At 38.8% G+C, this 72,089-nt stretch overlaps 1 protein-coding gene across 1 annotated transcript; it reads right to left on the bottom strand.

Annotated features, from left to right (window-relative positions):
• Positions 1–18,189: 18,189 nt before the first annotated feature.
• On the bottom strand, positions 18,190–64,299 carry LOC141069164 (NXPE family member 4-like). Its single transcript, XM_073558548.1, has 7 exons — positions 64,168–64,299; positions 26,830–26,913; positions 25,296–25,400; positions 23,535–24,241; positions 22,204–22,265; positions 21,772–21,990; positions 18,190–21,620 (listed from the first exon to the last, which is right to left on the bottom strand). The coding sequence occupies exons 2-7, from the start codon at positions 26,869–26,871 to the stop codon at positions 21,076–21,078; spliced, it is 1,680 nt and encodes a 559-aa protein (XP_073414649.1). The 5' UTR covers positions 26,872–26,913; positions 64,168–64,299; the 3' UTR covers positions 18,190–21,075.
• Positions 64,300–72,089: the final 7,790 nt, after the last annotated feature.

Genomic DNA, 72,089 nt, shown 5'->3' with positions numbered 1-72,089 from the left:
TCTGTCTCACACTCTGTCCTTCTACATCTTCACTCACTCACTGAATGAAAGACTGACTGACTCAACTCTTCCCGCTCTTTTGGTGCGAACTAAACTCCACCCACCTCCCAGCACGTTTCGTGTTCCATGCAGGGAGCCACCGAGGGGTGCTTTGCTATACTCCAAGCAGGGAGCCGCCGAAGATGCTTTGCTACACTACTTTGTGGTGTGGGGTGCAGGTGTTGGAGTGTGGTCAGGTGTTTCCTCTGTGCAGTACCTCTGTGGCGACTGAGCCTCAGGGGCGCCAGCCACACAGACGTGGTGACTTATTCATCACGTGTCATTCTTGTCCTGCAGACCCCTATAATCTCGGTGCCCTCAACATCCCAGAAGAAGACGTGCATGCGCCCATCCAAGAGACTCAGCCAGACCCCCGATGCCTATGATCTTGGAGCGCCCTCACTCATCAGGGCCGTGGGGTACTCTGTACCGGGCCGGTTGATCTTCTCAACGGGGGGTTGTCACGGCAGCAGTGACCCGGTCCGTGGCCCTGGGGCTCCATTACAAAAGGGGTTGTTTCAGTGTGCTTATGGTGGTGAACGTTTATAAGTGATTTGTGTCGCCACCTGTGGTGTTCGGCAATGGAGATGTAAGCCGACGCTGCAGACAGATCCTCTGGGACAGATGGTGTGGTGCAGCAAAGATGTTATAGCCCTCCACAGGCAGGGCTGTAGTCCCAGGGCAGAGTAGGTGAAGTTACACTTAGATGGTGTAGTGTCGGGCGCAAGTGATGTAGCAGTGCTGGACAGGTTGGCGCAGGAATAAGTGGAGGACACCAGGGCATATAGTTCCAAAGCTTTACTCACAGTCTGTTGCAGGTACAGGTGCCCGCATCCGTGCTGTGTCCTCCGGGTCAGGAGCTCAGCCAACTTCCAGGCAAGATGAAGTACTCCTTTCCAACACTCCGCCAACATATGTGCCTTTTCTGAATGTCTACCTCTTAGCGCCTTTGAGTGAAGTACTCACAGTACTGAGTTACACTGGAGTTCCTCCTGTCAGATGTTCCTATGAACTCTACTTGTACGGCAGACAGCTGTAGCCTGCTTCGGGGACTCTTTCTATCTAGTCCCGGCTCACTATCGTTGCTGTTGTGCCCCCAAGTCTTGTGTGGGAATAAAGTGGTCACTACTTCTATTCCTCCGGTGTCTGCTGCAGGACCATTAGTATCCATACAACCTTGGGGACCGGGCCCCAGCCTTGCGCTTAGAACTTGGGAAGGGTTCTCCTCTAACCCTGGTCCTTGTTCTCTTATTCTTCTCACGTTCCGTACTAATCCTTCTTTCTTATGGAGAGTCAGGCTTCCCATCAATGTCTCTTTCCTGTGCCAGCGGACCCAGATCACTGTGGCCTGCTGCAGCACTTCCTTCATCCATCCCACTCAGGGGATCTCCTTTCACAGACCCTTGTGACTAACTCACTGACTAAATCCTATCCTTTTCCCTCGCTTTTAGTGCAAACTCAGCTCCACCCACCTCCCAGCCCGTTTTGTGTTCCAAGCAGGGAGCCACGAAGGGGTGCTATGCTACACTCCAAGCAGGGAGCCGCCGAAGGTGCTTTGCTACACTACTTTGTGGTGTGGGGTGCAGGTGCTGGAGTGTGGTCAGATGTCTCCACCTTACCTGGATAGTGGGGTACCACACCTCAGGAGGAGGTGCATTACCTCTGTGGCGACTGAACCCTCAGGGGCGCCTCAATCTCAGGAAGCACGGCACACAGATACCCCCCAATCCATGCCCAAGGTGGAGTCTGGAGACTGTGAAGGTACTGTACAGGAGGGCTGTGCACATGGTCCGTCTTTTGTAACTTCTTTTAACCCCTTTAATAGGCGTCATGTTGATCTCTTCAACCTCAGCGGCTCCACCGGCGTCTTAAAGACGTTGCGTGCAAATACTCAAACTGCCAAAAACTTGGAGTTTCTGTTGTTTCCACTCCAAAAACTCAGCCAAAAAAACCCCTCAGTGTGCGCATACTCATAGGAGAGGTTCTGAAGGAGTCTTTCTTTTCCTGTTTCCATTTTTAAGGGATTTGGAAAAGTTTTTTTTTCTTGAATAGATTTTTTTTTAAGCCTTTTGATTTGATGGCGCCTGGATTGTAGAGTTTTCCTTCAGGTTCCATTTCAAAGAAGAGTTTCCTTCGTGAAATATTTATTTGCAGCCTCTTGATTGGTCGCTGCCTGTTTTGGAGAGGTTTCCTTCAGAATCCGCTTTGAGGACGTGACCTGCACTTTTTCTTTTCTAAACCGCTTTAGGGAACAAAAAAAAAAAATCTCAGAATTTTTCTAGAGTTTTTGAAATAGTTTCTGAGATGGATTCGCTTAAAAAAAACTTCCTAAAAATACTACAAATACTCAGTGTGATCATCACCTTAGATTGCCGCTCATCCCTCATGACTTACATGGCCACATTGCTTTTCCAGTTGTCTCCTGTAAAGCCGTGCTATACCAGCGCCATCCTGGAGGGTTTAGGGCTATTTTTGGCACAAATTTGACAGTGACGCTTAGAATATTCTGCATAGAAGCTTTTGGGGAGGACATTGCAACCCTTGGGGGGACGGATTACTCCTCTAACATCAACCAACAGTAAACTGTAGTGAACAAATAGAAATCAACTTTGTATAACTGGAAAGGAAGTGTTCAATTCCCCTACAGCTCCCCCGCAGGAGTAATGGAGTATTTCATGGTGTCCATTGCAGTCAATAGACTGTAATAATGCTTGGGTTTGCAGGGTCTTCTAGGGCAAGACGCTCTTTGTAGCCAGGTGTTCTAAACCTCTCACGACAGCAATCATCCGATCAGTCATGGTGCTGCCGTCAGGTGATACCAGGGCACAGATCACCCCTGACATAACGGATCAGATAACATGTGCCCTCTTATCTTACAGATCGCAAGGACGATGATGAAGACCTGCCCTTCTCCAGAGAAGAAGTGGACCCAAACATGATCGATCTCAGAACCCAATGACAGACAAATCATCGCCCTTTATACTTAAGAGCTGCATTCACAATTCTGCAGACATCAAGGTTAAAGTCTACTGGCATCATCTGCTGTCACTGGCCGCACTGAACTTCCTCTACAGTCATGTGTAATTTTTAAGATCTGTCCAATCTTCAGGTGTGGCTGAACTTATGTCTCCTCCATGAGGACCTTACAGACCCTGGTTGCATATACTGGACTTTTCGCCACTGTTAAACCCACCATATAAACTGGCTGTTGGATGAACGATGGTTTGCCCAGTCCTTTGGCCAACAGCCATCTCGACTGTTTCTTCCATGCCAAGGAGCGCTGCTTCGGCCAAGCACTCGTGTATTCCCCGAGACATCTCTGAAGAGAGCTTATCCGGGAGAACAAAGCAATAGGTAGACCGAAGTTGGTCATGTTCCGATCACCGTCTCCCGTGATGATCGTTTGGCCGGCTCCACCATGCACATTACAGTGTTGCCCATATAAGCAACACTGGATGGAGTGAGGACAGATTTTCAATAGCTGTGGACTAGAGATGATCGGATCGATTCACGCAACCCCGATCCAGCGTCCAGGTCAGTGGGACGTGACGTTTAGATAGGAGGCTTATGAATCTCTAACTTTCTGGCATTCCCGGGGCATCATTTGAGAAGATGGCATTGTTCCTCACCTAGCTAACCCAGGGAGACCAAAGGGGAAGAGATTAGCTGATCTCCCGTCTCGCTGTCGGGTACCACTGGCTTACATGCTGGATATGGAAATACCCACAATTGAATTTCTCATTTTTTTGCTAGCTATTGTAACATGCTGCAGATTTTCCACTAAAAAAAAAAACAGATGAAAAATCCACAGCGATGTTCGTGTGTACAGATGTACAATTATATTACCCACGCACTCTCAGGTGCTGCAGACGTTATCAGTATGGTCCATCTGGGGCTGCGTAATTAACTTATAGTTTCTCTATCCCCTAGGAATAGGTCACCTTTTTGGCCTCCATACCTTCAGATGCTGTGGAGGTCACCTTTATGGCCTCCATACCTTCAGATGCTGTGGAGACCACCTTTATGGCCTCCATACCTTCAGATGCTGTGGAGGTCACCTTTATGGCCTCCATACCTTCAGATGCTGTGGAGGTCACCTTTATGGCCTTCATACCTTCAGATGCTGTGGAGGTCACCTTTATGGCCTCCATACCTTCAGATGCTGTGGAGGTCACCTTTATGGCCTTCATACCTTCAGATGCTGTGGAGACCACCTTTATGGCCTCCATACCTTCAGATGCTGTGGAGGTCACCTTTATGGCCTCCATACCTTCAGATGCTGTGGAGGTCACCTTTATGGCCTCCATACCTTCAGATGCTGTGGAGGTCACCTTTATGGCCTTCATACCTTCAGATGCTGTGGAGACCACCTTTATGGCCTCCATACCTTCAGATGCTGTGGAGGTCACCTTTATGGTCTCCATACCCTCAGAAGCTGTGGAGGCCACCTTTATGGTCTGAATCACAGATTAGCCAGAACCCAAATATTTTTCTATAACAGCTATTGCTGTATTCAAAAGGGCCGGGAAACTCATCTCCATTCTCCAGAGCCATCAACTTGGCCGCACAGCTCCCTGCTTGGTCGTTCCAGTCTAGAGTTCATTCACATGTTGCGGGTCTTCTGCATACCATGGGTGACGTCTGGACATTGCGCCCTTACAAAAATCATGACATCGTATGAGGCCTAGACTGACATAGGGTGAAAAGGCAAGAGGCGCAGAATAGCTGGTGGGACTCATGGCGTAAAGAACAGTGGCCCATGACTAAAGGGTGTGATGACCAAGCTGGCTACTATTTTGCTTGAATGTTTTTAGGGAAAAATATGTATATAAAAAATTATACTCCCCAAATTCCTTACTTGTTTTGACCCTACAGCTCCCCACCTATCCGCTGGTTTGCTGCCTCCCTTCCGTTGGCTCTGGTCTTCTCCTCTGTCTTCACTCCTCTACCTGTGAATAGGCTTCAAATGACACATGCCAAGACACATCGTGAGGCCTGGTGAGCGCCGAGGTGTCAAAGAGTGTAGACGGAAGAGAAGACCGGAGTCGGAGGAAGGAGGCGAGCCAGTGGAAGACCGGACTGGGAACTGTTGGGCCAAGACAGTTGAGAGGTGAGGCTAGTATAATGTTTTTCATTTTTAGCCCCTACATTTATTACATTCCGGGGTCTGGAGAGACATCTGAGGATCATAAATGTTTTTTTCTTTTTTATCAGCCGTTTGATGGAATGTGAATCTGGCATATTGAATATCATCCGGTACCTTCATCTCTAGTAGTAACCTTCCTTTCCATATTTTCCTCACCAAAGCTAGAACATTTCGTTATATATGTATGACTGTATTTTTTGTGTTATTCTGTATATAGCTGGATTTCTGTATTTTATCTGTGTCCATAGTTTTCATGTTCTGGTAGTTTGGGGCATTGTTACAACACTTCTACCTTCTGAGAACAATGTGACGCAACAAAATGAACAAATGCTGAAGGAAACGCCAACCTGGCCACACCGGTGGTGGGTGGTCGGAGTAATACCCCACCATCATTTGGTATACGACAGGTCGGAAGATCTCATTGGTGGTTCCAGAAGAGAAAAAAACCATCTGCATTAGTCTATAGAACTGTAGATTCTCATCAGAGCCGCGGGCCACCGAGAATTTCAGACAAAGTGGACTGTGACTGTGTGGGAGCCTCAACGCCCTGTGACACGACATTTCCATCTCTGATCCATTCTTTGACGTCCTCCTGGTGTCATTGATTCTTTGTGTTCTACGTTCTAGTAGAAAGTTCTATTGATAGAACCGTGTCACCTTTGGGGTTGTTTTTATCATTTTGTTTTATTTTTTTCTTCTTCTACTTTTCAGTATCTTTAAGTCCTAACAGTATTCATTGTAATATTTAATAAAAAACAAAAAAAAAGTGGACAATTTTGATTTTATCATGTAAAATGAAGGCAAAAAATAATTTTCACACATCGTTTTATAAGTTTAAATTGGTCGCCTTCACTTGAATGCATGTTTTTGGAGCTTAAAATAATTTTACAATTGGGCTTTGTTAACCCCTTCACGATCTTGGGATTTTCCATTTTCGTTTTTCGCTCCCCTTCTTCCCAGAGCCATAACTTTTTTTTTTATTATTCATCTGCCAATATGGTCGTTTGAGGGCTTGTTTTTTGTGGGCCGAGTTGTACTTTTCAACGGCACCATTGGTTTTACCATATAATGTACTGGAAAAAAAAATATTTCAAGTGCAGTGAAATTGCAAAAAAAAAAGTGCAATCCCACAATTGTTTTCTTTTTTTTTTTTTTTACCATGTTCACTAAATGGTAAAAACAATCAAACATTATGATTCCCAAGGTCATTACGAGTTTTCAGACACCAAACATGTCTGGGTTCTTTTTTTATTTGGGTGGTTAAAAAAAATTCCAAAGTTTTTTAAAAAAAATAAAAAAGCGTCATTTTTCGAGACCTGTAGTGTCTCGATTTTTCACGACTTGGGGCCGGGTGATGACTTATTTTTTGTGCCGAGCTGACATTTTTATTGATACCATTATGATCTTTTCTTTGCCCGTTATTGCCTTTTAACCCCTTTCCGACACCGGGCGTACATTCACACCAATGTCGGACTCCCTCCCTTTGATGTGGGCTCCGGCAGTGAGCCCACATCTTTCCCGGCACATGTCAGCTGTTTTGAACAGCTGACATGTGCCCGCAATAGCCGGAGGTGGAATCCCGATCCACCCGCGGCTATTAACCCGTTAAATGCCGCTGTCAAACTCTGACCGCGGCATTTAACAAGCGCTGGAAATACGCACACTGGTGACCCTCTTCACATGATAGCGGGTCACCGGTGTGTCGGCATGAGAACCCGAGTTCTCCTTGAGACCTCTATGGTGGTCAGTGCCGGATTGCTGTGAGCGCCACCACTCAACCCGAGTTCACAAAAAATGGAGACGCAACGGGTCTCAGAAAATGACACCATTTTTATTTATTTATTTTTTTAACAAAGTTTGGAATTTTTTTCACCACTTAAACAAAAAGGAACCTGGACATGTTTGGTGTCTGTGAACTCGTAATGACCTGGAGAATCATAATGGCAGGGCAGTTTTAGCATTTAGTGAACCTAGTAAGAAAAAGCCATGCGCCTCCTTACACATGCAGACACCATAATAACATCATTTAACTAACTATAATGAAAAGAACGAGAAAAGCAAAGATTACCCAAGAAGATCGGGTGTGTTTGGTTATTTATGTGTACAACGAGTGTGGACATAACGCCCCTATAAACAGTATGGGGCTAAAGGTGTACGGTATGTAAGGTCGGGAGTCGGGAATATAACATCCAAAAATCATAAAAGTAAAAATGTTATAAAAATATTAAATACACTTACCGATCACAAACCAACAGGAGCTGCAGACTGCAGCCAGTCATAAGCTAGACACAATACTCAATCAACGTCTTAGCGCTCCATGTGCAGTAGGACAAGATGGCATTTGCCGGACCAATATTGGCCATGTTTGTTAAGGCCAATGCCAGGTGCAAAATAGCAGCATCTATTGGTGAGAAAGGAAAAATGCAACACAATTTCTCAAAGGGTACAACAGCAGCCACTAGTGGACAGTCAGCAGAATTACAGTGGAATTTTCCGTTTCAAACAATAAAAATTCCAGTATTGTTAAAACTCTACTGTCTATATCCCTAACCAACTATATGGTGTTGTTGCTATTGTTTGACACTATTAGAAAGAGAGAAGCGAAACCTCCGGGTGACTGTGGTGGAGGCAGGCGCCGCCATCGTGTTCTGTGGGGTATTTTCAGCGGAGATTCCAACAACGCAAAGGGGAGCTTTCCCTACTAATCCCAGTGCAACAAGAGGTCAAAGGCAGTTTAATCCGAATGTAACCTCCCTCACTGTGGGCATGCTCTGTGACCTGTGCAGAGGTCATTGCGCAGGGATGGGGTGGAGGAGAGCTGTGTTCATCTCCTATATTAAATAGTGGATGCTGCGTTATCTATAATAAATAATAATCTTTATTTTTTGATAGCGCTAACATATTCTGCAGTTTGCACACATTATCATCACTGTCCCACAATCTAAGTTCCCTATCAGTGTGTCTTTGGAATGTGGGAGGAAACCGGAGAACCCGGAGGAAACCCAGCAAACTCAGGGAGAACATACCCCCGGCAGATCTTGTCCTTGGTGGGATCTGAACCCAGGATTCCAGTGCTGCAGTGCTAACCACTGAGCCACCGTGCTGCCCTTGTCTAGTGTATATAGAGGTGTTATCAGTGATTGTACAAGAGGAGGAGGTGAGCTGTGATATCACCTATTGTGAATGGTGGATCCTGTGTTATCTACTGTATACAAAGGTGTTATCAGTCAATGTACAGGAGGAGGAGGTGAGCTGTGACATCACCTATTGTGAATGGTGGATCCTGTGTTATCTACTGTATATAGAGATGTTATCAGTCATTGTACAGGAGGAGGAGGGAGGTGAGCTGTGATATCTCCTATTGTGAATGGTGGATTCTGGGTTATATACTGTATATAGAGGTGTTACCTGTATATGTAATCGTGTCTGTCAAGATAATGAGATGACAGTGGAGGACTAATCTCTGCAGATCCTGAAGTTTCAGATTTCAGGATATACATTTTTAGCAGAGATCATTACATGGAATACAGAAATATTTAATGATTCAGTGGTTGAGAACTGGGAGTTCTGAGCTGTTAGATAAGGGAAGCACTGGCGTAATTACTGGGGTAGCAGCCGAAGCGGTTGCTTTGGGGCCCGGCCTATATAGGGGCCCGGGTCCCCGGCTCCGATCAGCGCTACCCGGGTAGTGCAATTAAGTACATACTCACCTCTCCTGCATGTCTCTTGCAGCCCCCCCTGCTTATTCCATCTTCTCAGCACTGTTCTTCCTGCTTTCAGCGTCCGCTCATTACATATGCGCATATGTAATGAGCGGCACCACGTGGACACTGAAAGCAGGAAGAACAGCGCTGAGATGGAATAAGCAGGGGGGGGCTGCAAGAGACATGCAGGAGAGATGAGTATAACGGAGGGAGCCATATTCACCTGTCCCCTGTTCCACCGCTGTGCATCGCTCTGCTGTCTTGCTTCCTCTGGCAGTGACGTTCAGGTCAGAGGGCGCCATGACGTAGTTAGCAGGCGCCCTCTGCCTGAACAGTCACTGTGCACGGCCGGCAACGCTGAGGAGCAGCTGCAGAGACGAGGTGAGTATTTAGGGTTTTTTTTTTCTTTAATCGAGGCAGCGGCAGCAGCATTGTAAGGGGCCACTAATGACCCTGCAACATTGTAAGGGGCCAGTAACCACTGTGCAGCATTACAAGGGGGCCGGGAAGCACCTGGGAGGTTGTGTAATAGCGGGAGGAGGGGATGGGGAAGGGCAGTGTAGAGTTTGGGGCGTATTGTGGGTGTACAGTCACCGTCTCTGGCTACTATGCAGGAAAGTTTGCATTTTATTCCTCTATTATGTTTATGGCCACAGGTTACTACAGGTGCTTCTCATAAAATTATAATATCATCACAAAGTGAATTGGTGTCATTCTCCAGCAGGACTCGGCCCCTGTCCACACTACCAAAAGTACCAATACCTGGTGTAAAAACTGCAGTATCACTGGGCTTGATTGGCAGCAAACTCCCCTGACCTTAACCCCATAGAGAATCTATGGAGTATTGTCAGGAGGAAGATGAGAGACACCAGACCCCACAAGAGCTGAAGGCTGCTATCAAAGCAACCTGGGCTTCCATAACCCCTCAGCAGTGCCACAGGCTGATCACCTCCATGCCACGCCCCATTGATGCAGTAATTGATGCAGAAAGAGCCCGACCAAGTATTGAGTGCATCTACTGATCATACATTTCAGATTTTACAATCATTTTTCAAGCTGGTGTTATAAAGTATTCTAATATTCCTGAGATAATGACTTTTGGGTTCTCATTGGCTGTAAGCCGTAATCATCAACATTAACAGAAATAAACCCGTGACATAGATCTCTCTGTGTGTAATGACTCTATAGAATAGAGGAGAGTCACTGTTTGTATTGAAGAACTGAAATAAATTCACTTTTTGATGATATTCTAATTTTGTGAGAAACTCCTGTATCTTGTCTGGAATGTATTTCTTACCACGTCCGCCCTTTTGGCTGCTCTCACATCATTGTTATATGTCAGTGACATTCATTACAAATGGATTCCATTATGATTACAGCTCTGGCTGAACAGTGAGCAGAGCCGGACGCAGACACCACTGACAAAAGACAAATATATATACAGTATATATAGAGAACGTACAAACAATGGATTATGAGTTCAAAGGTCAATCGATCACAAATCCCACTGCTCAATCATCTTCAGATCACAGATCCCAATGCTCAATGGAATTCACATCACAGATCCCACTGTTCAGTAGTCATCAGATCACAGATTTCACAGATCTATGATTGTCGGATGTCACCACTTTATGGTAATTAGAACACAGATCCCAGAACTCTATGGTCATCAGATCATCGATCCCACTGTTCTGTGGTTATCAAATCATAGATCCCATTCCCATAGCTTTACGTTCACCAGATCACAGTTCCCACCGCTCGTTGGTCATTAATTCCCGGAATGTTCGTCCATGCAAGTATAACCCACAAAAGACCCAGCAATATCTAGGTGGATTCTGAATGATTTCATAATAATTACAATGTGGAAATTCACATCTCAAAAGTTTAAAAGTTATTGTCTTCAAGCGTAATAAATCTAGAAAAGTTATATGGCGTGCTGGAATGTCAGCGTTCAGGTTTTTTTTTTTTTTAATGTCACTCATGTTTTTATCCTTATTCAGTGGCATTCAGCACAAAAGTATCACACCGTGTTCTCAACGGCTAAACCCTGTGCACGGCCGAGTGACAAAACTACATAGCAACAACGGACAAACAATACATATTAATACCAACCCAACCCAAGTCAGCGGCATCTCATCCTGCCAACTGTGTGCTGATGAGGGGCAAAAAGCCAGAAGCAGCTTCTACACATGGCTAATATTGTATAGTCTTCTTCCTTCTGGAGAGAAATAATTTGCATACTTTTTTTCCCCAAGAAGCATTGTTATAACTAACGAGGTCTCTTTAATGGGGGTAAAAATTATAAAAAAAAATGCTAAAGAATCTAAAAAAGAATGTCACCTATCCATAGACCAAGCTCTGTGTCTCAGCACTCCTGAGGATGTTAGTGGGTTCACCTGTACTATGTTTTCCCTCACTTAAATCCTCTGACCCTAGGGGAAAAGCTTGAGCCCTCCTTAAACCACTGTTCTTGAGCAAAGATTGAGAGATATTTGGCTGCTGCTGAACACACTGTAAAAAGGAGTTCAGAGCGATGTAAAGATATTGTTACTCTTCTGTCCCAGTTCTACTGCTGGATTTTGCTTCCGTGAACTTACTAGGGTATCCCAGTCAACACTTCCGGCGTCATCACTCAAGAACTTTTAAGGTCGGCTCAGGCTGCTATGTGCGGCCTGAGTATTGAGGTAGTATAGTACTCTGCTTCCATGTGCTTGTCAGGAGTGGAGCTTCAGCTTCCACATGACTCAGCTCCAGCTTAGTGTCTAATTATCTCCTCAGCTTTTCCTGACTATCATAAAGCGCAGCCCAATTTCTGTAGGTGTCGTCCACATCTATAACTCTGCCGAACCAAGATTCCAGGCTAACAACTCTTCCTAACTAATCTGAGTGTTTTTCACACATTCGTCTCTGCTATCAAGGTGCTTGATAATTTACTTATCTCTGCCAGCAAGTTACCAGTTTGCCTATACATCTCTGCTATTCCTGTGCACAACCATACTTCTTTTGCAAGAAGCCAGTTTGCTGATACAATCCGCAGATCTGGCTCAGCTGTATCTAGTGCTTCCAGCTCCGCTTCCCCATCGGACATTCTGAGTATTCTGCTGTACTGGTCCATCACTCTGAAATATGGCTTAGAAAATCCAACTCCCCAGGTGAGCCTCTATCAGACATATAATGAAATGACGCAGCACAATGAAATAAACAAAATTATGTTCAAAAGTCAAATGACAGCTCAGTTTATGTTTATGGCTGCAATCACCTTGACATTTCCAAGCAAACTTCCTCATAACTTCATAAACCAAAGTCAACTGGAATCTGGTTTTTCCAGTATGACCGGTTGGTATTGGAAACTGGTTGTGTAACATCTCTCCACACCTTAGGAGGTAGTTCCTCTACTGTTAGTGGACACAGCTCCTCCTCCAGGATAAGTCACTATATATATAAATGTGTGGTGTAAGTGGCCAGAGTACGTGACAGACGCCCAGCGCTCTCTATAGACTGCGCCCAGACCCTCTGTTTCTGCACCGTCCGCTCCTGGGCCCGGCTGTAACTCACACTATCTGCCCTCTATTCGCAGCACTACTGCCCCCCTCAGGTGCGGAGGATGGAGGGATGGCTCTCTGCACAGTGCAGTCTGGTAACAACTCTGCAGATTTACAGAGATTATCTGACACTGTTCTGTGCTGGCATTCTACTAACATTATAGTAATGCTACAATCCTGACAAGGTACGTATGTATCCCCTCACTCCTATCCATCTATCTATTATCTATCCCTATATCTATCTATCTATTATCTATCTATCTATCTATTATTTATCTATCTATTATTTATCTATCTATCTATTATCTATCATCTATCAATGTATCTATCTGTCTATCTATCTATTATCTATCTATTATTTATCTATCTATCTATTATCTATCTATCTATTATCTATCTATCTATTATCTATCTATCTATCTATTATTTATCTATCTATCTATCTATCTATTATCTATCATCTATCAATGTATCTATCTGTCTATCTATCTATTATCTATCTATTATATCTATTATCTATCTATCTACCTATTATCTACCTATATCCAGAAAAATGTAAGCAGCACACTGTTGTTGGATCAAATCACGCGCAGTTTAATTGCCCATACAGGCAATTAAACTGCACATGATTTGATCCAACAACGGTGTGCTGCTTACATTTTTCTGGATATATTTGAAAGGTTTGGTACCAGCCTGGGAAGCTCTTGCGCCTCTAAGGCTGTGGGCCCACGTAGCATTTTAAAACGCACACTGAAAACCGGACTCCTTCCCAGAAATCGAGCGTTTTTTCCGCGCGATTTCACCGCAATTTTACAGCGATTCTGTTCGCGATTTTGCCGCGATTTTCTCAAGCACTTTCCAAGCGATTTGAAGCATCGCTTGGAAAGTGATTGACAGGTTGGTCACACTCGTCAAACATAGTGTTTGACAAGTGTGAGCAGCTTTTTACTATTGAGGCCGCCTATGCGGCATCAATAGTAAAAGATAGGATGCTAAAAATGATAAAAAAATAAAAAATCGGGGTATATTTACCTTCCGGCGTCCCGCGCTGCCATCCCGGGCCACAGCGTTCCCAGCGATGCCTTGCGAGACCTGTGATGACGTTGGTCTCGCGTTACTATAGCGATCTCGCGAGACCGCTAGAGTCACGCGAGACTACGTCATCACAGTCTCCTCTCCTCCACACCGTGGGTACCAACCGCACATGAGACGCTTAACTTCCCGCATGGTGGGCATAGCCACATGCGGGAAGTAAGCGATTCTCATGCATTCCTATGGGTGCGGAATCGCGGCAATTCTTTGCGATTCCGCACAAAAGAATTAGCACGCAGCGATTTTTTCCGCGATGTGATTCCGCCGCGGAAAAAAGCGCAGCATTAGCACAGCATGTGCGGAATACCATAGGAATGCATGGGGGGCGTTCTGTACATGATTTTTAAACGTTTTCGCAGCGTTTTCAAGCTGAAAATCGCTGCAAAAACGCTTAAAAATCGCATAGTGGGCACACAGCCTAAATGTTTTTTTGCTGCTTTTTGTTCTCTTTTTTTTTCTATCTATCTATTAACTATCTCGTATCTATTTATTATCTATCTATCTCTATCTGTCTGTCTATCTATTAATCTGTCTGTCTATCTATCTATCTATCTATCGGACCCCACAATGAATTTGGTGCCTCTCTCGGTGGCACCCTCCTCACCAGAAGTGTTATTGCAGTCTCTGACTGGAGTAGCATTTCTGACATAAGATACGCCTGCACTTCTGCTCAGTATGACGGTAAAGCCCCGTCCTGCCTCTACTCTTCCATGGTTTCCCCCCATTTTGGAGAAGCTGCTTCAAATTGACATAAAAAAGGCAAAAGTTGCAATATGTTTGGGCAACTCCACATTGTGCAAAAATGTTTCCACTTTTCCAGGCGTTTTTCTCCAATTTTACGGTGTAAAAACCTTATTGACCCCCAGTGTGTACATATCTCAGTTTTACTTAAAGGAATTGTCCAGGATGAAAGTTTTCCTTAATAAAGCACCGTGCTGTCTCGTACCTGTGTGTGACGTTGTTTCAGGTATATATTATGGATACTTGGGTTGAGAATACCACACTGCGCACCACCGCCATCATGTGCTCTCTTGGGGAATCCCCAGTCTCCATCGTATAGTGGGTTGGGTTTTGGGGTTTCCTGCTTCCGGTGATACGTAATGAGAGGCGGGGTGTTTATACATCGCAGGAAGTCCACCCGATGATAAGGCCGGGAATGAGTCTGGATGTGGCCGATTCCAGACCTCAAAATCACCCATAAAAACATCCGACTGCACGATGAGTAAGTGATGGTTTCATCGGAATCACCGCGGTTTGTCTCCATGTTTGTTGTACAAACCTCACAGCAAGAGACGTAACATGAATGGTGAGGGAGCGGAGGCCATGCCGCACTGCTATGGCCGACTCATCACCGCATAAATACCGTCAATAGAAATCCTTATATGTGAGTTTATGATCACCGCTCGACCATAACAATGCAAATGTACCTTTCACGACGCATACCAAGGAAATACTGTGTGACGGGAGGCAGCCATATTAGCTTTAAGATGGGGGTGAAGAGGCAGAAGTCACACTCGACCCTGGTGTCTGTGGGGTCCGTAAGCCTCTCTGCCACATACACGTGGTGTGACGAGGTATATGAGGGCACAGGAATGGTCTATAATTAACCTGCTGTGCCCACCAGGCATGCCAACTAGGTTTCTGTTTGGAGGAGGGCACTACAAGCTCATTTAAAAGGAGGCATAAGAGTTAACTTTGGGGGGGGGGCAAAAAGTGAGGTTCCTACCCTAATTTTTATCAGATTAAGTCGGGCTACTGGCAATCAGGATTTTAGGACTTTCTATATGAAAATATCCTTTTACATGTTGATTAACCACATATACAGCGCCCCCTTTTGTCACATTCTGAAATGTTCCCGTCAGGCCTAAGGTGCTGGTAGATAGTAGATGTCATTACTCAGATGCTATCTGGGATGCAGAAATTACATGCGGGAACGTGTATTGTGCGTGAGTGGTTTATCTATCTTATACTTCTAGGACCCAAAAAGTTGCCACTGGATCTGCATCTTCCTGAGCAAGAAACACGTCCAGACAGTCGAGCGTTGACGAATAATAGCTCTCCCATGCATAGTTCAGCTATGATATCAAGAGGTAAATGACCACATGACCCCTTTACCCTGAATCTGGTTTGTATGAAAAGGTATAGAGGCATCATATTATTGTGCACAGCCTAATAATCAGGGGTATTTACAAAATAAAATCAAGGTTTTATTTCTTTGGATATAAATTGTCTGATTGGAGGTGTTATTAGAGGTTACTTGGGAATGATTATGTTTACCCATCACCGGTACACGGTCTTTTGATAATAACCAGTAGATTATTGTTGGGAAGTATCATCTGTCCTGCTCAAAATGGATATATCTTCTGTTTTTCTAAAACCCAGGGGTTGGTGAACGTACCCATGGCAGTACCACAACCTTATAATGAAACATTTTCACAAACATTTAATACCATTTGGGTATTTAACTGAAAAATTAAAATATTTATTTAGTTTCAGATTAGGTGGGGCAAGGATAAAGGCTGGGGTATGGATAGGGAGCATTCATTTTCTTTGAGGCAGATGAGTATGATATTGATATGTATGATATTGCTACTAATGACTATATTTTCCACAGATAAATGCCGCATACGCCGCCGACATAGTCACAGAAGGAGTGACAATAGCCCAGGGAATGTACAAGATGTTGGACTGCTTGGCAGATCTTATAATTTTCAGGCACCAGGTCAGTAACGTCATGAAAGACACACAACATCTGTAAAATTAGCTCATTTATAGCAACTACAAGTTGAGTCAAAGATGTCTATGAAAGAACCCTCAAAAATATACAATTTCTAACAGATACTTTTGTATACTTATATTTTAGGGTCACAGAATGTTCTGGAAGGATTGGTCTACTCCACAATGGATACAGAGTCAAATACCAGGGAAATTCGGCAATGGGGGTCCTTGGGCATAATAAACACTAATGGGTAAATGGCAAATGAAGATGAAAGAGTCATTAAACTCAAAAGTTTAAGCTAAGAGAGCAAAGTTTCTCAATCAATGTCTTAGATGATTTGGTCAAACTAAGATCAATGAGTTATGGACCCTTGATACCGAGGAAAAAGAACAAATGGTTTAAAATCAAAGTGAGCAAATGCAAATGTGTATATTGATGTAGTTGGTGATTTGGAATCACCCAAGTTCTGCTTTACTAAACTGTCTTTCTGTGGGGCAGTCTCAGATATTAGCTCTGTAGGTTCTAGCATTCACCTGGGGTAGGTTCTTTTCCTATTTTAGTTTTGGCCTATGGTTGGAACATTTTATAATAGTAAAAAAGGTTCTATAAAGGGGTTGACCAAATATCATGGGTTAACAGACGTACTTGTTCCTATGTCAAGGGGCCCCATTGAGGCTGTAAGAGAGAGGCTCATGATGACTCCTGTAGAGGTTTCCATTGCATTCACAGGTACTCCTCTTCTGACTTGTTTTTTCTACCACTACTTCTCGACTGAAACTCTAGATGCAATATATCCAACTTCTGTCTGCACTTTATTACATGTCTATGTTTTTTGACCGTCTGTTAATCTTTTTTTAAGGTATATCATTATTCTAATATTGTTAGTTAATACCTTGTATTTGGTGGTACTTGAAAGTAAATTTATTTGTGCATATTAGATTTTAGCTGTTACTGTACAATGTATCACTTTGTTTCTGTATTTATTTATATTAATAAAAAATATAAGCAACTTACACCCAACATAGTCAAAGTAGTTCTGCAGTTTGGAAAATTATCAAGAAACACAGTCAATTGAGGAGGTGTCTTAAACAATAAGTAAAGTCCATCAAATTATGTTGGAAATATTGAGGATCCTAATAAAAACCTGGATGTAAAACATTGTAAATGTAATAAAAAGTCATTTGTCTTCCTCAAAATGAAGGGGTGATAAGCGTACCCATAGCAGTACCACAAGCTTATAAGGTGAAATACTCACAAACTTTTAATACTTTTGGGAAATCAAAATTTAACTTTGGTACAATATGGCGCAAAAAGCATTACTGAACAGCCAGATTTCAGGACTATGGAGCAGATTTAATATATGATAAAATAATTTAATGTTAGGTATAATACTGCAAATATAGACTAACTAATATGTAAGAGGGTTCCTCATTCCCCTAATAAAAGATTTGTTAAAAATTAATTTGAGTTGGTGTTATAGTTTTCATGCAAATTGTATGGCCACCTTAACCAAGGACCCTTGCATTTTTTTCTAATTTATTACCTGACCTTTGCATTCTCTGTTGAAGTTTGTTCCATTTTAACTAGAAAGTAAACATATCATTGTGTATAAGAAAAGCATGGGTCCCTAAATAAAATGTCTGAAATTAAACTGTTTTATTAAATGAAAGTAAAAATGACATCTTCCATGTCACAATGGAGTGATGGGGGTACCCATTGTGGTACCACAAATTTTTCTCTAAATATATTTAAAATACCTCAAATTTAAATGCTTATCTGGATTTCAGGAATACTGAGGAAGGAAATAGTACAAAAATATACATGCTAGATACTTTCCTGAACATTGAAATTGCAACACCAAGAAGAAAAGTCATGGAATAATTTAAATCACAAGATGGATAGATCTGTTAATGATATGCAAATGCTGAAAAAAAACTGAAAACAAAATTTTCAAAACATCTCTCTTTATTCAGCATTGAGTATGAGCATCGTGTGCAGAAGTAAATGCACTTACAGGCTTTGGATGCTATCAATGAAGCTATCTGAGGAATGTTCTGCCACAATGAATGCACTTGGATATGCAAATCACCAAGATCGGTTGCTGGCATCTCCATTTGCAATTGCTGAACAATGATGCCCTAGGTGGGAGACAAGTCTGGAGAAGCTGCAGGCCATAGTATCTGTCATGCTCAGGTCCTGACCGGTGGGTGTGAGACAGGGGGTTGTGGCCCCACTGTGCCACAAACCAGGCTACCCTGGAAGGGTCTTGACTAAGACAGCGGCATAGGTTTTCACTGGAGCCTTTGATGGTGAGGTCAGGCTTGTGCGGCAGGCAGCTGCCAGGTGCCACTCCACGGTGGTGTGCGGCTGTGGCTGATGATCCCACTTGGGGAGACGTAACACTAGGACAGGTACGGGCGACAGACACGACTAGCAGACAGGCAGGTGAGCACGGCGGGCACGGCTGAGACACAGGCAGGAGGGCACGGCTGAGACACAGGCAGGTGGGCACGGCTGAGACACAGGCAGGCGGGCACGGATGAGACAATGGCAGGTGGGCACGGCTGAGACACTGGCAGGTGGGCATGGTTGAGACACTGGCAGGCGGGCATGGCTGAGACACTGGGAGGTGGGCATGGCTGAGACACTGGCAGGCAGGCACGGCTGAGACACTGGTAGGCGGGCACAGCTGAGACACAGGGTCAGGGACCAACTCGAAAGGCACAGGGACATGGGCAGGAAGGAATGATGTATGAAGGAACTGTTAGAAACCTGTTCACAAAGCAGGTGCAGGTACTGGTACTGGCAGAAAGGAATGATGTATGAAGGAACAGATAGAGACCTGTTCACACAGGAGTTGAACCGCAAGACTGCGGAGAGGAGCTGCAGTATGCAGCAAGAGGTTCGCAGCAGCGGAAGCGGGGTACAGGCTGAACTGCAGGGGTGCGGAGCATAAGCAAAACCGCAAGAGCATGGAGCAGGCAGAGTCACAAGGGTACGGAGCAGGCAGAGCCGCAAGAGTATGGAGCAGGCAGAGCCGCAAGAGTGCGGAGCACAAGCAGAGTCACAAGAGTATGGAGCAGGCAGAGCCGCAAGAGTACGGAGCATAAGCAGAGCCGCAAGAGTATGGAGCACAGGCAGATGGAGAGGACACAAGGGTAGACACAGCAGGGTAAGTAGCCACAGACAAGGAGACCAAGAGACAGTGGTAGGACTGAGTTCAGACAAGGTAATGGTACGAGACAAGGTACAGGAATAAAGACACACAGACCCAGATATACTGCCTCCTGGAGGGCAGCAAGGACAAGTATGTGACAAGGTCAGGAGCAACAGCACAGAGACTAGGATATTCTGCCTTCTGGAGGGTGGACGGAGAAGTACAAGGCAAGGAAGGAACAAGGACACAGAGACTAGGATATTCTGCCTCCTAGAGGGCGGGAAGACAGGCACAGACACAGGACTAGGAATCAAACCTCCAGAGAAGTCGAAACACAGGACAGGACCTGGCAACTCAGCAGCAAGACACTAACTGAGTTAAGACATTGCACAGGCAGGTTCCACTGGGTGGGACTGCCCTAAATACTAAAGGCCTCTTGGTAATTGGCCAGGGACACATAAGACGGGTGCCCCCTGATTCCATAAGAACCAGAGAGCTCTGGCGCCGCCCCCCTATGCACACAGCCAGGAAGCATGCAGAGAGCAGGCAGGAAGCAAAAGGCACACAGCATGGAGCCGTCAGCAGACAGAACACACAGCAAGGCCTGGAGCAGTGAATAAGTTGGTGTGTGAGGGATGGGAGGCCATGCAGTGATGCAGGCAGGGTTGTTACAGTATCACATTTAGGCCATGCAGGCTACTCACATGAGCACGATAAATATAAATCCTGGGGTTGTCAAGTTGAAAAACAGCTCCTGGGACATTTTGGATAAATGGCAGTACCACTGGTTCCACATCCAAATCAATGTAACACTGAGCTATTAGTATACGTGCATTGAAGACTAGAGGGATCTGGATACTGTACATTATGCCACCCCACAGAAAAAAAATGCTGGTAGGACTGGTGTGATGTTCTTGCATAAACACTTCTTCATTGACCTCACATCTTTGCTTTCAAAGGCTATCATGGTACAGAGTAAAACTCCAATGGAGGCTGTAATGGAGGTTTGTCCTCTTCAACGATGTGTCCCACTTTTGATTTGGATGAAATGATAGCTGAAGATTGGAACTGAGATCACATGTGCAACATCATGAAGAGGCCTTCACGAGGGAACGTGACACCGGTCCTACTACCGGAATTATGCTGCGGGGTAGTATATTTATTGATCTCATAAGAGCTTGCTGCCCTCTGAGCTGTAAGGGAAAATTGTTTGTCTTGCTCCAATACCTCAATTTTACATGTAGTAATAACATTCCATGACAGGTTCCACTGGGTGACAAGATGGAGATACATCACTCAACGCTAACACGTTTATGTTTCATAAATTTTACGCTATTTTCCATTAAAAATAAATATTAGTTACGTCTTTACAATGTGTATGTGAAATGTTGATGTTGGTTACTCCAGTCTGAGATGGCTTCAGATTAGCAGCATCAAGAACTACAAGGTGCACCCGATCTGGCATTTGGAAAATAAGTGACGAGTACCTTGAGCATATTTCTAGTCAATGGCATTGGCCCTTTGCCAGTCAACATACAATAAATAACAATACTGCCCCCTAATGGACAGGATACGAAGACGTTTATGCCTCAAATTGACCTTAATGGTGTCTGAAACGTCACAAGGTCATCAAATCCAAATTGTGCTGCAAAAATGACCTAAATAAGTAATGTTATTTATGATGCTTGAGTGAAGGACATGCTAACAATGTTCTCCAAAACTTCTTGTGGTGGATGAATTACATCACAAGCATAAGCTATGGTCATGTCCAAACCATCAACAAACCCAACATCTAGCCCATGAAAAATGTCCCGGAGGAGCAAATACTGGACATATCCATGAAAATCACTGAACCGCTCCATGTCGATGTCCATGTCCCGGGCATTCTCCTCCTTGATGATCACTTTGGTCCTTGGGCTACGGATGAGGAGCCTCTCCACAGCCTTGCGGACGTTGATGGCTGACCTGATGAAGACTCGTAACGGGAAAGGTCTGAAGTGTTGTCCTAAAGTGAGAACAATGATGGTGTTTTCTCCTCCACCGACCTGGTCGATCTGTCTCGCCATATACGCGTCCTCTTTGATGGAATAGAAGGTTTTACTGACAAATGGAAAAGTATGTTTCTTCCACTGGATGTAGATAAAATTTTCCAGGTTTATTGCTAGAAGAGTCTTTTGCCAAGATTGCATCTCATCTTCTGTGTGGTTAAAATAGTCCACAACTGGGAACAAAGGAAACCAAAAAAAAACATAAGAAAGAGTGAGATGAGAAACATAGATGAGTATAAAAAGTCTAAAAAAAACAGAAGGTAGCTCGAAACAACCAGAGATGGGTAGACGGACAGATAGATATGAGACAGTAACCATACTTACACTTTAGGTTCTCAGCGAAATGCCTTATATACTGCCGTACTGTAGAATCCCCCATAAGGAACAACTTTTTTCCCTTAAGGAACGTTTTCAGTTTGTCGTTTTCGGTGAATTGTGTCATGCGGCAGTGTAGGGGATTCCACAAATTGTAATGGAAGTATCCACTTGGGATCCGATAATAGGAGCCCAGGCCACACTTCTCTGTCGGCTCCATTCTTTTTTCTAAAAAAAAGCAAAAAAACAATTATTGACAAAAAAAGCCCTGTATGTGTTAGCTATGCCCCCACGTACCTCTGACTACACTATATTCCCAGCTAGGGATATGGACATGGATAGTCTTAAAATGAGAAGGTGGAGCCCTTTAACTACTGGGTGACTCTACGTAACTGGAGCTGCATTACACCACTAAGGTCTGTTCCTTTAAGAAGTACTTACGGCCACAGCTTTTTACAGTGACGGGCTTCAAATCTTTAGAAATTTCCAAGCCGATGTTTGACCTAAAAGCAGAAAGAACCCGATCAGTATCTAACAGGTAAGAAATATCGTCTACATATGTGTTTTGCATTTTTGCAATTTTGCAAATTTTCATCTCCTTCTTCCCTTTTTTATTTTTTTCTCCCCCATTTGAGGACTTGTTCTTTGTGAGACGAGTTGCAGTTATGAAGAACACCATTCACTTTATCCTATAATGTTCTGAGAAACGGGAGGGGGAATAAAAAATCCAGATTTGGTGAAATGGTGAAAAACCAACTTCTCCGTTGGTCATTTTGGGGGTACATAAGACACTCTAATTGCTTTTTGTTGCATTTTTGACCAGGAAGATCGACGACTGAAAAATGTCAGTTATGGTGTTCAGATTATTTATTATTCTTTTTGGTGTTTTATCAATTTTATAATTTGATTGATCGGAATTTTACAGACCTGGCGATACTGAATATGTATTTTTTATTTACTTTTTATTAATTTTTTAACTGGGAAAAGGGGAGTAATTTACACTTTGTTATTTAATGAAAAAAATTGAACACATTTTTGTAAAATTTTTCCAATTTTTTTGGTCCATAAGAAACATGATCTTTTATTTTATAAACTGCAATTCCACAGACTTGTAGAATTTAGGAATATTACTAATATCTTATGATGCCCAGGCAATGGCTTGACTTTATGGAAGCACCAATATTGCAGCCATGGAAGGACTACCGGTAGGCCCCCGCCTCCAATCTCAACCCATATATCCCCGGAAAGATTGTACCATGCAAATGGGCCGCTAAAATGAAGTGGTCATAAATTGACAGCAGCATCTAAACGGTTGACAGCAGCGATCGGAGATTCCTGGCACAAGTAGTAGCCAGCACCTGCTGGGAATGTAGCGGGTTCAGCTCCTGAGTTCACTTCTTACCTCCACCAGACATAGGATGCACTGTCTAATTGCCCTAATAGAGTTCAACTAAACCTTTTCACTGTGCCCTAAATCTAAACCTGTAACATCCCCCCCAACAGATATCTACCCTTTCTGTTGGGGCATCTTATCCCTCAAGAGAACTAGGGCCCAGGTGCAGCTGCTTCCTCTCCACCCCTTATACCTTACACCGGTCTACCGAGTAGGAGATGAACCTCAGATATGATGACTCTTAGGTGAAACACCAGTTGAGTCTTTTCTGGAGATCCCCTTTAATTTTCTCCAAAAAATACAATTTTTGTACCCTTTCAGAAGGGGTGTGTACATTTTTTTATAAATTTATTGCCATTTCCTGCAAAATCTGAGTCACCTGTTAATAAGTAGCTGCTCCACTTCGGTCAGGTAGGAGTGGTCCCGATTGACGGAATTCATGTGGGTCAAGGCCTCGCACGGGTAATGCCTCGGCTTGATGCAGTAGAAGGCCTCTCGATCTCTCTTGTCCACGTAGCGGCAGAGTTCCTCATCTGTGTCCAACTCAAAGCCACATTCGGTGTTCACATACCCCGTGGCACTTGTGAAATTTCCTGTGTACTTGATATTGGCAAACCCCTTATTCCTGCCCCGCCATAAGGCTGAGATAGCCTCGCTGGGGTGCATTAGTAATATAGATACGCGTACGGACTCCTCCCAGAATAGGGTGAATGTCACCAGGTAGGTCCCGTCCTTCTTGTCCATGATGCTCCCGCTGGCGCTACTGTTTGTAGCCGGTGAGTATATTCTTGCCCTCAGGTAGTCTCCGCCGTAGGATTTCCTAGTTCCGGTAGAGTCGTAGGCAGTCACTTTAATCTGGAGCTGATCCCCAGCACAATACTCAGTTCTGGGGTTGATGATGATGGCCGTACTCTCTTCCGCGCTGGTCGCTTCTTCTATATCATCGATTATCACCTGAGGCATTTGCTTGTCGATCTTGTTGAACAGCTCCTCGATTTCATCATCCGTCTCCATCAGGTCGGGCCAGTCGGGGGCAGTGTTGTGCGATTCACAGTTACACAACTGGAGCATGTTAATTTTGGGGATCTGAAATGGAAATGCAAGAATTAAAGGGGACCTGTCACCCAGTCAATTACTTCCAGTTTTTGCTCTTCTTTTATTCCTGCTACTCCCCTGACTTTTTTTTTTTTTTTAAATCCGCCATACGGTTCCCGAGATATGACCCTTTTAATCGACTGCAAAGTTTTATGCTCTTTACCAAGGGGCGTGGCTCACATGGTTCCCTGGGGGTGTGTCTCTGCATAATTCCCCTGTGAGCCACGCCCCTTGGTAAAGACCATAAAATGTAACACTAAATGAAACGGGTCATATCTCTGGAGTCGTATGGCGGATTTAAAAAAATAAAAAAATGGAATGTTCAGGGGAACAGGGAGAATAAAATAAGAGCAAAAACATTTTGACCTTATTACAGGTATTTTTACAGTCCCTTTAAAATTCCCAAATTTTCATTTTCGGGCAAGTTTATATCAACTATGCCATCTTCAAGTTAATTTTGCTTGAGATTCATCACAGTACTTAAAAAAATAAACTACAATCTACTTTTTTTTTTTAAAGGGAGCCCATCAGGAGGAGCATTCCTTTAAATTTTGGCTTTTGATTTGGATAGCTGCAATATTCTATATTTAATATAGGTCCTGAATCTCTTATATAGCGCTCCTTGTATTAGAGTGTTGTTATACCTTTAGTCACCACCAGAGGGAGCTCAGTGAATGCTGCTCAATATTGAGTCCAATCAATAAATATCGAGCAGTAGGCTCCCTCTAGTGGTGAATTCAGGTATCACAATTTATCATGTAATTCTCGTTATATTCAGGGAAATTTAAGCTCCGTGTCAAAGAAAAAAATGGAGCAATGATCCTTTTCAAAATGTATTAATCAGCACGGAAATTTGAAACTAATAATTGGATATTCCCTTTAAGGGCCATTTAGTTCATCTTATACTATGGAGCAAACATTCCCCAATCTACATTGATTTTTCAAGGTGACCTATTGTGATTTGGTCAGATCTTTCCATGTGACGCTTCGTATCCAATCCATTATAAATAAATTAGGAATAGTGTGTATTAGGTTCTGGAGGTACCTGCACTTTTTTCTGATGAAAGAGAAGAAAAAAAACAAACGTAACGGCCGCCACCACCAGCACTGATCTCGAGGAAATCTTCATTTTCCACCTTCCTGAGATCTCCTGGAAAACAAAAATGTGACCCTCTCAGAGATCTCTTATCCACCCATGGGTCTCTTATCCACACATGAGTCTCTTTATCCACCCATGAGTCTCTTTATCTACCGATGGGTCTCTTATCCATCCATGGGTCTCTTAGCCACCCGTGGATCTCTTATCTACCCATGGGTCTCTTATCCACCCATGGGTCTCTTAGCCACCCGTGGATCTCTTATCCACCAATGGATCTCTTATCCACCCGTGGGTCTCTTATCTCCCCGTGGGTATCTTTATCCACCTGTGGGTCTCTTATCCAGCCATGAGTCTCTTTATCCACCCAAGGGTCTCTTATCCACCCATGGGTCTCTTTATCCACCCATGGGTCTCTTATCCACCCATGAATCTCTTTATCCACCCATGGGTCTCTTATCCACCCGTGGGTCTCTTATCCACCCATGAGTCTCTTTATCCACCCATGGGTCTCCTATCCACCCATGAGTCTCTTTATCCACCCATGGATCTCTTTATCCACCAGTGGGTCTCTTATCCACCCATGAATCTCTTTATCCACCCATGGGTCTCTTATCCACCCATGAGTCTCTTATCCACCCATAGGTCTCTTATCCAGCTGTGGGTCTCTTATCCAGCCCTGAATCTCTTTATCCACCCATGGGTCTCTTATCCACCAGTGGGTCTCTTATCCACCCATGAATCTCTTTATCCACCCATGGGTCTCTTATCCACCCGTGGGTCTCTTATCCACCCATGAGTCTCTTTATCCACCCATGGGACTCTTATCCACTAATGGGTCTCTTATCCACCCATGGATCTATTTATCCACCCATAGGTCTCTTATCCAGCTGTGGGTCTCTTATCCACCCATGAATCTCTTTATCCACCCATGGGTCTCTTATCCACCCGTGGGTCTCTTATCCACCCATGAATCTCTTTATCCACCCATGGGTCTCTTTATCCACCCATGGGTCTCTTATCTACCCGTGGGTCTCATTATCCACCCGTGGGTCTCTTATCCACCAGTGGGTTTCTTATCCACCCATGAATCTCTTTATCCACCCATGAATCTCTTTATCCACCCATGGGTCTCTTTATCCACCCATGGGTCTCTTATCCACCCGTGGGTCTCTTATCCACCCATGAATCTCTTTATCCACCCATGGGTCTCTTTATCCACCCATGGGTCTCTTATCCACCCATGAGTCTCTTTATCCACCCATGGGTCTCTTATCCACTAATGTGTCTCTTATCCACCCATGAGTCTCTTTATCCACCCATGGGTCTCTTATCCACTAATGGGTCTCTTATCCACCCATGAGTCTCTTATCCACCCATAGGTCTCTTATCCACCCATGGGTCTCTCATCCCCCCGTGGGTTGTCTTATCCACCCAATTTCCACACAAAGCCAAATTGAGAAGTGTCGGTGATCGTTATTACCTGCTCGATCTTTTGGGGCTTCACATAAGAAGGGATCATCATTTGTCGGCAACGACTGCGGTCACTGACAATGGAGGTGGACTTCTAGAAAGAAGAAAGAAAAGTCAATAACTTACAGCTACAAAATCTTCCTTATCAACTTGTTATGCTCCGTTGTGTTTTGCTATGCCGTCTCGGCTGTTCTGACACATTGTGAGAACCGGCCTTTTAATTATCATAAAGTGGCGCCGGCCCTTTAATCCTTTCCTGCCACAGCCAAATATTAAACCGAACTTGAAATGCATTTTTTATTAAATTATGATTAAAAAAAAAATTTGGAAATTTTTTTTGTGTTTCTGCTTTCTGTCATTGAGAAAAAAAAATTAACTTTCAGGAGTTGTGTAAAGACTTTTTCTTTACATTTTTTCCCATTGTTTTAATTGGCGCCATTTTGGGGTAGATACAGTGTTTATTGTATCTCTTGGCAGAATTTCAGAGACCTAAAAACAACAATTCTGATATTTGTTTGTCTATTGTTTTTTTTTTTTCTTTTTGGAGTTTACCATTAATTAAATGGGGCAAATTTAATTGTTTAAACCTTTTACTTTTCTACATTTTCGTAATACTTGTAAATACTATAACTTTTTATCTGTTTTTTTCTTTCTCCCTAATTTGACTTTATCCTTTCAGCAATTTTTCCCACTTTTCCTGACTTCATTTTCGCTCTTCTTGCACATTGTTTTTTTACTCATCGTCAATGTATCCTTTTATCTTTTCTGCATTTTCCACTATTCACAGCGCTCTACACCAGCCGTCACATTGCTGTATGTTTATGCAGTGATTTCACCCTCTATATCCTCACTTTTCCTTCTTACCACTCATCCCTATATTTGCCCTGCCTGTGTCCCAACATACAAGCTGGCACCCTGGCACAAGTCACGTGGGATGCGGTGCTTGCTGCAGTGGAGTACTAGAGTCGACGTATGGCGCATTCGCCACTTTGAGACATTTTACTACAACATATTACAGTGGACGGAGAAGCGGCTATTTTCCTGGATCTTTACTGGTATACAATGGGTCCTCTGTTGAAAAGATGCCCACTTCTGATGAAGACATAGCAAAACGCGCGTCGAGGTCAGCGCCATCCCAGAGAGAAAACATCTGTTCATTTGGGTAAGTATACCACACTTGGGCTAAGTGTTGTGTGTGGGGGCAGCTATATTCTGGATCTTCACAATGGTAAAGATAAGGTATACAATAGGGCCTTTGTTGAAATAACGGCACCTCCTGAAGAAGATACAGCGAAACCCTGTTCATTTTTGTAATTGCACTATGCTTGGACTATATACTTATATACATACACAATATTTACTGACATTTGTTTTCTTACATCGATATGCAATTCAAAACGTTGGGAGGTAGCCATCATATATGTATATATAGTACATCAAATTGCTGCTATGACACATTGCACATCTGATGGTTTGCTGCTCTCTTGCGTCCATTTTTCATACCGAAATTCAGACTCTATATACAGTATGTTACTTGCTTGTATGTAATAAACATTTTGTGTATTGCTCATTTGTACGGATGTATGTATATACTGCACCTACTGTATAGATATACTACATATATATACACTACCGTTCAAAAGTTTGAGGTCACCCAGACAATTTTGTGTTATCCATGAAAACTCATACTTTTATTAATCAAATGAGTTGGCAAATGAATTTAAAATCTCGTCCAGACATAGACAAGGTTCGAAAAAAAAAAGATTTTTATTTGAAATAATAATTTTCTCTTTTGCTTTCGTCACAGAATGCTCCCTTTGCAGCAATTCCAGCATTGCAGACCTTTGGCATTCTAGCAGTTAATTTGCTGAGGTTCTGGAGAAATTTCACCCCATGCTTCCAGAAGCTCCTCCCACAAGTTGGTTTGGGTTGATGGGCACTTTTTGCGTACCATACGGTCAAGCTGCTCCCACAACAGCTCAATGGGGTTGAGATCTGGTGACTGCGCTGGCCACTCCATTACAGATAGAATACCAGCTGCCGGCTTCTTCCCTAAATAGTTCTTGCATAATTTGGAGGTGTGCTTTGGGTCATTGTCCTATTGTAGGGTGAAATTGGCTCCCATCAAGCGCTGTCCACAGGATATGACATGGCGCTGCAAAATAGAGTGATAGCCTTCCTTATTCAAAAACCCTTTTACCTTGTACAAATCTCCCACTTTACCAGCACCAAAGCAACCCAGATCATCACATTACCTCCACCATGCTTGACAGATGGCGTTAGTCACTCTTCCAGCATCTTTTCAGTTGTTCTGCGTCTCACAAATGTTCTTCTGTGTGATCCAAACACCTCAAACTTGGATTTGTCTGTCCATAACACTTTTTTCCAATCTTCCTCTGTCCAATGTCTGTGTTCTTTTGCCCATGTTAATCTTTTCCTTTTATTAGCCAGTCTCAGTTATGGCTTTTTCTTTGCCACTCTGCCCTGAAGGCCAGCATCCCGGAGTCGCCTCTTCACTGTAGACGTTGACACTGGGGTTTTGTGTGTACTATTTAATGAAGCTGCCAGTTGAGGACCTGTGAGGCGTCAATTTCTCAAACTACAGACTCTAATGTACTTGTCGTGTTGCTCAGTTGTGCAGCAGGGCCTCCCACTTCTCTTTCTACTCTGGTTAGAGCCTGTTTGTGCTCTCCTCTGAAGGGAGTAGTACACACCATTGTAGGAAATCTTCAGTTTCATGGCAAATTCTCGCATGGAATAGACTTCATTTCTAAGAGCAACAATAGACTGTCGAGTTTCACATGAAAGTTCTTTTTTTTCTGGCCATTTTGAGAGTTTAATGGAACCAACAAATGTAATGCTCCAGATTATCAACTAGCTCAAAGGAAGGTCAGGTTTATAGCTTCTCTAATCAGCCAAACTGTTTTCAGCTGTGCTAACATACTTGCACAAGGGTTTTCAAGGGTATTCTACCACCCATTAGCCTTCTTACACAGTTAGCAAACACAAAGTACCATAAGAACATTGGAGTGAGGGTTGTTGGAAATGGGCCTCCATACACCTACAGTATGAAGACATTGCATTACAAGCCAGAAGTTTGCAGCTAGAATAGTCATTTACCACATTAACAATGTATAGAGTGTATTTCTGAAACATTTAATGTCAGCTTCATTGGAAAAAACTGCTTTTCTTTCAAAAATAAGGAAATTTCTAAGTGACCCTAAACTTTCGAACGGTAGTGTACTACATAGATATACTGCATACACAAACTACATAGATATACTACATAGATATACTGCATATATATACTGTATAGATATACTGCACACATATACTGCATAGATATACTGTATAGATATACTGCATACACATACTACATAGATATACTGCATAGATATACTGCATATATATACTATATAGATATACTGCATACATATACTGCATAGATATACTGCATAGATATACTGCATACATATACTACATAGATATACTGCATACATATACTACATAGATATACTGCATACATATACTACATAGATATACTGCATACATATACTGCATAGATATACTATATAGATATACTGCATACATATACTGCATAGATATACTACATAGATATACTGCATACATATACTACATAGATATACTGCATAGATATACTGCATAGATATACTACATAGATATACTGCATACATATACTACATAGATATACTGCATACATATACTGCATAGATATACTACATAGATATGCTGCATACATATACTGCATAGATATACTATATAGATATACTGCATACATATACTGCATAGATATACTGCATAGATATACTGCATACATATACTACATAGATATACTGCATACATATACTGCATAGATATACTACATAGATATACTGCATACATATACTACATAGATATACTGCATACATATACTGCATAGATATACTACATAGATATACTGCATACATATACTGCATAGATATACTATATAGATATACTGCATAGATATACTGCATACATATACTACATAGATATACTGCATACATATACTGCATAGATATACTACATAGATATACTGCATACATATACTGCATAGATATACTACATAGATATACTGCATACATATACTACATAGATATACTGCATACATATACTGCATAGATATACTATATAGATATACTGCATACATATAATGCATAGATATACTGCATAGATATACTGCATACATATACTACATAGATATACTGCATACATATACTGCATAGATATACTACATAGATATACTGCATAGATATACTGTATAGATATACTGCATACATATACTGCATAGATATACTGCATAGATATACTGCATACATATACTACATAGATATACTGCATACATATACTGCATAGATATACTGCATAGATATACTGCATACATATACTACATAGATATACTGCATACATATACTGCATAGATATACTACATAGATATACTGCATACATATACTACATAGATATACTGCATACATATACTGCATAGATATACTGCATAGATATACTGCATACATATACTACATAGATATACTGCATATATATACTGCATAGATATACTGCATAGATATACTGCATACATATACTACATAGATATACTGCATACATATACTGCATAGATATACTACATAGATATACTGCATACATATACTACATAGATATACTGCATACATATACTGCATAGATATACTGCATAGATATACTGCATACATATACTACATAGATATACTGCATACATATACTGCATAGATATACTACATAGATATACTGCATACATATACTACATAGATATACTGCATACATATACTGCATAGATATACTATATAGATATACTGCATACATATACTGCATAGATATACTGCATAGATATACTGCATACATATACTACATAGATATACTGCATACATATACTGCATAGATATACTGCATAGATATACTGCATACATATACTGCATACATATACTACATAGATATACTGCATACATATACTGCATAGATATACTATATAGATATACTGCATACATATACTGCATAGATATACTGCATAGATATACTGCATACATATACTACATAGATATACTGCATACATATACTGCATAGATATACTACATAGATATACTGCATACATATACTACATAGATATACTGCATACATATACTGCATAGATATACTGCATAGATATACTGCATACATATACTACATAGATATACTGCATACATATACTGCATAGATATACTGCATAGATATACTGCATACATATACTACATAGATATACTGCATACATATACTGCATAGATATACTACATAGATATACTGCATACATATACTACATAGATATACTGCATAGATATACTGCATACATATACTACATAGATATACTGCATAGATATACTGCATAGATATACTGCATAGATATACTGCATACATATACTACATAGATATACTGCATACATATACTGCATAGATATACTACATAGATATACTGCATACATATACTGCATAGATATACTGCATAGATATACTGCATACATATACTACATAGATATACTGCATACATATACTGCATAGATATACTACATAGATATACTGCATACATATACTACATAGATATACTGCATACATATACTGCATAGATATACTATATAGATATACTGCATACATATACTGCATAGATATACTGCATAGATATACTGCATACATATACTACATAGATATACTGCATACATATACTGCATAGATATACTGCATAGATATACTGCATACATATACTGCATAGATATACTGCATACATATACTGCATAGATATACTATATAGATATACTGCATACATATACTACATAGATATACTGCATACATATACTGCATAGATATACTATATAGATATACTGCATACATATACTGCATAGATATACTGCATAGATATACTGCATACATATACTACATAGATATACTGCATACATATACTGCATAGATATACTATATAGATATACTGCATACATATACTACATAGATATACTGCATACATATACTGCATACATATACTATATAGATATACTGCATACATATACTGCATAGATATACTGCATAGATATACTGCATACATATACTACATAGATATACTGCATACATATACTGCATAGATATACTATATAGATATACTGCATACATATACTACATAGATATACTGCATACATATACTGCATAGATATACTATATAGATATACTGCATAGATATACTATATAGATATACTGCATACATATACTGCATAGATATACTGCATACATATACTGCATAGATATACTATATAGATATACTGCATACATATACTACATAGATATACTGCATACATATACTGCATAGATATACTATATAGATATACTGCATACATATACTACATAGATATACTGCATACATATACTGCATACATATACTATATAGATATACTGCATACATATACTGCATAGATATACTGCATAGATATACTGCATACATATACTACATAGATATACTGCATACATATACTGCATAGATATACTATATAGATATACTGCATACATATACTACATAGATATACTGCATACATATACTGCATAGATATACTATATAGATATACTGCATACATATACTGCATAGATATACTGCATACATATACTGCATAGATATACTATATAGATATACTGCATACATATACTACATAGATATACTGCATACATATACTGCATAGATATACTATATAGATATACTGCATACATATACTACATAGATATACTGCATACATATACTGCATAGATATACTATATAGATATACTGCATACATATACTACATAGATATACTGCATACATATACTGCATAGATATACTATATAGATATACTGCATACATATACTGCATAGATATACTGTATAGATATACTGCATACATATACTGCATAGATATACTGCATAGATATACTGCATAGATATACTGTATAGATATACTGCATACATATACTGCATAGATATACTGCATAGATATACTGCATACATATACTACATAGATATACTGCATACATATACTGCATAGATATACTATATAGATATACTGCATACATATACTACATAGATATACTGCATACATATACTGCATAGATATACTATATAGATATACTGCATACATATACTGCATAGATATACTGCATACATATACTGCATACATATACTACATAGATATACTGCATACATATACTGCATAGATATACTACATAGATATACTGCATACATATACTACATAGATATACTGCATACATATACTGCATAGATATACTACATAGATATACTGCATACATATACTACATAGATATACTGCATACATATACTGCATAGATATACTACATAGATATACTGCATACATATACTGCATAGATATACTACATAGATATACTGCATACATATACTGCATAGATATACTATATAGATATACTGCATAGATATACTGCATATATATACTATATAGATATACTGCATACATATACTACATAGATATACTGCATAGATATACTGCATACGTATACTGCATAGATATACTGCATAGATATACTGCATACATATACTACATAGATATACTGCATACATATACTGCATAGATATACTATATAGATATACTGCATAGATATACTGCATACATATACTACATAGATATACTGCATAGATATACTGCATATATATACTACATAGATATACTGCATATATATACTGTATAGATATACTGCATACACATACTACATAGATATACTACATAGATATACTGCATATATATACTGTATAGATATACTGCATACATATACTGCATAGATATACTGCATAGATATACTGCATATATATACTATATAGATATACTGCATATATATACTGTATAGATATACTGCATACACATACTACATAGATATACTGCATAGATATACTGCATATATATACTATATAGATATACTGCATATATATACTATATAGATATACTGCATACATATACTGCATAGATATACTGCATACATATACTGCATAGATATACTGCATACATATACTGCATATATATACTATATAGATATACTGCATAGATATACTATATAGATATACTGCATACATATACTATATAGATATACTGCATACATATACTACATAGATATACTGCATACATAAACTGCATAGATATACTATATAGATATACTGCATAGATATACTGCATAGATATACTGCATACATATACTACATAGATATACTGCATATATATACTACATAGATATACTACATAGATATACTGCATATATACTGTATAGATATACTGCATACATATACTGCATAGATATACTGTATAGATATACTGCATACACATACTACATAGATATACTGCATAGATATACTGCATATATATACTATATAGATATACTGCATAGATATACTACATAGATATACTGCATATATATACTATATAGATATACTGCATACATATACTACATAGATATACTACATAGATATACTATATAGATATACTGCATATATATACTATATAGATATACTGCATAGATATACTGCATAGATATACTGCATACATATACTACATAGATATACTGCATATATATACTACATAGATATACTACATAGATATACTGCATATATATACTGCATAGATATACTGTATAGATATACTGCATACACATACTACATAGATATACTGCATACATATACTGCATAGATATACTGTATAGATATACTGCATACACATACTACATAGATATACTGCATAGATATACTGCATATATATACTATATAGATATACTGCATAGATATACTACATAGATATACTGCATATATATACTATATAGATATACTGCATACATATACTACATAGATATACTACATAGATATACTATATAGATATACTGCATATATATACTATATAGATATACTGCATAGATATACTGCATAGATATACTGCATACATATACTACATAGATATACTGCATATATATACTACATAGATATACTACATAGATATACTGCATACATATACTGCATAGATATACTGTATAGATATACTGCATACACATACTACATAGATATACTGCATAGATATACTGCATATATATACTATATAGATATACTGCATAGATATACTACATAGATATACTGCATATTTATACTATATAGATATACTGCATACATATACTACATAGATATACTACATAGATATACTATATAGATATACTGCATACATATACTATATAGATATACTGCATAGATATACTGCATACAGATACTGCATAGATATACTGCATACAGATACTGCATAGATATACTGCATAGATATACTGCATACATATACTACATAGATATACTGCATACATATACTGCATAGATATACTATATAGATATACTGCATACATATACTGCATAGATATACTGCATAGATATACTGCATACATATACTACATAGATATACTGCATACATATACTGCATAGATATACTACATAGATATACTGCATACATATACTACATAGATATACTGCATACATATACTGCATAGATATACTACATAGATATACTGCATACATATACTACATAGATATACTGCATACATATACTGCATAGATATACTACATAGATATACTGCATACATATACTACATAGATATACTGCATACATATACTGCATAGATATACTACATAGATATACTGCATACATATACTGCATAGATATACTATATAGATATACTACATAGATATACTGCATACATATACTGCATATATATACTATATAGATATACTGCATACATATACTGCATATATATACTATATAGATATACTGCATACATATACTGCATAGATATACTGCATAGATATACTGCATACATATACTACATAGATATACTACATAGATATACTGCATAGATATACTACATAGATATACTGCATACATATACTGCATACATATACTACATAGATATACTGCATAGATATACTGCATACATATACTGCATAGATATACTATATAGATATACTGCATACATATATTGCATAGATATACTGCATAGATATACTGCATACATATACTACATAGATATACTGCATACATATACTGCATACATATACTGCATAGATATACTACATAGATATACTGCATACATATACTGCATATATATACTATATAGATATACTGCATACATATACTGCATATATATACTATATAGATATACTGCATACATATACTGCATAGATATACTGCATAGATATACTGCATACATATACTACATAGATATACTACATAGATATACTGCATACATATACTGCATATATATACTATATAGATATACTGCATACATATACTGCATATATATACTATATAGATATACTGCATACATATACTGCATAGATATACTGCATAGATATACTGCATACATATACTACATAGATATACTACATAGATATACTGCATAGATATACTACATAGATATACTGCATACATATACTGCATACATATACTGCATAGATATACTGCATAGATATACTGCATACATATACTACATAGATATACTGCATACATATACTGCATAGATATACTGCATATATATACTATATAGATATACTGCATACATATACTGCATAGATATACTGCATAGATATACTGCATACATATACTACATAGATATACTGCATACATATACTGCATAGATATACTACATAGATATACTGCATACATATACTACATAGATATACTGCATACATATACTGCATAGATATACTATATAGATATACTGCATACATATACTGCATAGATATACTGCATAGATATACTGCATACATATACTACATAGATATACTGCATACATATACTGCATAGATATACTGCATAGATATACTGCATACATATACTACATAGATATACTGCATACATATACTGCATAGATATACTACATAGATATACTGCATACATATACTACATAGATATACTGCATACATATACTGCATAGATATACTACATAGATATACAGCATACATATACTACATAGATATACTGCATACATATACTGCATAGATATACTACATAGATATACTGCATACATATACTACATAGATATACTGCATACATATACTGCATAGATATACTACATAGATATACTGCATACATATACTGCATAGATATACTACATAGATATACTGCATACATATACTGCATAGATATACTATATAGATATACTGCATAGATATACTGCATAGATATACTGCATACATATACTGCATAGATATACTATATAGATATACTGCATACATATACTGCATAGATATACTGCATAGATATACTGCATACATATACTACATAGATATACTGCATACGTATACTGCATAGATATACTGCATAGATATACTATATAGATATACTGCATACATATACTGCATAGATATACTGCATAGATATACTGCATAGATATACTATATAGATATACTGCATACATATACTGCATACATATACTGCATAGATATACTATATAGATATACTGCATACATATACTGCATAGATATACTGCATAGATATACTGCATAGATATACTATATAGATATACTGCATACATATACTGCATACATATACTGTATACATATACTACATAGATATACTGCATACATATACTGCATACATATACTATATAGATATACTGCATACATATACTGCATAGATATACTGCATAGATATACTGCATACATATACTACATAGATATACTGCATACATATACTGCATAGATATACTACATAGATATACTGCATACATATACTACATAGATATACTGCATACATATACTGCATAGATATACTATATAGATATACTGCATACATATACTGCATAGATATACTGCATAGATATACTGCATACATATACTACATAGATATACTGCATACATATACTGCATATATATACTGTATAGATATACTGCATACATATACTGCATAGATATACTATATAGATATACTGCATACATATACTGCATAGATATACTGCATAGATATACTGTATACATATACTACATAGATATACTGCATAGATATACTGCATATATATACTACATAGATATACTACATAGATATACTGCATATATATACTGTATAGATATACTGCATACATATACTACATAGATATACTGCATAGATATACTGCATATATATACTATATAGATATACTGCATAGATATACTACATAGATATACTGCATATATATACTATATAGATATACTGCATACATATACTACATAGATATACTAGATAGATATACTATATAGATATACTGCATATATATACTATATAGATATACTGCATACATATACTGCATAGATATACTGCATACATATACTGCATATATATACTATATAGATATACTGCATACATATACTACAAAGATATACTATATAGATATACTGCATAGATATACTATATAGATATACTGCATAGATATACTATATAGATATACTGCATACAGATACTGCATAGATATACTGCATACATACAGTATACTGCATATATATACTATATAGATATACTGCATACATATACTATATAGATATACTGCATAGATATACTGCATACATATACTACATAGATATACTGCATACAGATACTGCATAGATATACTGCATACATATACTGCATAGATATACTACATAGATATACTGCATACATATACTGCATAGATATACTATATAGATATACTGCATACATATACTACATAGATATACTGCATACATATACTACATAGATATACTGCATACAGATACTGCATAGATATACTGCATACATATACTGCATAGATATACTATATAGATATACTGCATACATATACTGCATAGATATACTATATAGATATACTGCATACATATACTGCATAGATATACTGCATACATATACTACATAGATATACTATATAGATATACTGCATACATATACTACATAGATATACTGCATAGATATACTGCATACATATACTACATAGATATACTACATAGATATACTGCATATATATACTGCATAGATATACTACATAGATATACTGCATATATATACTGCATATATATACTATATAGATATACTGCATACATATACTGCATAGATATACTGCATACATATACTACATAGATATACTATATAGATATACTGCATACATATACTATATAGATATACTGCATAGATATACTGCATACAGATACTGCATAGATATACTGCATACATATACTGCATAGATATACTACATAGATATACTGCATACAAATACTGCATAGATATACTATATAGATATACTGCATACATATACTACATAGATATACTGCATACATATACTACATAGATATACTGCATACAGATACTGCATAGATATACTGCATACATATACTGCATAGATATACTATATAGATATACTGCATACATATACTGCATAGATATACTATATAGATATACTGCATACATATACTGCATAGATATACTGCATACATATACTACATAGATATACTATATAGATATACTGCATACATATACTACATACATATACTGCATAGATATACTGCATACATATACTACATAGATATACTATATAGATATACTGCATATATATACTATATAGATATACTGCATAGATATACTGCATACAGATACTGCATAGATATACTGCATACATATACTGCATAGATATACTACATAGATATACTGCATACATATACTACATAGATATACTACATAGATATACTACATATATATACTGCATAGATATACTACATAGATATACTGCATACATATACTACATAGATATACTGCATACATATACTGCATAGATATACTGCATAGATATACTGCATACAGATACTGCATAGATATACTGCATACATATACTGCATAGATATACTACATAGATATACTGCATACATATACTACATAGATATACTACATAGATATACTACATATATATACTACATAGATATACTACATATATATACTGCATATATATACTATATAGATATACTGCATACATATACTGCATAGATATACTGCATACATATACTACATAGATATACTATATAGATATACTGCATACATATACTATATAGATATACTGCATAGATATACTGCATACAGATACTGCATAGATATACTGCATACATATACTGCATAGATATACTACATAGATATACTGCATACAAATACTGCATAGATATACTATATAGATATACTGCATATATATACTATATAGATATACTGCATAGATATACTGCATACAGATACTGCATAGATATACTGCATACATATACTGCATAGATATACTGCATAGATATACTGCATACATATACTACATAGATATACTACATAGATATACTGCATATATATACTGCATAGATATACTACATAGATATACTGCATATATATACTGCATATATATACTATATAGATATACTGCATACATATACTGCATAGATATACTGCATACATATACTACATAGATATACTATATAGATATACTGCATACATATACTATATAGATATACTGCATAGATATACTGCATACAGATACTGCATAGATATACTGCATACATATACTGCATAGATATACTACATAGATATACTGCATACAAATACTGCATAGATATACTATATAGATATACTGCATACATATACTACATAGATATACTGCATACATATACTGCATAGATATACTATATAGATATACTGCATATATATACTATATAGATATACTGCATAGATATACTGCATACAGATACTGCATAGATATACTGCATAGATATACTGCATACATATACTACATAGATATACTGCATACATATACTGCATAGATATACTATATAGATATACTGCATATATATACTATATAGATATACTGCATAGATATACTGCATACAGATACTGCATAGATATACTGCATAGATATACTGCATACATATACTACATAGATATACTGCATACATATACTGCATAGATATACTATATAGATATACTGCATACATATACTACATAGATATACTGCATACATATACTGCATAGATATACTATATAGATATACTGCATACATATACTATATAGATATACTGCATACATATACTGCATAGATATACTATATAGATATACTGCATACATATACTGCATAGATATACTATATAGATATACTGCATACATATACTATATAGATATACTGCATACATATACTGCATAGATATACTATATAGATATACTGCATACATATACTACATAGATATACTGCATAGATATACTGCATACATATACTACATAGATATACTACATAGATATACTGCATATATATACTATATAGATATACTGCATAGATATACTGCATAGATATACTGCATACATATACTGCATAGATATACTATATAGATATACTGCATATATATACTATATAGATATACTGCATACATATACTGCATAGATATACTGCATAGATATACTGCATACATATACTATATAGATATACTGCATAGATATACTGCATACAGATACTGCATAGATATACTGCATATATATACTATATAGATATACTGCATACATATACTGCATAGATATACTGCATAGATATACTGCATACATATACTACATAGATATACTATATAGATATACTGCATACATATACTATATAGATATACTGCATAGATATACTGCATACAGATACTGCATAGATATACTGCATACATATACTGCATAGATATACTACATAGATATACTGCATACAAATACTGCATAGATATACTATATAGATATACTGCATATATATACTATATAGATATACTGCATAGATATACTGCATACAGATACTGCATAGATATACTGCATACATATACTGCATAGATATACTACATAGATATACTGCATACATATACTGCATAGATATACTACATAGATATACTGCATACATATACTGCATACATATACTGCATAGATATACTACATAGATATACTATATAGATATACTGCATATATATACTATATAGATATACTGCATAGATATACTGCATACAGATACTGCATAGATATACTGCATAGATATACTGCATACATATACTACATAGATATACTGCATACATATACTGCATAGATATACTATATAGATATACTGCATACATATACTACATAGATATACTGCATACATATACTGCATAGATATACTATATAGATATACTGCATACATATACTGCATAGATATACTATATAGATATACTGCATACATATACTACATAGATATACTGCATAGATATACTGCATACATATACTACATAGATATACTACATAGATATACTGCATATATATACTATATAGATATACTGCATAGATATACTGCATAGATATACTGCATACATATACTGCATAGATATACTATATAGATATACTGCATACATATACTGCATAGATATACTATATAGATATACTGCATACAGATACTGCATAGATATACTGCATACATATACTGCATAGATATACTACATAGATATACTACATAGATATACTGCATACAGATACTGCATAGATATACTGCATACATATACTGCATCGATATACTACATAGATATACTGCATACATATACTGCATAGATATACTGCATACATATACTGCATACATATACTACATAGATATACTGCATACATATACTGCATAGATATACTGCATACATATACTGCATACATATACTACATAGATATACTGCATACATATACTGCATAGATATACTATATAGATATACTGCATACATATACTACATAGATATACTGCATAGATATACTGCATACATATACTACATAGATATACTACATAGATATACTGCATATATATACTGCATACATATACTGCATAGATATACTATATAGATATACTGCATACATATACTACATAGATATACTGCATAGATATACTGCATACATATACTATATAGATATACTGCATACATATACTACATAGATATACTGCATAGATATACTGCATAGATATACTGCATAGATATACTAAATAGATATACTGCATACATATACTGCATAGATATACTATATAGATATACTGCATACATATACTGCATAGATATACTGCATAGATATACTATATAGATATACTGCATACATATACTGCATACATATACTGCATAGATATACTACATAGATATACTGCATACAGATACTGCATAGATATACTACATAGATATACTGCATAGATATACTGCATACATATACTACATAGATATACTACATAGATATACTGCATAGATATACTATATAGATATACTGCATACATATACTACATAGATATACTGCATAGATATACTACATAGATATACTGCATAGATATACTATATAGATATACTGCATACATATACTACATAGATATACTGCATACATATACTGCATAGATATACTGCATACATATACTGCATCGATATACTACATAGATATACTGCATACATATACTACATAGATATACTGCATACATATACTGCATACATATACTACATAGATATACTGCATACATATACTGCATAGATATACTATATAGATATACTGCATACATATACTACATAGATATACTGCATAGATATACTGCATACATATACTACATAGATATACTACATAGATATACTGCATATATATACTGCATACATATACTGCATAGATATACTATATAGATATACTGCATACATATACTACATAGATATACTGCATAGATATACTGCATACATATACTATATAGATATACTGCATACATATACTACATAGATATACTGCATAGATATACTGCATAGATATACTGCATAGATATACTGCATAGATATACTAAATAGATATACTGCATACATATACTGCATAGATATACTATATAGATATACTGCATACATATACTGCATAGATATACTGCATAGATATACTATATAGATATACTGCATACATATACTGCATACATATACTGCATAGATATACTACATAGATATACTGCATACAGATACTGCATAGATATACTACATAGATATACTGCATAGATATACTGCATACATATACTACATAGATATACTACATAGATATACTGCATAGATATACTATATAGATATACTGCATACATATACTACATAGATATACTGCATAGATATACTACATAGATATACTGCATAGATATACTATATAGATATACTGCATACATATACTACATAGATATACTGCATACATATACTGCATAGATATACTGCATACATATACTACATAGATATACTATATAGATATACTGCATACATATACTGCATACATATACTGCATAGATATACTACATAGATATACTGCATACAGATACTGCATAGATATACTACATAGATATACTGCATAGATATACTGCATACATATACTACATAGATATACTACATAGATATACTGCATAGATATACTATATAGATATACTGCATACATATACTACATAGATATACTGCATAGATATACTGCATACATATACTACATAGATATACTGCATACATATACTGCATAGATATACTGCATACATATACTACATAGATATACTGCATAGATATACTGCATACATATACTACATAGATATACTACATAGATATACTGCATATATATACTGCATAGATATACTGCATAGATATACTGCATAGATATACTGCATACATATACTACATAGATATACTGCATACATATACTACATAGATATACTGCATACATATACTGCATAGATATACTATATAGATATACTGCATACATATACTACATAGATATACTGCATAGATATACTGCATACATATACTACATAGATATACTACATAGATATACTGCATATATATACTGCATAGATATACTGCATAGATATACTGCATAGATATACTGCATACATATACTACATAGATATACTGCATAGATATACTACATAGATATACTGCATACATATACTGCATAGATATACTGCAAAAATATACTACATAGATATACTACATAGATATACTGCATAGATATACTGCATAGATATACTGCATAGATATACTGCATAGATATACTGAATACATATACTACATAGATATACTGCATAGATATACTACATAGATATACTGCATACATATACTGCATAGATATACTGCATAGATATACTGCATACATATACTACATAGATATACTGCATACATATACTGCATAGATATACTGCATAGATATACTGCATACATATACTACATAGATATACTGCATACATATACTGCATAGATATACTGCATAGATATACTGCATACATATACTACATAGATATACTACATAGATATACTGCATACATATACTACATAGATATACTGCATACATATACTGCATACATATACTACATAGATATACTGCATAGATATACTACATAGATATACTGCATACATATACTGCATAGATATACTGCATAGATATACTGCATACATATACTACATAGATATACTGCATACATATACTGCATAGATATACTGCATAGATATACTGCATACATATACTACATAGATATACTACATAGATATACTGCATAGATATACTGCATAGATATACTGCATAGATATACTGCATACATATACTACATAGATATACTGCATAGATATACTACATAGATATACTGCATACATATACTGCATAGATATACTACATAGATATACTACATACATATACTACATAGATATACTGCATACATATACTGCATAGATATACTGCATAGATATACTGCATACATATACTACATAGATATACTACATAGATATACTGCATACATATACTACATAGATATACTGCATACATATACTGCATAGATATACTATATAGATATACTACATAGATATACTGCATAGATATACTACATAGATATACTGCATAGATATACTGCATAGATATACTGCATAGATATACTGCATACATATACTACATAGATATACTACATAGATATACTGCATACATATACTACATAGATATACTGCATACATATACTACATAGATATACTGCATAGATATACTGCATAGATATACTGCATAGATATACTGCATACATATACTGCATAGATATACTATATAGATATACTGCATACATATACTACATAGATATACTGCATAGATATACTACATAGATATACTGCATACATATACTACATAGATATACTGCATACATATACTACATAGATATACTGCATAGATATACTACATAGATATACTGCATAGATATACTGCATAGATATACTGCATAGATATACTGCATACATATACTGCATAGATATACTATATAGATATACTGCATACATATACTACATAGATATACTGCATAGATATACTGCATATATATACTATATAGATATACTGCATACATATACTACATAGATATACTATATAGATATACTGCATACATATACTGCATAGATATACTGCATAGATATACTGCATATATATACTATATAGATATACTATATAGATATACTGCATACATATACTGCATAGATATACTGCATAGATATACTATATAGATATACTGCATACATATACTACATAGATATACTGCATAGATATACTGCATACATATACTACATAGATATACTACATAGATATACTGCATATATATACTATATAGATATACTGCATACATATACTACATAGATATACTATATAGATATACTGCATAGATATACTACATAGATATACTGCATACATATACTACATAGATATACTGCATACATATACTGCATAGATATACTATATAGATATACTGCATAGATATACTGCATAGATATACTGCATACATATACTACATAGATATACTACATAGATATACTGCATATATATACTACATAGATATACTGCATACATATACTACATAGATATACTCCATACATATACTGCATAGATATACTATATAGATATACTACATAGATATACTATATAGATATACTGCATACATATACTACATAGATATACTACATAGATATACTGCATATATATACTATATAGATATACTATATAGATATACTGCATACATATACTGCATAGATATACTGCATAGATATACTATATAGATATACTGCATACATATACTACATAGATATACTGCATAGATATACTGCATACATATACTACATAGATATACTACATAGATATACTGCATATATATACTATATAGATATACTGCATACATATACTACATAGATATACTATATAGATATACTGCATAGATATACTGCATAGATATACTGCATAGATATACTATATAGATATACTGCATATATATACTACATAGATATACTGCATACATATACTACATAGATATACTGCATACATATACTGCATAGATATACTATATAGATATACTGCATAGATATACTGCATAGATATACTGCATAGATATACTATATAGATATACTGCATATATATACTACATAGATATACTGCATATATATACTACATAGATATACTGCATACATATACTGCATAGATATACTATATAGATATACTGCATACATATACTGCATAGATATACTGCATAGATATACTATATAGATATACTGCATACATATACTACATAGATATACTGCATAGATATACTGCATACATATACTACATAGATATACTGCATAGATATACTGCATACATATACTACATAGATATACTACATAGATATACTGCATATATATACTATATAGATATACTGCATACATATACTGCATAGATATACTGCATAGATATACTATATAGATATACTGCATACATATACTGCATAGATATACTATATAGATATACTGCATACATATACTGCATAGATATACTGCATAGATATACTATATAGATATACTGCATACATATACTGCATACATATACTGCATAGATATACTACATAGATATACTGCATACAGATACTGCATAGATATACTGCATACATATACTGCATAGATATACTACATAGATATACTGCATACATATACTACATAGATATACTGCATACATATACTGCATAGATATACTACATAGATATACTGCATACATATACTACATAGATATACTGCATAGATATACTACATAGATATACTGCATACAGATACTGCATACATATACTACATAGATATACTGCATACATATACTACATAGATATACTGCATACATATACTGCATACATATACTACATAGATATACTGCATACATATACTGCATAGATATACTATATAGATATACTGCATACATATACTACATAGATATACTGCATAGATATACTGCATACATATACTACATAGATATACTGCATACATATACTACATAGATATACTGCATACATATACTGCATAGATATACTATATAGATATACTGCATACATATACTGCATAGATATACTACATAGATATACTGCATACATATACTGCATAGATATACTACATAGATATACTGCATACATATACTACATAGATATACTGCATACATATACTGCATAGATATACTACATAGATATACTGCATACATATACTACATAGATATACTATATAGATATACTGCATAGATATACTGCATAGATATACTATATAGATATACTGCATATATATACTACATAGATATACTGCATATATATACTACATAGATATACTGCATACATATACTGCATAGATATACTATATAGATATACTGCATACATATACTGCATAGATATACTGCATAGATATACTATATAGATATACTGCATACATATACTACATAGATATACTGCATAGATATACTGCATACATATACTACATAGATATACTGCATAGATATACTGCATACATATACTACATAGATATACTACATAGATATACTGCATATATATACTATATAGATATACTGCATACATATACTGCATAGATATACTACATAGATATACTGCATACATATACTACATAGATATACTGCATACATATACTGCATAGATATACTACATAGATATACTGCATACATATACTACATAGATATACTATATAGATATACTGCATAGATATACTGCATAGATATACTATATAGATATACTGCATATATATACTACATAGATATACTGCATATATATACTACATAGATATACTGCATACATATACTGCATAGATATACTATATAGATATACTGCATACATATACTGCATAGATATACTGCATAGATATACTATATAGATATACTGCATACATATACTACATAGATATACTGCATAGATATACTGCATACATATACTACATAGATATACTGCATAGATATACTGCATACATATACTACATAGATATACTACATAGATATACTGCATACATATACTACATAGATATACTATATAGATATACTGCATAGATATACTGCATAGATATACTGCATAGATATACTATATAGATATACTGCATACATATACTGCATAGATATACTATATAGATATACTGCATACATATACTGCATAGATATACTGCATAGATATACTATATAGATATACTGCATACATATACTGCATACATATACTGCATAGATATACTACATAGATATACTGCATACAGATACTGCATAGATATACTACATAGATATACTGCATACATATACTACATAGATATACTGCATACATATACTGCATAGATATACTACATAGATATACTGCATACATATACTACATAGATATACTGCATACATATACTGCATACATATACTACATAGATATACTGCATACATATACTGCATAGATATACTATATAGATATACTGCATACATATACTACATAGATATACTGCATAGATATACTGCATACATATACTACATAGATATACTGCATACATATACTGCATAGATATACTATATAGATATACTGCATACATATACTGCATAGATATACTACATAGATATACTGCATACATATACTGCATAGATATACTACATAGATATACTGCATACATATACTACATAGATATACTGCATACATATACTGCATAGATATACTACATAGATATACTGCATACATATACTACATAGATATACTGCATACATATACTGCATAGATATACTATATAGATATACTGCATACATATACTACATAGATATACTGCATACATATACTGCATAGATATACTATATAGATATACTGCATACATATACTACATAGATATACTGCATAGATATACTGCATACATATACTACATAGATATACTGCATACATATACTGCATAGATATACTATATAGATATACTGCATACATATACTGCATAGATATACTACATACATATACTGCATACATATACTACATAGATATACTGCATACATATACTGCATAGATATACTATATAGATATACTGCATACATATACTACATAGATATACTGCATAGATATACTGCATACATATGCTACATAGATATACTGCATACATATACTGCATAGATATACTATATAGATATACTGCATACATATACTGCATAGATATACTGCATACATATACTGCATACATATGCTACATAGATATACTGCATACATATACTGCATAGATATACTATATAGATATACTGCATACATATACTGCATAGATATACTATATAGATATACTGCATACATATACTACATAGATATACTGCATACATATACTGCATACATATGCTACATAGATATACTGCATACATATACTGCATAGATATACTATATAGATATACTGCATACATATACTGCATAGATATACTATATAGATATACTGCATACATATACTGCATAGATATACTACATAGATATACTGCATACATATACTACATAGATATACTGTATAGATATACTACATACATATACTACATAGATATACTGCATAGATATACTGCATAGATATACTGCATAGATATACTGCATACATATACTGCATACATATACTACATAGATATACTGCATAGATATACTGCATACATATGCTACATAGATATACTGCATACATATACTGCATAGATATACTATATAGATATACTGCATACATATACTGCATAGATATACTGCATACATATACTGCATACATATGCTACATAGATATACTGCATACATATACTGCATAGATATACTATATAGATATACTGCATACATATACTGCATAGATATACTATATAGATATACTGCATACATATACTACATAGATATACTGCATACATATACTGCATACATATGCTACATAGATATACTGCATACATATACTGCATAGATATACTATATAGATATACTGCATACATATACTGCATAGATATACTATATAGATATACTGCATACATATACTGCATAGATATACTACATAGATATACTGCATACATATACTACATAGATATACTGCATACATATACTGCATACATATACTGCATAGATATACTGTATAGATATACTACATACATATACTACATAGATATACTGCATAGATATACTGCATAGATATACTGCATAGATATACTGCATAGATATACTGCATACATATACTACATAGATATACTGCATAGATATACTACATAGATATACTGCATACATATACTGCATAGATATACTATATAGATATACTGCATACATATACTACATAGATATACTGCATAGATATACTGCATACATATACTACATAGATATACTGCATACATATACTACATAGATATACTGCATAGATATACTACATAGATATACTGCATACATATACTGCATAGATATACTACATAGATATACTGCATACATATACTGCATACATATACTACATAGATATACTGCATACATATACTGCATAGATATACTGCATACATATACTACATAGATATACTACATAGATATACTGCATATATATACTGCTTAGATATACTGCATAGATATACTGCATAGATATACTGCATAGATATACTACATAGATATACTGCATACATATACTGCATAGATATACTATATAGATATACTGCATACATATACTGCATAGATATACTGCATAGATATACTGCATACATATACTACATAGATATACTGCATAGATATACTGCATACATATACTACATAGATATACTACATAGATATACTGCATATATATACTACATAGATATACTGCATACATATACTGCATAGATATACTACATAGATATACTACATAGATATACTGCATATATATACTACATAGATATACTGCATAGATATACTGCATACATATACTACATAGATATACTACATAGATATACTGCATATATATACTACATAGATATACTGCATAGATATACTGCATAGATATACTGCATAGATATACTGCATAGATATACTATATAGATATACTGCATACATATACTGCATAGATATACTATATAGATATACTGCATACATATACTGCATAGATATACTATATAGATATACTGCATACATATACTGCATACATATACTGCATAGATATACTGCATAGATATACTACATAGATATACTGCATAGATATACTACATAGATATACTGCATAGATATACTGTATAGATATACTACATAGATATACTACATAGATATACTGCATAGATATACTACATAGATATACTGCATAGATATACTACATAGATATACTGTATAGATATACTACATAGATATACTGCATAGATATACTGCATAGATATACTGCATAGATATACTACATAGATATACTGCATAGATATACTGTATAGATATACTACATAGATATACTGCATAGATATACTACATAGATATACTGCATAGATATACTGCATAGATATACTACATAGATATACTGCATAGATATACTGTATAGATATACTACATACACATACTACATAGATATACTGTATAGTTGAACTCGCGTCGTATTTCATGTAGGGTCAAAGCTCACAGCATTGACTTGCAATCAGCTCCCACATTCTTGGATAAGACATAGCGATAATTTTTTACTATTACTCAGCAATGTTTATGACTTTTATGTTGTAGCCAGATTTGGTATATTGCAGCATGTATTAAAATTACCGATCTCCTGTCGCTTGGCTTCACATGCGTTTCACACGAGTGGTGATGGGACCAGGGCCGGTTTTAGACAAAGTGGGGCCCTAGGCAAAAGTTTAAAGTGGGGCCCCAAATGCTAACATTGTAAAATCACACATTTAGGTTATATTACTTGAACAGGATGTGGATACAGGTGGCAGAGGGGCCAGTGCTGGCACTGTGACCCCCATATTCAGGGGCCTTATATCAGCCAATGGGTCTGCCACTATTAGCATTACACAAGAGCGTTGCTAGGGTCAGAAAAGATTGGGGGGCCCAGCCCCAAGACAAAGATTTGTCCCCCAAGCCCCTCTTAATTTTTTTTTAACACTGCAGATAACACAGCAGGGCTCCCAACTGTCCTGGATCCAGCGGGACAGTCCCGATTTTGACACTCCCACCTGCTATCCCGGCCGGGATTGTAGTTTTCCCGCACTGCGAATCAGCCATCACGCCCACCTGTCATTTCAGAAGGGGCTGTGTACCGATCACCATACAATTACCTCTATGCACAGCACACTCCAGAACAGAAGCCCTCCCGGCTCACGTGACCAGTCACATGACTGTGACCTCATCCTATGTAACACCAGAGATAGCAGTAATAACTCTCTGAGAACGGATAATTTAGTAGATGTCACCTGCAGTCCTATGTAACACCACAGATAGTCTTACTCTGAAATGCTATGGCTATGTTCACATGCATTTTTTTCAGTCGCCAAAACCTGTTCTATTGGCAGTAACAATGTTACGTTCACCTGTTTTTCAGCTTGTTTCTGGAGTTCTTTACACTTTTTTCAGCTTTTTTTTTAAAGTGCAGATGTTTGCTTTGTCTACAGTTTAATTCACCAAAACCACCTAAAAAAATTCCAGCGAAAAATGCCCTTGCGATATCTGCAGCTTTCTTTCTCATATTCTTTCATTGATTTCTACGGGTGAAAACGCACTGAAAGAAGTGACACGCTGCAGATGTAAAAAGCACTACAGTCCTGAAATTCAGTCAGAAAGAAAACAAGCGCATGCAGGAGATTTCGGAAATCTCATATGTTTTAGTGGCACTTTAAAAAGCCGCTTTTGGCCACGGTCAGACGCAGAATTTTTGCAGCTTTTTCTTCTGTAAATAAGAAGTTTACAGCATTTTACAGCACAAGCAAAGACTGAGATTTTCAGAGATCTCCTGCACACCCCTGCACACTCTTTTATTGTCTCCTGACTGAATTTCACGACCGCGGCGCGTTTTTTAAATCCGCTGCGTGTCACTTCTTTCAGCAATTTTTTTCACCCATAGAAAGCAATGAAAAAGTTTTAAAAAGCTGCAAAGTTGTTTTTCGCTGCGTTTTTGGTGAATAAAACGAACTTTATTAAACATGTACTGTTGACAAAATGAATACTATACAAAAAAAAAACAACAAAAGCTCCAAGGGTCTGTGTGTCCACAATCAGTAAACTCTGGATGCTGCGTACATCCACAGCGTCCAACCCGCAGCGGCCGGATGTTACAGCATAGTGGATGGGATTTCTAGAAATTCCATGTCCACTATGCGTCCACATATGCCTGCACTTCACCCACAGAGACGGACATGCAGCACGACTCTCCAGACCGCAGCATGTCAATTTATCTTACATAGATGCGAGTCTCCGCAGGAGAAATCTCACCCCTACGATGTATTGGGTGCGGTGATTCCGCACAGTTCAGTGACCACACGCGTAAGATGGCAGCACTTTAGACGGAGCACATGTCCGCTGCGTCCAAAGTGCTGCCATTTCTGGATCATCAGCACATACCCTACAAAATGGGCATTTTGAAAGCAGTGTTTTTACTGCCAAGAGAGCCGGCTTTGGCTGCAAAAAAAAATGCACCAAAAACTCCGATTCGTATGCACACCTGTACTAGTACTATATATATACAGTGGGGCAAAAAAGTATTTAGTCAGTCAGCAATAGTGCAAGTTCCACCACTTAAAAAGATGAGAGGCGTCTGTAATTTACATCATAGGTAGACCTCAACTATGGGAGACAAACTAAGAAAAAAAATCCAGAAAATCACATTGTCTGTTTTTTTTTCATTTTATTTGCATATTATGGTGGAAAATAAGTATTTGGTCAGAAACAAAATTTCATCTCAATACTTTGTGATATATCCTTTGTTGGCAATGACAGAGGTCAAACGTTTTCTGTAAGTCTTCACAAGGTTGCCACACACTGTTGTTGGTATGTTGGCCCATTCCTCCATGCAGATCTCCTCTAGAGCAGTGATGTTTTTGGCTTTTCGCTTGGCAACACGGACTTTCAACTCCCTCCAAAGGTTTTCTATAGGGTTGAGATCTGGAGACTGGCTAGGCCACTCCAGGACCTTGAAATGCTTCTTACGAAGCCACTCCTTCGTTGCCCTGGCGGTGTGCTTTGGATCATTGTCATGTTGAAAGACCCAGCCACGTTTCATCTTCAATGCCCTTGCTGATGGAAGGAGGTTTGCACTCAAAATCTCACGATACATGGCCCCATTCATTCTTTCATGTACCCGGATCAGTCGTCCTGGCCCCTTTGCAGAGAAACAGCCCCAAAGCATGATGTTTCCACCACCATGCTTTACAGTAGGTATGGTGTTTGATGGATGCAACTCAGTATTCTTTTTCCTCCAAACACGACAAGTTGTGTTTCTACCAAACAGTTCCAGTTTGGTTTCATCAGACCATAGGACATTCTCCCAAAACTCCTCTGGATCATCCAAATGCTCTCTAGCAAACTTCAGACGGGCCCGGACATGTACAGGCTTAAGCAGTGGGACACGTCTGGCACTGCAGGATCTGAGTCCATGGTGGCGTAGTGTGTTACTTATGGTAGGCCTTGTTACATTGGTCCCAGCTCTCTGCAGTTCATTCACTAGGTCCCCCCGGGGTGGGATTTTGCGTGGAGCACCAGATCGAGGGAGATTATCAGTGGTCTTGTATGTCTTCCATTTTCTAATTATTGCTCCCACAGTTGATTTCTTCACTCCAAGCTGGTTGGCTATTGCAGATTCAGTCTTCCCAGCCTGGTGCAGGGCTACAATTTTGTTTCTGGTGTCCTTTGACAGCTCTTTGGTCTTCACCATAGTGGAGTTTGGAGTCAGACTGTTTGAGGGTGTGCACAGGTGTCTTTTTATACTGATAACAAGTTTAAACAGGTGCCATTACTACAGGTAATGAGTGGAGGAAAGAGGAGACTCTTAAAGAAGAAGTTACAGGTCTGTGAGAGCCAGAAATCTTGTTTGCTTGTTTCTGACCAAATACTTATTTTCCACCATAATATGCAAATAAAATGAAAAAAAAACAGACAATGTGATTTTCTGGATTTTTTTTTCTCAGTTTGTCTCCCATAGTTGAGGTCTACCTATGATGTAAATTACAGACGCCTCTCATCTTTTTAAGTGGTGGAACTTGCACTATTGCTGACTGACTAAATACTTTTTTGCCCCACTGCATATGTATGGTTTACCCTTATTATTTCACATGGGAATTCATTTATTTCTATGTCAAAAATCCCCAGATTCAGCAGGCAATATCCCTGTCTTGTGTCACCCAGACAGTAGTGACAGGAGATCGCCCTGCCACGTTACAAGCAGTGATTAGTGACTGTGGTCAGAGATGATGCTGATCGCTGCTGTGAATCCTGATCCTGCAGCAATCGGCACAGAGCTCCGGACCACAGTGAGTAATCACTGTACTCTGACCTGTTATTGCTGCTCTTACCAGGTTCTGTGGATTCACTTAGTAATATCCATTCTCAGGACAGTGCTAGGAGCAGCCATGATCAGGACTCAGGAGGAGACATACAGAGCTGCAGGCATCTTCCTGGCTGTCACTGTGCTGTAATCGGCCCCTCCCCCTCACTCTCAACTTTTAACCTGACTGCAGGGAGAAAGAGACAGGGGGGCTCAAGGGGCTTTGCAAGACAGACGCTCCGGACTACAGAGCAATGCACAGCAATATTCACTGCTGTACACCCTCTGGGCACTTCATAAATGGACTGCAGATGCAGGGGACCCCCTTTGTAGGTGGGGGCCCCAGGCATCTGCCTGGTCTGCCTGGTCCAAACGCCGGCCCTGCTTCAACGGGCGCCCACCTGCCTTAGCCCCCATCGGTACCCATGATCATGTAGGCGGGACAAATGAAACATGAGAAAATCTCAATATTATCAGAATAGGTCCGGAGAGGAGACATGTTGGGGGTGTCTTCATTTGGATACCTTACGCTAACATATTCTGCTCCAGAAACTCCCGCTGGGTCTATCGCTATGTGTAAGCGGTGATCAGTAACTGACGTCGGTTATAACTGCCGCGGAATCACAGTTTGTATTCAAATTCAAAAACTGCGGATACATTTTCATCAGTTCCGCAGAGGTTCAGCGCAGGGCAGATCCATGCAGGCCAGCTCCGCACAGGGTGGCTCCATGCAGGGCAGATCTGTGCAGGGCAGCTCCGTGCAGGGCGGCTCCATGCAGGATGGCTCCACACAGGGCGGCTCCGTGCTGGGCGGTTACGTGCAGGGCAGCTCCATGCAGGGCGGCTCTGTGCAGGGCGGCTCTGTGCAGGGCAGCTCCGCGCAGGGCGGCTCCATGCAGGGCGGCTCCTTGCAGGGCAGCTCCGTGCAGGGCGGCTCTGTGCAGAGCGGCCCCAGGCTCCTGCAGACTTTTCTCCCAGTCGGCTCCCTTTTCGCTTTCCATTTTTCTTCCTCCAAAAGCTATAACTTTTCTTTTATTTTAGAGCCTCCGTGCAGGGTGGCTCCACACATGGCGGCTACGTGCAGGGCAGCTCCATGCAGGGTGGCTCTGTGCAGGGCGGCTCTGCGCAGGGCGGCTCCATGCAGGGCGGCTCCAGGCTCCTGCAGACTTTTCTCTCAGCTGGCTCCCTTTTTGCTTTCCATTTTTCGTCCTCCAAAAGCTATACCTTTTCTTTTATTTTAGAGCCTCTCTCGTAGCCAAATCAGAACTCATACTTTGCACTGATGAGGGGCAACACCCTGAGACACCGTGTCTGCAAATCGGGATTCTGGTCAAAGTCATATTGCAAGGCTCGTTAAAGACTCAGTATTGAATTTTAGTATCTCTGCTCCCAATCGGTGGTGCAATATTTCTAGTCATCTTCCGCTCTGAAGAGACAATTTGCATATTTAATTTCCCAGAGGAGCGTGCATGGCTTGTAAGTCTCCTCACTCTGACATGCCATGCTTGGCATGTCACTCTCCACAAGGAGAAATGCTACTCCATTAGTGAAGGTGAGACAAACACTTAAAGGTATAAATGCAGGGGGAAGTGTTATGAATGAGTCACCAAAGGAGGAAAAAGCAAAAATACAAGCTAAGTCCAGAAAACCGGAGAGGTTGGTAGCTATCGGATTGCAGACCCCTGATCCTATTCACCACAACTAACAGTAGCCGTGGGGGATTCCTACGGTGCCCTAGACCCCTCGTCACAGCCGGAGAACTAAATAAGCCTAAAGAAAGAAAGGGGAAATCTAAACTGCCCCAGAGCAGACCCCAAAGCAATAGACAGCCCCCAACACGTATTGTCGGTGGAAAACAGAAGAAAACACAAACACAGACAGAAAGACAGGTTGAGTAAACGATGGGGCCCAACTAACTAAATAGGAAAGGACAGAAAAGATGCTGGCTGCAATCCGCAAAAATTCTGCCAAAATAATGTCCAACACGTCTGATAGAAAAAAGGCCCTGAAGTCACTAGACTTGAAATCACTATATCAGTACTCAGGTATATTCTGAAGACAGAGCAAAAGATCAACTTGACCAGAGACAAAAATGGTGCTCAGCCTGAACCAACAAGGGCAGGCAGAACACAAAACACTAAGTAAACAGACACAATCTCATGGAAAAATAAGAGAGCAAAAACTTAGCTTTCAGAAGACAGGTACTGAACTGGTTTGCAAGAGCTCAGAGCAGAAAGGATCACCAGCAAACCCTGCAGGGCATCAGCTGCCTTATATCCACTCAGTGATTCCGGGTGTCCAATCACGCTCCGCCTGTTCAGATGACAGGTTTTTCCCATCCCAATCAATTTCACTACCTCTCTTCACCAGCAGAGGGAGTTCATCAGACATCAACGGTGAAGGGGAAAATGAACTCACAACAGGGAAGGGTTAAAAAGACAGCAGGGAAGGAAAATTACAGATCTCCTGCCTCAGACTTTTTTTTTACTTTGGTCCCAACAACGGAACATGACTTATTGAATAAAGCGTGAAAGAAGAAGAATGGAGCCCAGTGATCCCAGTGATCCGTTTCATCTCCATACAATAGAGCTCATTACAATGCAGTCGAGGTGAAACGGATCACTGGGCAGTAATCGTCACTCCCACCTGCTTCAGCAAGTCCGGGTCCACGGCATCACCTAATGCTGCACATCAGCTGGTGGCAAAGATTGCTCACAGTCCACATATTCGCAAAATTGTTCCACAATCACTGCAACAATGGAAACTTTGCCACAATTTTAGCAGAACGTGCATTCTTTTAGGCTAAACAGATGCAAAAATGGTTAAAGAAATATAGATAAAAAGTTCCAATTGATCATTTACGGCTTTTTACAAGTTCCTTTTTTTTTGCCTTTTGATATTCGCTGACTTTTTTTTGCTCCAAATTCTACGAAATGTAACTAATTTTGTAAGAAATTTTGTGCAAAATCGACAGTGCGCTTTAGCCGTGCTGAGCTAAAACGTCCCAAAATTTACACCCTAAAATTTCAGATGGAGAGAACATCATTCCTACAAGGGGAAGCTACACGTCATTGTGCGCGGACACACAACGGCCATGCGAACACACAACGGCCGTGCGGACACACAACGGCCATGCAGACATACAACAGCCATGCAGACTCACAACGGCCATGCGGACACACAATGGCCATGCGGACAGACAACGGCCATGCAGACACACAACGGCCGTGCGGACACACAACGGCCATGCGGACTCACAACAGCCATGCGGACACATAGCGGTCATGCAGACACACAACAGGCATGCAGACACACAACGGCCATGCGGACAAACAATGGCCCTGCGGACACACAACGGCCATGCAGACATACAACAGCCATGCAGACTCACAATGGCCATGTGGACTCACAACAGCCATGCAGACACACAACGGCCATGCAGACACACAACGGCCATGCGGACTCACAACAGCCATGCGGACACACAACAGGCATGCGGACACACAACGGCCATGCGGACACACAACGGCCATGCGGACACACAACAGCCATGCGGACAAACAACGGCCATGTGGACTCACAACAGCCATGCAGACACACAACAGGCATGCGGACACACAACGGCCATGCGGACACACAACGGCCATGCGGACACACAACAGCCATGCGGACAAACAACGGCCATGTGGACTCACAACAGCCATGCAGACACACAACAGGCATGCGGACACACAACGGCCATGCGGACACACAACGGCCATGCGGACACACAACAGCCATGCGGACAAACAACGGCCATGCGGACACATAGCGGTCATTCAGACACACAACAGGCATGCGGACACACAACGGCCATGCGGACAAACAATGGCCATGCAGACTCACAACGGCCATGTGGACTCACAACAGCCATGCAGACACACAACGGGCATGCGGACACACAACGGCCATGCGGACAAACAACGGCCATGCGGACACATAGCGGTCATTCAGACACACAACAGGCATGCGGACACACAACGGCCATGCGGACAAACAATGGCCATGCGGACACACAACGGCCATGCAGACATACAACAGCCATGCAGACTCACAACGGCCATGTGGACTCACAACAGCCATGCAGACACACAACGGGCATGCGGACACACAACGGTCATGCGGACAAACAACGGTCATGCGGACAAACAACGGCGATGCGGACACATAGCGGTCATGCAGACACACAACAGGCATGCGGACACACAACAGGCATGCGGACACACAACGGTCATGCGGACAAACAACGGCGATGCGGACACATAGCGGTCATGCAGACACACAACAGGCATGCGGACAAACAACAGCCATGCGGACAAACAATGGCCATGCGGACACATAGCGGTCATGCAGACACACAACAGGCATGCGGATACACAACGGCCATGCGGACAAACAATGGCCATGCGGACACACAACGGCCATGCGGACAAACAATGGGCATGCAGACACACAACGGCCATGCGGACACACAACGGCCATGCGGACAAACAACGGCCATGCGGACACACAACGGCCATGCAGACACACAACGGCGATGTGGACACATAACGGCCATGCAGACACACAACGGCAATGCAGACACTAGTTTGATAACCCTGACCATCATTAGCTACATGATTTTCTCCTTATCTTATATCTCTCATCTTAATATATTAATTAGTTACTTATTTTTTTGCACTCTCTAAGGGAGCGGCGAAATAAAGATAAACCAGAGCGAGCTCGGAATGACTGCAGTGCCCGGACTCTCCTAAGCTGAGCGTGACCGCTGCATAGAAATACATAAAGTTATCACGCTCGGGTCAGGAGAGCCGCCGGCCAGTCCGATGGGGTGCAGAGTGCACATTAATGAGAAAAAAAATGAACTTTTTTTGAATTTACCAAATGACTGCAATGAAACAGAGTGAAAAATGTAAAGGGATCTTAATACTTTCCGTACCCACTGTATGTGAAATATATACCGATGTGTGTGTTATATACTGTATACTGATGTGAGTGTAATATATACTGAGGCTGATCATTTATTGGGTGACTGAATAATTCATTCTGGAACAAAATCATTGTTCTCGGCAGCACATTGTCAGGAGTAAAGAAGACATGTGCTGCCGAGAACAGAATGTGAACACGATGTGTATGTGACAGAACAATTCTGCCTCCATTATTCTGCCCGCCTTTGTTCTTCCTCCCATCATTCTGCCCCCTTCATTCTGCCTACTATCATTCTGCCCCCCCTTTGTTCTTCCTCCCATCATTCTGTCCCCCTTTGTCCTTCCTCCCATCATTCTGCCCCCCTTTGTTCTTCCTCCCATTATTCTGCCCCCTTTGTTCTTCCTCCCATCATTCTTCCCCCTTTGTTTTTCCTCCCATCATTCTTCCCCCCTTTGTTCTTCCTCCCATCATTCTTCCCCCCTTTGTTCTTCCTCCCATCATTCTTCCCCCCTTTGTTCTTCCTCCCATCATTCTTCCCCCCTTTGTTCTTCCTCCCATCATTCTTCCCCCCTTTGTTCTTGCTCTCATCATTCTGCCCCCATTGTTCTTCTTATAAACGCCTTGCCTATAATTGATTGTCGCTGGTTAACGCTCTGACATCAGCTCCTGTAAATGCTCCATTAATGTTTCCGTGTGACGGTGTAACCTTTCAGCCTTCGGGTCTCCCCTTTTAGTCTTTGCTCGGGGGGGCCCCACTTTTTGTAAAACCATCTCTGTCTAATGTGAACCCTTCCTCGCGATTAATAAAGCAGCGAGGTAATAACCTTCACACCGAGGATTTACACAGACGTTGCATTCCGTACGGCTTCCTCAAGAGCACTAGGGTGTATTCTAGTTAACTATTCGTATCCCGCAGCTCATAAAATGGGGGTGTGCTGCCATGATTATCCCATATAACTATTTGTACAGCAAAAGTGCTATGCCAGCTTTTACTCCAACCCCCATCATCCTCGGCCATCACCTGTCCCTGCACATCTACAACTATTCCAACACATTCCAGTAAGATAGAAACACTCAAAAGTCACGATATCCTAATAAAAATAACAGAAATAAATAAATGGTAGAAAAAGAAAATCACAACTATAAAAGCACAAAAATAAATCTAAATATGACCTGCTAACAAAAGGGAGAAAAAACCACAGACGCCGCACTGTATACGGGGGTCCTTGTGAGCTAAAAACAACAAATGTTTCAAGCGGAATCCTCTTCTTTTTCTTGGGGTGGACTTTTTCTTTTTCCGATAGGCTCTGTGCACACTGAGGGGTTTTTTTTAAGGAGTTTTTTTTTTTTTTTGGGGGGGGGAGCAGAAACTTTTCCAAATCCTCCTCAAAACTCATTGAAAACTTTGAAGTTTTTGTTGCTGGAACTTCTCAAAGAACACACGAACATAATAAATAGATAAAATAGAACATAGTAAACTAAAGAGATATATAGTAACCAACCAGTAACTGTTCCGCTTCCATTTATCATCTCCACTTGCACTAATGTGGATACGAATGATAAATCCTGATCTCTAATAATAATAATAATAATAATAATATTGGTCATTTCTGGGCTTCTCCGGGTTCGTTACCTGGTTCCGGCTCCTGAGCTCCCGGATGCCATGTCCTTCTTCCCTGTGCTGATCCCTGCTCTGGCTTTTCACTAGGGTTGTACTTTGGATGTCACTCCTTGTGCCTGGTCGGACCTGCTCAGACGGCAGGTGTCGGTGTGATTACCCGTTCCGCAGGTCGCCATTGTTGATGACACTTAATTATAGCCCCAGAATTAAAGGAGAAGCACACCCGAGGAGTCAGCGAGTAGTCACAGCGCCACTTTTATAACTTTCTGACACTGTCACAATGACAGGGGTGGGGGGGGGTCATTCTCTTGATAATGTGTGAAAGGGTTAGGGGTCAAAAATCCCAACATGTCTCTACCACCAGAAAAATGCTCCATTAAATAGACCTCCCCGACCCCCCCCCCCCAATTCCTCCAAGACATGGGGACCCTATGCAATTAGTTCTCTACTGCCACCTAGTGGAGCGTCAAAGCCCTGCAACATGACTCCTCTACGCACGCCTGTTCCGATAGCTATCTCCACTAGGTGGCAGCATCCAGTTTTCCCTTAATTGTACAAGAGAAGAAATTTGCATTCCATCTTCCCATCCCATCTTAATGTTAAGCAACAGGCCAGATAGAATAACAGAAGTCCGAGTCGATGGGCACCGAGGGAACAGTGATAACACAATATAACACAATTCCACTTGTCCTTCAGTAAGGTGCCCTGGAAGGGGGTTACGAAAACGCTGAATTTCAGGAAAGCTAAGTGTGATCAGCTTAGAGAGGACCTTCGCCGAATTGATTGGGACAATGTCCTCAAAAAAAGGAGCACAGAAAATAAATGGGAAATATTTAAATCAGTTTTACACCCCCACTGCGAGCTAGCCATACCGTACAGAAATAAAAGGGCTAGGAACAGGAGAACACCAGTGTGGCTAAATAAGGATGTAAAAAGGGCAATAAAGAACAAGAACAAGGCATTTAGGAAGCTAAAACAAGAAGGCAATGAAGAAGCATTAAAAAGTTATAGAGAAAAAAAGAAAATGTGTAAAAAACAAATACATTTAGCAAAAGTGGAAACTGAGAGACTCATTGCTAAGGAAAGTAAAACAAACCCCAAACTATTCTTTAATTACATAAACAGTAAAAAGATTAAAATTGATGGTGTCGGCCCTTTAAAGAACAATGAGGGTGAAATCATAGAGAGCGATGTGGGAAAAGCAAATGTTTTAAATACTTTTTTCTCAACAGTGTTCACACAGGAAAAGGATTTGCCAGGGGAAACACAGAGTGATAATGTAAACTCCCCATTAAGTATTACCTGCCTAACCCAGGAAGAAGTGCAGAACCGCCTTAGTAAGATGAAAATTGACAAATCACCAGGCCCTGATGGCATTCACCCTCGGGTATTAAGGGAGTTAAGTAATGTGATAGACAGGCCTCTATTCCTTATATTTAAAGACTCTGTAGAATCAGGGTCTGTTCCTTTTGATTGGCGGCAAGCAAATGTGGTACCAATATTCAAAAAGGGGTGTAAAAGGGAACCTGGAAACTATAGGCCGGTAAGCTTAACATCTGCTGTGGGTAAAATTTTTGAAGGGTTTCTAAGGCATACCATTATGGAATATCTCAATGTTACTAAATGTTTAACTCCATATCAACATGGATTTATGAAGGATCGCTCCTGTCAGACTAACCTGATCAGCTTCTATGAGGATGTAAGCTCTCAAATGGACCCAGGAGAATCATTGGATGTCATTTATCTCGACTTCTCTAAAGCATTTGACACTGTCCCACATAAAAGATTGGTAAGTAAGATGGGAAAGCTTGGGCTAGGGGAAATGTGTGTAGATGGGTAGGTAGCTGGCTTAGTGATAGAAAACAAAGAGTGGTTATTAATGGGGCATACTCAGATTGGGCCAGGGTTACTAGTGGGGGACCACAGGGGTCTGTATTGGGCCCTCTACTATTTAATATATTTATTAATGATCTAGTGGATGGCTTACACAGTAAAATATCAGTATTTGCAGATGATACAAAACTATGTAAGGTAGTTAACACAAAGGAGGACAGTTTGCAACTACAGACAGATTTTATTAAATTGGAGAATTGGGCTGAAAAATGGCAAATGAGGTTTAACACAGATAAGTGTAAGGTTATGCACATGGGAAGGAGAAACAGATTCTACAATTACTTACTAAATGGGAAACTGCTGGAGAAATCAGACATGGAAAAAGACTTAGGCATCTTAGTCAATTAGAAGCTAAATTGGAGTGCCCAGTGTCAGGCAGCTGCCACCAAAGCAAATAGGGTCATGGGATGCATTAGAAAAGGTCTGGGGACACGAGATGTAAACATAATTCTCCCTCTGTACAAATCACTCGTCAGACCACACTTGGAGTATTGTGTGCAATTTTGGACACCGGTGCTCAAGAAAGACATTACTGAACTTGAAAGGGTTCAAAGGCGGGCTACTAAAATGATAAATGGAGTTGGTTCACTACAATACCCAGAAAGGTTATCAAAATTAGGTCTATTTACTCTAGAAAAGAGAAGACTTAGGGGAGACCTAATATATATGTACAAGTATATCAGAGGGCAATACAGAGATCTCTCCAATGAACTGTTTGTACCAAGGACTGTGACAAGAACAAGGGGGCATTCTCTTCATTTGGAGGAAAGACAATTTCTGCACCAGCACAGAAGAGGGTTCTTCACGGTAAGAGCAGTGAGGCTCTGGAATTCTCTTCCTGGGGAAGTGGTGATGGCCAACTCACTGAATGAATGTAAGAAAGGAATGGATGCTTTTCTTGTGAGTAACAGTATAGAAGGTTACGAATAACATAATATTATAGGTAGATGGTTGACCCAGCTTAGGGGAAGGAATTTTTTTCCCTATGGAGAAAATTGTCTTCTACTCTGTGGGTTTTTTGCCTTCCCCAGGATCAACAATGCAGAACAGCTGCACTAAAAATAGGCTGAACTAGATGGACATAAGGTCTTCCTTCAGCCTTCAAAACTATGTTACTATGTTACTATGTATTGCAAGAAAGACTCCATACAGAGCCAATCTCCTTAAGAAGAATCAGACCTTCCTGAAATTAAGACAGAAGCCGCTATCAATGCATAAAAGCCCCCTAATTTAGCCCCACTACTTAGCCTTTATGGCCAATGAGGGTTGAAACCATGGCTCCTTTATTCTCAGTGGTGCCATTTTATAGTAATGGGTCTCGATTTTGCCCCCCCCTATGAGCTCTGATTTTCGAACACCGGACTATTAGTGAGTTCTGTCTGTATACACTATGCAGTGAGCTCCCTCTAGTGGTGGCTGGAGGAACTTACATAGTTATCTCTGTGTCACTGTAGGGGATTTGGAGCTTTGCACCAGAAATATCCTGTTGTAAAGAAAGCAATCAAAACAATTTGTATTTTTTGTTCTTTATTATACTTTGTTTTCTTTGAATGTTTTCAGTTTATTCTCGAGCTCATGCAGAGGAATAACCGTGCAGGATTAAGGAGCAGAATGGAAACAAACTTCATTCTTTTCATGCCTATTTCATACCTGCCTCAACAGGAAGGAGTCTAGATAAAGAATGGCGTGAAAACAAGTAAAAAGCATGGTTTGTTTTGCATTTGTTGTGAAAAAAGCATCCACTTAGTATCTGCCATTCCCACCTCCTGTGGTCGGCATTCCGCAACCTGACTGCTCTAACTGTAAAGAACCCTTTCCTATTTATCTGCCGGACTCTCCTTTCCTCCGCACGTTATTAATGTCCCCCAGTCCATGGAAGAAAGAAATCATGTTCCATTCCTCTAAGCTAAACAAGCCCAACTTCCATCCTGTGGAATGATTAAGCCGCCACCTCTGCACCGACTCTTACTTCCCAATATCCTTTTAAGAATGTGTTACCCCAAAAATAGATCCCATATTCAAGATGTGGATTTATAGAGAGGTTAAATAATACACCGCGATCCCAGGAATTGATCTCTTTTTATACACCCTAATATTTTGTCTGCTTTCGCAGCTGCTGATTGACATTGAGCGCTGCTGGTGGACAGATATTATATTGTTCTCCGCAATATATTTTTTTTGCAGGTCCTCTGTGTTATAGCAGAATGTTTTGCTTCCCCCGTTCTTCTTCAGCTTGATAGAAGGAGATCCCCCTCTCTGTCTCTTCCTCTTCACGGGTTGCCTTAGGGTATGTGCACACGCTGCGGATTCTGCTGCGGATCCGCAGCAGAATTGGCTGCATTGTACAGTAGCATTATATCCTATGGAAAATGTCATTCTTTTCTGTGGATTCCGCTGCGGTTTACCTTCTCCTCCATTGTAGAGGTGATAAACCGCAGGGCAAAACCGCAGAGCAATCCGCAGATATACCGCAGGTCTTTTGACCTGCGGATTTACCTGCAGATTTTGCAAAATTCGGGCGGAAAAATCCGCAGACCAATCTGCAGCGTGTGCACACAGCCTTAGTCAGAGCCTTACTGCTTCCTCCCCTCCGGTATGGCCGACGAAGCTGCTCTGAATGCTGCATTGTGATCCAAGGTGCAGGAGTAGAGTGAAGACCTTCTTGCTTGTCTGTGGTCTCGGCTTTAGGAGCTCACTCAGTCCATGGTGCAAATGTGGTAAGGGCCCGGATTGGGGGGTGGTCCACTGCTTACCGCGCACAGACGACACAGACAACAGACGGAGGCAGATTTTGCTTGTAACAGGTCCGAGTTTATTGGCCGTCCTCCTGACGACCGTAGCCATACACTGCAGCTCCTTTACAGATCTCCGTATTCAGGCCCGGGTACCTCCACCTTTCCTTCTGTCGTGGTGACGTTCCTCACGGATCTTTCGCTGGGGCTGTCCTAGACCTATCTACCGCCAGCGCTTCTCCTGTCCAAGGTCGTCGTCCAATCGGTACCCCCGGGGCCTCGTCTGTCCTGCAGTTCTTTGTGTCAGGGGCCACCCCCCTGACTGTCTCTTCCTGTCAGTCCCCTGGTCGAGTTCTCCACCGTTGTCAGTCCTTCTGTACTGAGTCTTCACCTCCTGAGCTCCTCCTGGGAGTAGCCTAACCTGGAACCCTGTCCTGTCCTATTTATCCCCTTCCTCGGGAATTTCCCTCCTGGGTTCCTATCTCCCCGCCCCCCATGACTAAGCAGTTTCTAAAGCCCTAAGCTGCTGTCAAGTCCTGTTCTCACGCTCCCCCTGCCATCTTGTGGTCAAATCTCGGTACTGCACTCCTATTCCACTTTCCCCCAGCTGTTTCCCTTCTATTATTATAAACGTCCATCTACAGTGCACAAACCATCCCTTCTCCCTTCAGTCAAGTTCGTCCGTCAAGTCACCTTCCCCACACAAGCTCCCCATCCAAGAGCCGGTAGACTGCTCACTTGCTCCCCAGCGTGCTTCAGACCCAGCAGACCATCACCAAGTTTATCTTCTTACCAATAACATGGTGCAAGTCCAAAGCCACTGCTCAGGATTATAGCATGCCAACCATGATAGGTATGGAACTTCCACCTTCTTCTTTAGCACCAACTTTAGGTCCCGGCAGGGGTAGGCACACCATTGGTACAACCTGTGCTGCCAAACAGGGGCCCAAGAGGTAAGGGGCCTATTACCACCTCCAAAGCAAGTGGACTTGTGCCTTATGATGAGCCGTATTGTGTAAGTTTAAACAGAAAAGCAGCGAACGTCATGAGCCAGTGTGGAGTCTGAGACCTCCAAAGGTGGCTGGAAAACCGTAAGGGACCTCAGTGGGCGTGAATATGGTGGACCACAGGCTAGATGGGTATCCCAATATTGTGCAGACAGCTACATTTTGGTTCCCAGTTTGGGTGTTTTATCCCTTTTTTCATCCGAGTCTCCAGTTTTGGCTAGCATCAGCGGCTAGGAAAAAAAGAGGGGAGATTAGGTCGTATTAGAGGACTTTGTCTTTTTACAGATGTGCAGACGTGCACGTAGATGTGGTGACAGTACTCCGAGAGACCGTGACTATTTTAGTCATCTGAGATACAATGGTTCTTCTTACTTATTTACTGGAATTACACGTGTATCATGGTATAAATGATGACTCCGGGACGTCCCCCCCGGAGCCGTATTAATCTGACACTATGTTGTCCGGCCGCACCTCCTGAAGACGATGTGAGTAGGTGACCGTTTGTGGAGTAGATCGGGCTACTCAAACATCACCTCCTGGGTTGTCAGGTTGACGTCTTGTACTATTGTGACACCTGTTTATCTATAGAATGTTCAACCCCGTACCATTCCTTTGAGACGTTTAGTATTTTTCTTGAGCGGGTGGTGGTTTTCGCTCTGTTATTCACTATATAGATAACTTCCTGTAACCCCCGGCGGTAACGGTAAGTTTGGATTTCTACGTAAGACCTTTCTATCGCAAATACAGTCTTCCGGGTTCCCATTTCAAACTGAACACAACATTCGATTAATACTTGAATGAAAAGGTGATCTAAAAGTTTGGAAGGATTTCCTTAGTGGTCAGATTTGTTGGTCGTCATCAGAGGTCTCACGTCAGGAAGTTCAATACTTCACAGGTGCGTCGGCCCCAGTTGGGTTTGGTGCTGGTTCCATAAGGAATGCTGTGGGAGGGGAGGTTGGACTTTTGCCAATGCGGAAATGTAATGCTCCTTGAATTTTTTGCAATCACTGTGGCTTTTGAGATATTGGTGGAACAGCTTAAAATGTTTTTTTTGGGGGGCAGACAATATGAGTGTTGTACGCCGCACTCAAGGGCTCAACGATCCTCCATGGCGAAGCGGGGCTCGTCGATACCACCTAATTCAGTTGGATGTGCGTCCGAGTCTCAGATTCAGCTGAAATGTTTGGCAGCACAGAAACCCGACAGCGTCCTACTCTGCAATACATGACGCCAGCCAGTCAGAGGCTTGCAGTTGACGTTGGCTTGCCCGTCACGGGTGGCCCATGGCACTGACATCATGAGCCATGCCAGGCAAGCCGAAGTCAACTGCCGGCTCTAGAGGAAGACACCGCTAGAGATCGTTTCCCAAAGAATCGTTTGGGATTTGATTAAATGTGTTGAAGACAAACAGGAAATTACCGGAGGGGACCAGGATTGGGGGACATTATTATAGGAAGGGGTCAGGAGAGAGGACATTATTATATGAAGGGGCCTACGATGGGGGACTTTATACCTGAAAGGAGCTCAGGATGGGCAGCATAATGCAAGGAAGGGGCCCATAATGGGGGACAATATTATAGAAATGGGTTCAGGATGGAGGCCATTATTATAGGAGGAGTGAGGATGGGGGACATTATTATATGAAGAGTGAGGTTGGGGGACATTATACTAGAAAGGGACTCAGGATTGGGAACACAATGCAAGGAAGGGGCCCATGACGGGGGACAATATTATAGAAATGGGTTCAGGATGGGAATCATTATTATAGGAGGAGTGAGGATGGGGGACATTATTATATGAAGAGTGAGGTTGGGGGGACATTATACTAGAAAGGGGCTCAGGATGCGGAACACAATGCAAAGAAGGGGCCCAGGATGGGGGACATTTTTATAGGAAGGGGCCAGGATGGGGGGCATCATTATAGGAAGGGGCCAGGATGGGAATCATTATTATAGGAAGGGGTTTAGGATGAGGGACATTATTATAGGAAGGGGCCAGAATGGAAGACATTATTATAGCAAGGGGCTTAGGATGAGGGACATTATACCAGGAAGGGGCTCAGGATAGGGAACATAATACAAGGAGATGACATTGTTATAGGCAGGGGCCAAGATAAAGGATATTATTACAGGAAGGGGCTCAGGATAGGGGACATTATTATAGCAAGGGGCCAACATAAAGTTTGAGGAGATTATTACTGGAAGGGGCTCAGGATGGGGGACATTATACCAGGAAGGGGCTCAGGATTGGGAACATAATACAAGGAAGGGGTCCAGGATGGGGTACATTATTGTAGGAAGGG

Source organism: Dendrobates tinctorius, unplaced genomic scaffold (genome assembly GCF_039654945.1).
Source record: "Dendrobates tinctorius isolate UK_male_01 unplaced genomic scaffold, ASM3965494v1 ptg000257l, whole genome shotgun sequence".
Taxonomy (NCBI): Eukaryota; Metazoa; Chordata; class Amphibia; order Anura; family Dendrobatidae; genus Dendrobates; species Dendrobates tinctorius.
Note: the sequence above shows the minus strand (reverse complement) of the source record. Positions and strands in the feature narration are given on the sequence as shown.

What these genes read in the sequence shown, in the direction of transcription:
- LOC141069164 (XM_073558548.1), bottom strand. Translation starts at nt 26,871, where the DNA reads ATGATGATCCCTTCTTATGTGAAGCCCCAAAAGATCGAGCAG. An exon ending in GAGCAGCTACTTATTAACAG is followed by an intron (nt 22,266 to 23,534) that starts GTGACTCAGATT and finishes TTCTGCTTTTAG; the next exon opens with GTCAAACATCGGCTTGGAAA. An exon ending in TTTCGCTGAGAACCTAAAGT is followed by an intron (nt 21,621 to 21,771) that starts GTAAGTATGGTT and finishes CTTTGTTCCCAG; the next exon opens with TTGTGGACTATTTTAACCAC.